This window comes from Prinia subflava, chromosome 2 (genome assembly GCF_021018805.1).
Source record: "Prinia subflava isolate CZ2003 ecotype Zambia chromosome 2, Cam_Psub_1.2, whole genome shotgun sequence".
Classification (NCBI taxonomy): domain Eukaryota; kingdom Metazoa; phylum Chordata; class Aves; order Passeriformes; family Cisticolidae; genus Prinia; species Prinia subflava.
In genome coordinates, this window is record NC_086248.1 from 23,648,846 (window position 1) to 23,720,503 (window position 71,658).

The 71,658-nt window shown below is 43.0% G+C and overlaps 1 protein-coding gene across 4 annotated transcripts; it reads right to left on the reverse strand.

Moving 5' to 3' along the window:
* Window positions 1-260: 260 nt before the first annotated feature.
* ELOVL5 (ELOVL fatty acid elongase 5) lies at window positions 261-40,573 on the reverse strand. Of its 4 annotated transcripts, none has more exons than XM_063389372.1 (9): window positions 40,467-40,544; window positions 39,266-39,339; window positions 17,719-17,787; window positions 15,679-15,866; window positions 8,064-8,141; window positions 7,254-7,425; window positions 5,604-5,728; window positions 3,631-3,765; window positions 261-2,158 (listed from the first exon to the last, which is right to left on the reverse strand). In XM_063389372.1, exons 3-9 carry the CDS (start codon window positions 17,774-17,776, stop codon window positions 2,027-2,029), a joined length of 888 nt encoding a protein of 295 aa, XP_063245442.1. In that variant the 5' UTR covers window positions 17,777-17,787; window positions 39,266-39,339; window positions 40,467-40,544; the 3' UTR covers window positions 261-2,026. The 4 variants fall into 4 exon arrangements, with proteins under 4 accessions (XP_063245442.1, XP_063245443.1, XP_063245441.1 ...); XM_063389373.1 differs by having other exon boundaries at window positions 17,719-17,784; window positions 40,467-40,486; XM_063389371.1 differs by lacking the exon at window positions 39,266-39,339 and having other exon boundaries at window positions 40,467-40,573.
* Window positions 40,574-71,658: the final 31,085 nt, after the last annotated feature.

Here is a 71,658-nt window from a genome sequence, read left to right on the forward strand (position 1 = left end):
GGCTGCTCAGCATTCAGTGAGTCAGTAATCCCAGCGGGAGTTAAATCCATCACACAGACCAATATTTCTACAGCCAGGCAAGGGAACAGTGTTTAGTAACTGCCAAAGGTTTCTGTGAAGAATTTGTTGCCAAATCTCTGGTACACTAAATGTCCCTGAATATCTGCAGCTGTTCTTCCGCCATGGTGGCTCCTCCTTGGCCTGATACAGGATGGGACAATGCATTAAATCTGTACAAACCCACAGAATTCAGGCAGAGATCATCAAAAGTGTTTTAATGATTAAACCATGTCAAACATTAACAATGAAGTATATTCAGATGAGCCAAGAGTTTATTTCTAGCACACTTAGACAGCCTATTCTGAACATTATAGCTGCTGTACTGAGCTATGTAAAGACTCTGCAAACCAGTACCTAGAAATGAAGACACACGCACAAGCTTTGATAATGTAAACATAACAGACACTGTCTCCTTCAAAACAAGGAATGAAAACCCACAAGGCTAGTAAGAGAACCTATTAATTCCTTAAGAGATGTGCAAAAATTTTAAAAAATATTTAAAAACAATTAAACGTGTTAAAACTGGCATTTATATAAATACCAAAAAACCAAATAGTCAAACTTGAGCATTGACCAGCAGAATGTCTTGCACAATTCAATTTTTCAGAGCTTAATGGACTCCACCATGGCAGATACCAGAATACCAGCAACAGATGCTGGCTTTGCAACTGACTCCTCATATGTGCAAGACAGCATTTTACAAGAAGGAGTAACTTCTTAACCAGCAATCAAACCAAATCCTCAGATAACAAGCCAAAAAATTACCAGTGATATACACAACTCACATTACAGAAACAGACATTTCCAGCACATTTCAGTAACATTTAAAAAACATTAGCTATGACTTAAACTGTTTAAACTTGCTTGTTTGGGAAAAAAAAAATCTTTGTGTTAGGCACATTTTGAAAGTGAACATATGCTACATGAAGAACAGTTCAGATACCAACTTAAATACAGACAACTCCATCAGAAAAGCATCTTTCTGGTTCCACTTAAATACACTTTTGGATATGTCACAGACTTAAACAGTGGCTCCTAAAATATGGATATGGCTATGGAAATAACACTTGAAACTGCCAGTTTCATATTAAAAACCACTCTTCATTTAGCATTTAAAAATTCTCAGAAATAAGAAAGGAAAAAAAAGAAAAAGGTAAAAAGAATAGATGGGTCCACCCTGTATATGCTCTAAACTTTAGAGACAATATTTAAATCTTACTCGACTGTGTGAGCGCCAATTACTTTTATGTTAGTGATGCACTTCAAATAAAAAAATAAGATCTATTAAAAAGGTAAAATAACTTTTCCGTCTGTTTTGTCACCGTTGAGTCAATTAAAGCCAAATATACAAAACTAAATGCGCCATTTCCAATTTCACTGTATCGAGTAAGAGATACGTAGCATTATGTATCACATACAGAACAGTAAAATGATCAATGGATTCTTCTAAATGACTTTTTAATAAAAAGTCCATCAACAGAAAAGTTGAAACATACCCTAATTTTTAAACCAGTAATAAACTTTGGGCCCTGCTTTTTAATTTAAGGCATGTGTGTTTATCTACTGAAACCAGCATCATACAAATTACCTCTACAATCACATGCATGATCTATAGTTAAAAAAATGGAGGTTTAGATTACAGTGTTTTCAAATTGTGAATCATAATTCAGCACCTATCATATTGACTAGTAAGGCAACAGCAGTGTTGGATAATATGATAATACTCCCTTCCATAGTCTATAGCAGGGTCAGTGACAGCCCAGAATTATTTTTAAACTTTAACCTACTTTTATGTTCTGTATACGGTTTCTAGGGTGTTTGCACTGGTTAAGTCCTACATAAATCACACTATTCTAGGCAGGAATAGTTACAGTAGCCATTAGAGTATTAGTGCACAACTCTCATTGTGCTTACAATCAGATGATTTTGTTGTTGGGGTTATCAAAATGGTTTTTCAGTTTGGTCTTCAATCCTTCCTTTGTTTCCTTTGTTTCACATTGTTCTCAAGGGAAGAAAAGCTGTTTGTGTACCCGTTTGCAATGGCCGTGGAGCCGTTCTGATACTCTTTCCTCCTCGAGGATGCCTTCTTGTTGTAAGTCTAGAATACATGGAAAGACACATGGTTTTGCTTTATTAGCTATAAATAACCACTTCCTCCCAGTAACTCTAGAAACACAAAAGTAAACTTGCATTCATCATTTTTAAAGACCTTGTGCCGCTGGTAAGAGTCTAGCAAGCTCTTTTTGTGTATGAGACTATACTATGCCTTTCATTCATCACAGTGAGAGGAGTAGTTCACTTGAAAAGAAGAAGGCTTGGCAGTATGATGGTAGTGTTATACCAATAGTAAACTAGAAACAAGGGAAGCAATTTTATGAGCAGACTGTGGATAAGAATGTACTCAAAACGACATGTGAGGAAGGAGGTTTGAGGGACTGCAGGTGACAGTACCTTGAACAAAGCCAGAACAAGAGGTAGGTAAACAGTAAAAGTGAGGGAAGTTCAGAGATAGATATGTGGTGAGAATTTCCATTGGCTAACACAAGAATCAAAAACTAATAGGACTGGGGAGATTGTCTAAAAGATTACAGACAGTAAAATGTACATTAATTTTTTCAAAAGGCTCAGCTGCCTGAAAAAAGTACATTTCCCCAAATTTCTGTGTGAAAGGAATTAAAACAATTAAAAGTTAAAATATGAGCAAAATTGACAAAAAATCGAGTAATATCTGGAATATACTATAATGTTTAATTAGCATGCTCATATGCAGTAAGTGATAGAAATCATGGTATTGATTTTAAGAAGTACCATAAGGACAGGGAAGTCTGCTTTGCTTCCCCCCATGGAATCATTCTCACCAGAACCAAAATGCCCAGATCTCTCAAATGACATTTGAAACTTATAATAGAGTTCGCTTGTTTGGGGGCAGCAGGTGTTGGTTTGATTTTCTACAGACAGCAGTACATGATTTTCTGTAGACAGTAGTTGTACATCTTTGTACAGAGCCCAGTTATGAACTGCTCAGAATAACACACACCAAGTCTGGATCTGTTCAAACATGGAATCAGTTTGTAGAAACACAACTAAACCCACTAACTTTCCATAAGAAAACACAAACAAATGCCTGTAGAAGTAAACAAAATCCAGATTTCTGCATGTTGTGAGACCAGGAAGTTTCCCTAAATAAAAACCAAGCATTTCTCCTTGTAAAAGCAGAAATGAACAATTCCTTGGGGTGTTTCACAGGTTCACATGCTGCTGATGTATTTCAGGCTGGAAAGCTTTGTCTTACATAAAGCTCTTCCTCTCCCTCACCTGCAGTTAAAATTGCAGTAAACCATTTTTTGTATCACTCTAGCTTACTGAAATTACTAAGCATTCTGAATTACGGGTACAGAGCATCAGAAGATTTGAAAGTGGAGGGTAGATCAACAAGAGTAGTACTTCAAGAACATATGCACGGTAGTGAAGGATAGGAAAAGGTCATTTCAAGCATGTCTTTCTGTAACAGCTTTCCAGTGAGATACAGTCAGGAGAATGCTAGAAAGAGTTGATAAATGTTACTTTTACCTGAATATAGAAATTTGTGAAGAGGACAATCAAAGAAATCATGTAAAAAATCTGAAAATACAGCCACCCCTGAGGAAATGCACATGGCCAAACAACACCACAGCTGGTCTGGAAGATTGTCAAGACAAACTGAATCTGGGGAGAGAAAACAAAAATACGAGAAATGGAGCACATTAATGGAAGGAGGAAAAAACTCATGAGTGACCAAAATCTTAACAGTTATTTCCAAAACAAGTAAAGAGTATGTAATATTGTGTGTTTGGCAAGTGTTTTCTCTGTAAACCTGAGTTAGCAGACATTCAGACTGTGGCATCCTGTTAAGCATGTTTATTTGTATTTTTCCATTTCAGAACATTAGAGTAACTTACGTAGAATTGATATATAAATGTCCCAAGGAAGAAAGACCACCTTCTTCCTAATGAGTGTTCATAGGGATTTGGTTTTATCATCCTAATGGAGTAGATCTGCATTTCACTGCTTCAGCTACAGAAGACCTGGGGTCACTTGCTCTACACACAGACCCCTGCAATCCTTTCCCACAAACAGGAACTGTCTGACATATGGCTCCAGTGGAAGAAATTTTTGGGTAAAGGCTGCAGGGAAGCGGGGGAGCCAGGGAGGAGGTTAAGGGTCCAATTATCTTTAATTACCTCTTCTGGAAAAACAGTTTGGGTTTCTGTGATGCAGAGGGCCTTAGGCAAAATTCATCCTCACATAAAGGCTACCAGATTAGGGAATGTTTATTTAAAAAGGGAAAGACTGTTTGTTCTGCTCTGCTATTTTGCTGCCCTAACAGCTATGCATGCAGGGCAGGCAAGGAAGTGAAAGCAGCTATGACAATAACCAGGGGAGCAACTGAAGCACTGAGACACTGCACTCTGTAGCACTTCAGCAACCAGGATGAAGAATAGAGCCTAAATCTGGAAAGAAAAACAGAAACAAACCTCAAACCAAAGCAACCCCCCCATGCCTCCCATAAAAATAATGAGCCCTCAGCTACAATACTTAGCCATCCTTCAGGAAGAACAGTGCTAAAAAAATCTATGTTAAGTATCAACACTGTGAACTGCTGGCAGTAAATGTTATTAATCATCACCAGCAAATGTTATTAGAACTATTCACAGCTCTGAGAAAGGGGGGGGGCAGGGAAGAATATCACAAAATAATTTATCTCTAGGTTTCAGTTTCCCCCACCTACAAAATGGGGAAGGAAGAACACTCATGCATATTTCCTTGTGGTCTTCTGCCATGTTGTACACACTGAAACCTGGTTCTTGTGCAGCTATCACTACAGCATATGCTGTATTACTTAATTTCACTGCTCTTACCACCTCCAGCACACAGTGGTCAGGCTTCATCACTGTACACACTAGAACCAATGCAAACGAAGGAGTGCAACACAGAATTACAAGAGAAAAAATCTGCCCATTTCAAGTGCAGAAAGAGAGCAGAAATATTCAATAGTTCTTAATAAACCATATGCAACTGCATGCAAAAGTAGGACAGAGAAGGCATTGTCCCACAGGACTAGAATGGCCCTTGTTAGCTGTGGATAGCATTGCACTTGGTTTCTGGTCTATCTCAGCCTGACCAACCAAGCACAGGGAAGAGCAGGCTAGCTTAAGAGGGCTTGGAAGAAAAGCCTCTTCTCTGGCTACTGAGTCCCAGAAATCCCAGCACTGCAACTCCAAAGTGCATCTAGCCACACAACAAGGGGGGGGGGGAGTAAAGATCCCACAGACCTCAGCATTGATTCATGTACATCCCCAGTCCCCCAATGTCCTGAAAACAGAGCAGACAGACATGCAGAAGCTGGATTTCTAACATCTTGTAGGCACTGCAAGATATAGAAGGTACAAGCTCTCATTCTCTCTTCTTCTATCCCCTGCCAAAATTTCCTGACTCAGTAAAGACAAGTGGACCTCACCACGAATACAAGAGCCTGCTGAAGCACTGAAGAGCAAATCACTCACCAGCTGCCCCTGAGTGATGTACTTCTTCCACCACAGATAAGGACGCATTGCTGGAATAGCGGACAATCCGTAGTAGGAGTACATGAGGACATGGATAAAGCTGTTCAGTGTGGCACCAAAGTAAGCTAAAAAAAGGGCAAGGGAAAAATGAAGTACACTGCATTACCAGGAAGGAACATGCTGTTTCATGGAACCTACAAAAATAACAAGTTCAAAATGTTACTATTTAAAATATGATTTCTCTTAGAAGAAAAGCAAGAAGGTTCTTTTTTTACATCGTTTTTTATTCTGCCTACCCAGTGGAGTAGCTGAGCTGCTTAGCAGCTTTGTGCCTTACACCAGCCTTCTGGTTTTGTTTCCTCAAGTTACTCTTTTTCACATCTACATTATGGTTTCTCAAGGGAACTGAGGAAACTGATAAAAAGGAGGAATGCTCACATACCAAACAAGCAATAGCTTCACCCATCTACTTTTAGGCTGATTTCACTTCCTTCAAGGCAGGAGCCAATTTTATAACCAAAACCTTCAGATACCTTCAGAAACTGCAAGTTAGCTATTTTATTTGTTATTTTTTACAGCACCTTTAGTCATTAAAGAAACTTCTAGCTTAACACCGAACTGCATAGAACTGTGATGACACAACAGAACATAAAGCTTGGAAGAAGAAAAACACATGACTAGGAATAGCACAGAAATGTTTTCAAGACTACATGAGCACAAGATAGATTCTAAGTATATGCAGTTTTGACTGCTGTACGAACAAGGATTGATTTCCTTGGAGGAGAATGTGTTTCCAGATGCAGACTTTTTATAAGTTCAGTATTACTCACCGTTGTGCTGACAACACAAAACAAATACGAGTTTCTATGCTGTTTGGCTCAGAGAGCAGACTCCTGAGGAATGCAGCCTCTTGGTCTGCACTGCCAGTAGCTCACATCCATTGGATTTGAAAAGGTTTCTATTGAATGGAGTGTTCAACAAAGCCAGTATCTATAAGCTGCACATCCTAAGCACAGCTAAGCCAGGCTAATGCAGTTAGGAAACTAGATGCCAGCTAAATGTAATGGAAGTAAAGAATTAAAGCCAGATTGCCAAAGGTCAGCAGGATTTAGACAAGAGACATGGAAATCTTCCACTTAAGATTCATTTGCTCATGTTCATTAGTGTTCAGGGGACATGATTTTAATTGAAATAATTTGTTATGGCCAGTGGTATAATAAGATTAAATTAAGAAAACCATATCCCACCTGAACTTTACAGACACAAGGACAAGATCACTTTTAGCTGTTTTACAGCTGAAATAAGCTTCTGGCTTGACTTGGAAAAGAGTATTGTTTCAACAGAGGGTCTGTAACTACAGCAAAAATAGAGAGAGCAAGGTTGATGGGTATCTGACCTGGGCTAATGCACCCAATAAACGTCACACTGCCATACAAATTCTTTAAACTACACAGACATTCCTTTCCTAGAGGCTGTGCTGGCAGCTTAATTCCTGCAACCATCTACAATAGTTGCAATTCACCAAAGCAGCTTAATATGGTACAGAACAAATCCTGCAGCTTAAGGTACCAGAGGTGTTTGGTTTGATCATAAGACCACCAAAACACAGCCCTTGTTGCAGATGTTCCCCCACCACAACCCAGTACTTACAGTGACCACAAGGCACCCAGTTCATAACAAACCACCAGATGTTCAGCATTGTTGCATGGTGGTAGACATGCAGAACAGTGATCTGATGATTATTTTTCCTCAAAATGAAAAAGAAGGTATCCATGAACTCAATGAGTTTGGAGAAATAGTACCACCAGAGGACACGTATGATCTGGAAAGGAGGAAACAAGTTTTAGAAGCACTGCACATTGGGGGCGGCTTTCAATTCTTATGTTATCTAAGTAATTAAAATTCAGATTCTGTCCTGCACTATTTGGGTTGAAGACATTGCTACGATCTTCTTTAATACTTCTGTCTCAGGTTTCTCCATAAGAGATTGAGGTACAAATCTATAGCTGCAGCTGAAAACAGGACAACAAAGACTGCTTCATGAGGCTACTGCTGTGCACCTGGGTTGTCCTGGGAGAAATAGGAAAATACTTAACCAGAGCTGGTGCTGCAGTGCTCTCTATAAAGGAGAGGTCAGAAGTGTGACCAGAAGAAATCATCACCACATCTCAGAAAGAGAAGGGTAATCTCAACATGGGGTGGATGCATACAGTCTGAAGACCAGGTCCTCACTTTTTGATCTGGGGACACTTGAAAATTTGCACATAATTACTCACAAAAATACCAGCTATAAATATATCATAGATTAACTATTATGTCTGACTGTGCATTGTCCATTGTATGGCAAAAGGAGGAAAAAAGCTTATAGTTTAAGCAAAATGTGCATAATCAATACTGTTCTGCTCTCCACTTAAGTGGACAATTTGAAACATTAGCAGCTCTAAGTCTCGATTACGGTACCTTCATATCAGCCTCTCCTCCACTGTGTGTGTCCTGGCAGAAGAAACTGTATCCTCCTTCCAATACTCCTGTCACCAGCTGAGCAAATAAAGAAAATAAAGTGTTATTTGGGAAGAAGGCTGAACTCCATGGCACCTGCAAACCACCACAATGGCTCTGCCCAGACATCTGGTGTCAAGAGAATCCTGGGCACCTGAGGGTGGCACTGAATTCAAGTTCCAATGAGTGAACGAATCATAGTGAAGGGTGAACTAAATTCTCCCAATTGGGGTATACCAGAATAAAAATAGGAGGTAACATTTTATCCCCACTTATTCCACACAATGTATTTTCAGAGTCATATTCCACACAGATTCTCACAAAATCTTCTTTGCTGATGATCTCATTGCTAGAGAAAGTATATAACCAAAGCTCAGTAAATAGATTTTTCTTCTGATTACTTCTGGAAAGCTACATCTTGAAGAAATTTTATACTCAAGAGATGTGACTACAATTTTTTCAAGCACATGACAGAGCATATTTTCAGCTTTACTCTCCTTAATAGCTAAAACCAGATGTTTCATTGCATTGCCATTCTTCAAGATCTTTTAAAGTAATTGTCTTGGTTTGGAAAGACAGGTATCTGTCAGGGAAAACTGGAGTTTCCCTTGGAATGGAGAATGTAAAAACCCCTCCCTTCAAATTATTACAGTTTTGCATTTAGGAACTTTCAGGTGAAAATATGGGAATAGGAATAACAGTTGTTTACTAGGAATATTAATAAAATACAAATGCAGCAGTACAAGAAAACAGACAAGCAAAGAAACAAAAGTCCTAGAAAACCCTGACAGAGTCAGAGATAGGACCTGACACCCTGTTTTCAGGGTGTTGGAAGCAGTCCAAATAAATCCTCCTGGAGTAACAGATGTTGTTCTACGAAATAAGAGATGATCCTGTAGAAAAAAGGGTCCATTGCTGGCGAGATGGGTCCGGTCTTCCTCCAAGAATTCAGTGAAAAAATAAACCAGCTAAATTGGTGTTTGGGATTGCTGGTTTTATCCCGGTGGAAAGGCTCTGGCTCCTCCCACTGGGTGGAGCATCTCACAATGGAATGAGATGATGTTATCAGTCATGTGAGAGGCCTTAAATGGCCCATTCACAGGTGATGTCCCTTGGAGAAGGATGGGTAGAGGAAGAGATAAGAAGGCACTGCCTTATCTGGTGTTATCAGGTGTCCCATTAACAGAAGGCATCTCCCCTCTTTCCACCCCTAGAGTTATAAGAGACGAAGACAATATCTCCCAACCGGTTTCAACAGATGGAAATAGAATACACATTTTTGGTTACAATTTTCAACCCAAGACAGCAAATCACTCATCCCAAGCATATTACATCCTTCCCAATATAAGTGACTTCCTCAGCAGGATATGCCACTGCATGACTTTCTGGCATAACAAGTACCACCTTAAACATAACAGAATCACTGTGAAGAGTAATGACCAACTAATAGCCATGACAGATGACAGGTTGTCTGCTGTGCAGGGGCTGGCTGAAATCTAGAGAAACAAGATCCATGCTGGATGTTCTCACCCTTCCACAGAAGGTAGGAGGTGGTAGGACAGGTTGAGGGTAAAATGGGAGGAGTGAGCATGCGCAAGGACATGAACAAGATCCCCTTTAATATTTATACAGAAGGGATCATTGGACATTGTTCATAAAGATGTTCTTCCTCTTGGGAATAGCATGAGGAGAGCAGTAACAACTTTAGGCAACTCCCAAATGCAAAAAAAAATTGTTAGGTATCTCAAAAAAAAATCTGAAAGGCAAAATCAATTTGTATGTTTTTGCCCTTATCTATCTGCAGAATAAAAAATAGCTTTGCAAAGCCACAGTAGAAACTCCTTGTACTAAAACTAATTTTACAAGATCACTTGATTAAAGGACTACAATAACTGGTATGACTAAATGCTGCTCAGAGCTGTGAACAGGAAGCTAATTTTAAATGGTTCAATAAAGATTATCACCTAAATGATCTACCTTTCCCCAATGTTATTTCTTTCATGCCTCATTTTCCCCCTAAATTAGCTTTTAAAATACTCAGTCAGCCTAGGTCATTATTTTTGACCTTCTGAGATAGAATTATTGCTGCAATTTAGGGGAAAAAAACGTACATCTAGTTATATCATAATATACAGACTTGGAAGTATCTCATGTGTTAGAGAAAAATCAACAGCACCCCGCAAGGGCTGGGCAGCCGTGCATATCAGCAGTAAACCCAGGCACTTTCCCTGCCCAAGCAACAAAGGGGAGGCAGCCATGGAAGGACTCTTCTCCTGGCTGCAGGGCTGTGCAGAGCACACCAGTTTAGAAGCAGTACCTTGCCAAAGGACCGGCTGCGTCCCAGGGCAAGCTCTGCACCCAGCCACTTTCAGGGGCTCCCTCAGCCACTGAGGGAAAGACTGCGTGGCCTTGCAAGTGCCTGCCAGTCCCTCAGAAGACCACACTGTGCTGTGATTGTGTTAAGAGCTTACAGATGTTTTCATACAATTCTCATAGTTGAAGGAAGTGTTAGGAATAAAAGGATAATAACATTGTTTATACTGTAGTTAATCCAAACAATGTCCATCATTAATGCTGCACTCCATAAACTCCTTCCCAGTAAAGGCTGGCATAGTGAATCCCATTTTTCCTGCAAGTGGTACAGGTTCACCACCTAAAGTGTAATGCAACCAAAGCTGTCTCCATGGGTCACACCTCTCTAAAGGACAATGGCATCAGTGTGGCTATGAGCAGTGGCTTCAGCTCAACCTGAGTACTCCCTTGTTTACAAAAGAACGTATTTTTGGATACTACGAACTGTAATACTCTCACAGCCACAAATGACATAAGCAAAGCAACATTTGTAGGAAATGTCAGCAGCATCTTATAGCATATAAATAGCTAGTATAGATACAAAAATAATTTCATTCCCCACTTTCCAGAAGGAACTAATTGGTAAAAAGCTGCTACAGCTGCCCACAAACTTTACTCAGTGCACCATACAACACATAAATAATCTTTTTCCCCATTTAGCCAGTTGCTCCTTTGCCTGGCACCACTATTTCTTGCACCCACAATGCTTTCATCACATGCTGGAATGCTTCAGAAAACAAAACCAAGAGATCACTCTGAAACATGACCACAAATGGCTCCATTATGCACAGGTGTACAGGCTGAAGGAGCTGCTTCCCTGCCACCTCAGAAGTGATAAGGAGGGGTCAGAAATTTCCAGCAGTGCATTTAAGTCCTTGATCACACTTGTTGTGGTCTGCTCCCTGGACAGGCAGCGTTTCCAAGATCTCCTTACACCACGATACAGTAGGTCTGAAATTTGCCCAGAAACAGATGGTGGCTCCTCTGTCAACACAGCCTTGAGACAACCTTTCCTTCCTTGCCCACTGTCTCCGGAAGTCCTTCATCTTCAGGCTGGCAGGAGTCCAGGCCTGCTGCTGGCACTGCTGATGAACAACCACAGGCAAATCTTCTCTCGAGAAATTCACATGCTCAGAAAAGGGCAATTATAACCATTTGCACTTGAGTAAACCACTTCACGTGGTTTCCGAACAGCACAAAAAGACAATTCCTTCACAAGCCAGTTAAAATGATACTCAAACTCAATCAGCTCAGGGGAAAAACCTGCAGCTCAAGGTTGCATTTGAGCTGAAACAACCCACACTTTCTCCCCCTGTAATGAAGTTTTCTTTTTTCCTATCACTTTCATTCTGTCATTCTGTTGCTGAATTCTTTAAAATGCTGTGGCACATGGTTTTTTATCAACTCTGCTACCAAAATAGGCAAGGACACTAATACCAGTCTGACTGGGTGGAGGAGAGGTGTTACTGGGGAGGATTTTGTTTTTTCTCATGATAAAACTAAAGTCTGAGACTCACTGGAGAGAGGCAGATAAGGGACCTGGTACTGCATCACGCTGTCAGGGCATGATGGGCTTACAAGGTTCAAAACAGAGCTAGATTAGAATGAAGAGAAACAGAAGTTCACATCTGATAAAAGCAAGCAAATGCCTGCACAGACAGGAACTTTATCTTTACACGAATGCAGTTACCCCAGGGCAGAGATAAGGGCTTCACGAGGGTGGAGAAAGAAAGGGGAGAGGAAAGAGCAGCCTAGCTGCTACCCATGGCTCATGTGACACAGCACCTCTGCACAGTCTCCTGCTTCCTAAGACTTTTCCTACAGCACATGCAACACCTCACTCATCAGGAAAATCTAAGACTTTTCACAGGCAGATTCAGTAGGGAAAGAATTTTTCAGATGAAGAAAAGACAGTAAAGAGATCACTTAAAGTGAGGCTTCATAATTGACCAGTTTTCTCTAATGTAAGCCCAGGTGGTCCAGATCATTTGGCCAGTTTTGCTAACAAACTCCCCCAAAACAACAGGTCTGTGTGCCGTGTAACTGGGTACCTGGCACTCTCCCTCTTTGCTGAATTACCCAGCTGAGACTGAAGCAGAGAGGCACAGACCCTTCTCACAGTGTTGCAAGATGCCTTGTGATCCTTGTGATCCCAGCACAGGGGGGAGCAGCGCCGCCTCTGCTGCTCCAGCTGCTCCTGCAGCTCCTCCAGACACGGCCGTGCCAGCCAGCAGGTGATCAGCCCATGTCCTATAACCCCCTGCCAGTCCCCACCAGGCACCTTCTCCACCGGGCAGGGAGCCACCCCTTGATGCCCCTGCCTGAGACATAGGAGCATTACTTCTCCTTGAAGTCCAAGCACTGTAGATTTCTACAGAATAAAACATTGTTTGTCCCTAAAGAACATCCTGCCCTCCTGAAGAATGTGACAAATTAACCTGGAGAAACCTCTCCAGCTCCCCTAGATCTGCTTTGCCTGTTACATTGTCTGGGACAAGAGAGGTCCAATTCTCTGTGAGTACCAAAACCCAGCCAAGTCATTAAATATCCCAGTAAAAAAGGTACAGCAAGAACATACAGAAACTATTAGGAATTCCACATAAGAGGTCTAAGATTTCTAGTGATTTTAGACCAAAGCACACAACACCTAGAGTTGCACAAATCCTATGATACCAAATTCCCCCATGGTATTGCTTTCAATCGTTCAGACATAAAAAGTCAGAAAACTAAGTAGGTCATCCTTTTCATCCCAGTTGGGAGGATACCTCGCTTTAACATCTTGTTTTGGCCACATAATATGCAAACTGAGCTGTGATGCTATGAATCATGACCTGAATCACCATAGCTATAACTCAGAAAAACTTCAAAGCAGCGTTTCAGGTGTATTGTACACAAGCTATTAAAGCAACTTCTTTTCAGACACGCTACTAAACAAGTTCATTAATGGTAACATTTTATGACTTTTCTCGCAGTAGGTCTGAAAAATTTTAATCCAACTGAAACTGAAAAGGTCAACAAGGAAGAGAATAGGGAGTTACACAAGTTTTCTGAATGCTGTTCCTCATCATTCTGTCTTAAAAGCAAGCAAGTGTACTATAAACTGCTACTGATATATGGCTAATTCTTTAAAGGAAAATTTCCAAGACTCATGAGATACAACCAAGGGTATCACAAGCTGTGCACCAACAGGAGCAATTGTGCAGGTACCTCAGATAGAGAACATACCTGGAGGTGCAAGAACCCATTTTTCCCCTATGCCCTTTGGCTCTCTCCCTGCAAACATCAAGCAGTGTGGTGTTGTATCAGCATGGCTTTCTGCTTTGCAGCATTTTTATGGGATCAGTGCCTTGCTGCAGAGCATCACTTGTCCTCACATCTAGCTTGTAAGTGCTGCCAACACATTTCATTGCCACTATCATGTGTTTAATGATCTCCATAATGCTCTAGCTTCATGTATGTCCATTTACAAGAAGGTTTATTTACAATACTGATGAACAGTTCCATATGGATAATATTAGATTAACAGCAACACTCACTTTCATGTAAAGGATTTCATTATATAGGAAGGAGGGGTCTTAATAGTCACTGTATTTTAGTTATGTCATTGCTCCACAGTATAAAAGCTATCATCTGGTTACAAGTATGAGGACTTCTTCAGCATATAACAAACAGACTTCCCTTGGAAACCAGTTTATTGCTAGCATAAAAAGGCATTCATAGATCAACAGTCCAGGTATTTTCTATTTAAATTTACCAGTAGGTTTTGTAACACAGCAGAACGTTACACAAATTTAGAAACTATGACTATTATTCCAAGTATTCAAAGAAGAAAGATTGACTGTCCTGAGAGTTTTATCCACACTTGGTACAACTGAAGAAAAGTCTACACTTGTAAACTCTCAGTAACATAACTGGAGGTTAAAACAATAGATCTCTATATAACTGTAAATAGTATCTGCATAAAATAATGCAGATGGACATTGAAGTCAACATCAACACCACATTTAGAGAAATTAAACTGATCAACACACATTGCTTCTGGATTATAACACCCTGACAAGGAGGTTAGAAATGTAACCACATGAAGAACACAAGTAGTTCCAAGTATCTACTGAATACAAAACTGCTCCCATCAGAACAATTAAGTATCAAATTTCTTAATAACCCAACCCAGTAATTTTGAGTAAACAATTCACTACACAAGAGAAATTACATTCGATTTAAATCACTTCATCTCTAAACACTCACCTTGTAAAACACTACAGAATTAAGTACAAACTTAAAGGAGAATTGCAGCTTATATACACTTCTAAGCTAATATTAAAAGAAAAAAGAAGAAAAAGATTAGTAGTTTTAGCCCTAGGTTGTATTTGAAAAAACTGTAGTGAAAAAATTGAAAAGAGGATTTTGAAAATTAAATATCTCCTTACAGAAAGAAGAAATACTTTGGTTAAAAGTGTTCCAGAATATTCTGTATGTTAAAGCAAAAGAGTAATTTTCTGACCACATCATTATTTACACTACCATAGTTCCTAATTTTCACTTCAACAAAAACATACAGTTCTGAGTAAAAGCAGCTAAAGAGCTCTCTGGTAAGTGGAAAACTTCACACTGCCTAAATATTTTGGTTTTTATGAAAGGAAGTAAGTCCACAGAAAGTTCAATTCAGTCTGAAATATATCTGTATGTTTAGATTTTAAGCTTAAAGAAACAGATGAATCACAATGGCATTGTTTCAGCAACATTTCTTTTTTCCAGCAAAACTGAGAGGACGCAAAAGAATCTATTGCAAGTTTACAGAAATAGATGCAAGGAGTGTGTGCGTGATTAAACACAAGTAAATTAAATGTTTTGCCCTCCAGATAAAGCCAGTTTTGCTACAAAGTACTTTGTACAACCCACCAGCACAATCACATTGAGCACGAAGTCAGGCTGAAAGATCAGGCCTTCACTTGCACTGACTGAGAAAAGTGCATTTGAAACACTGCTAACCAAGATCAGCAAGGATGTTTAAGGCAAGGTTTGTTTCACACCGTCCTTAGAGGCTGGTGTGAATTCCTACAGTTAGGATTTTCTCCCAGTGAAGTGACATTGAAGATGGCTGCACCATTTCTGCAGATGCTTTCCTAATTCAGAGGCATTGCTCAGAGATGATTTTCAACATGAGCCAATGTAATTAAGACAGACACTGCAAAAGAAGCCTGACCAACCCCTTTTCTCTTACCTCATAAAACATATACAGAGAAAGCAGAGTAAGTCCAAGGTTGTAGATGACTAGAATACCCCTGCAGGAGAAAGGCTGCTTATTCCGCATGTACTTTGGTCCTAGCCATACGATTAGTAAGTACAAGACTGAGAAGATAAAGGTAGGTGTATAGTTCTCCAGAAGAGGCCATCCTTTTACTCTGGGGTCTGAAACAAACAAATAAAAACACACAAACACTTAGATTTTGTACGGAGAAGAATTTAACACATCTAAAAATAGCTGTACCCAAAATGCTTCCAGTGCTGGAATACCAAAAAAAGACAAAATGCAGAAGCCCTTTTACTAAGGACCACATTGCTAATTACAAACAACAATATTTTATTTACATATTTAAGAAAGGAGAAATAATTCTTTTCCTAAGGCAAAAATATTAAGTTATTACCACTATTATTTTTAAATACTCATTACCATTCAGAACTATCATCCACTAGATACCACAGATAAGACTATAAAGAAAAGCCTCAACAAATCTCTCCCCTTTATTTTCTCAAACCAACCCTTCCTGATAGTACACATCTTATTTCCTAGAGTCAGCAAACCTAGGAGTGAAGCAGATACCTCTGTAGCTACAGGTGGATGATCCTGATAATTATTTTCCAGTCAATACTAACACAATTAGACTTATGTATGTGCTATTAGAAAGAATTAAATTTTGGAGTCCTTGTATGAGCAATGGAACACAGAACAGTCAGTCCCACCTGAGTAACCAGTCTGGTTGGCAGTGCCCTGACATCTCAGGAAAAGCACATAAACCACTCTGAATCAAAGAATTTTAGAGGACTACTTGGTCCTTAGGACTAATGTTTAGTGTGATCCTTTTGAACAACAGCTGTGTTGTCCACACCTGGCAACAGCACAGTATCTCACTCCTCTCACTAAAGTCAGCCCAAAGCACTGAAACCAAGTTAACCAAACTCTAAATGAACAATTCAAGCATTGCTGTCATTCACAGTCTTGACTTAATTTTAAAGGAGTCACACATGGATCCTGAATGTAAGAAATGAAGCCTTAAAACGGTAGGTTGGACAGTAGGTAGGCATGCCAGGAAATTGTTTGAACTTGCCACCTTTATGGCTCATGATTTTTCTCATACAGCAAACAGAGACCATATGCCAGCACATGCAATAAGTTAGATTAGAACATTAGATCCCTGCTAATTTAAACAGGCTTAGTATGAATAGAGAGGCAACAAGGGCATCGAGAATTAATAAAAGCAAACAAAAAACAGAAGAATCAGAGGCTTGTTCCACCTCCTGTGGACTTTCTCCTGTGAAGAAGGGGCACCATCACTGAATCTTGAGTGGGGCAGAGAAAAGGCATTACTGCAGCAGTCAGAAGAAGAAAGCACAGGCCCCTGAGCAGCACTGCTCTGCACACTCTGTGCAGGATGCAGCTGTTTAATTTCCCTGGTCAGAACCAGGTGGAACTGGACCATCCTACCCAAGCCACTGCATGAGGCCACCACTGGTCCTGGTTCCACAGCCTCTGCTTCCTCACACTGACCAGGACTGCAGTTCTCCACCTAGAGTTTTTCCCTGGGCAAAACCTACCAAAACTATTGCTTCTTCAAAAAAGAATGGTTTCAAAGAAGCAGTGTTTTCCAAAAACTACAGATATTTTTAGTGAAAAATTCCAGAGAAGCTCTAGTTATGAAGGCAAGAGTATTTTTTATTTAATTAAATTCAAATTAAAGTGGCTTTTCTAGAATAAAAGCTATTACTAAATTAAAAAAAAAAAAAAGGCAGCAAAGATCTGAGTGAGATAAGTCATCCAATAAGACAAACAACATAAGCTTAACTGAGAGTAAGAGGAATGACCTCTTCAGGTCTAAGATCAGGAGCATTGAATAGACTCTTATTTACTACACTGTGAGATGTTTTGATATTTTGCAGATCCTAAAGAAAGTAGTCACCTGTCAATATCAAGTTAGAGGAAAAATGTTTATTATGTTTCAGTAAGATCAGTTTTATTTATGTGTTAACTTTTGAGAAATCTTACCTCTGGGTCCAAGCCAAACATCAAAGTAACTATTGATTGTTTTATCCATAAGTTCCATTCTACAACCTACTGAAATAGAAAGAAAAGGAGAAAGTTAGTTCTTCCACTCAGGAAAATAGTTTAACCATCTGAACACATTCTGTTAGGGTTAACAAAGAACATACTAGTATGCAAAAATTCCAGCAAACATAACGGATTTTCTCAGCATATATTAAGTACATAAAGCTTATTCTAGTCTCAGAGAGTCATTGGTATATGAGCTACATTTCCCACTGAAGTACTTAATCGTAAATGCACAGAAGCTTAAAATAATGAGTTCAGATTAATATGAAATTCTTTCTAATTCTGTATTTTTACACGCAAATAAAAGCTGGCATCTTGAAAGATCCATCAATGAGGAGGAGTATTGGACTTTGAGAAAGCCAGCAACATTGAATTTTTTTCAGATAAAGACTATGAAGCTATATTAACAAAGATTCTCAAATAACTAGTAAGGCTAGCTAGAGAGGAGGAGGGAATGAGGAAAAAAGTAAAAACTGGCTCTGCTATCACCTGCAGATAGGTGACTGATTACAGCTCTGATTAACAGCCCATAAAACCAAGAGATCAACAGTCACCGAGTGACAGAGAGGGCTGCAGAGTCCAGGGAAAAAACACAGCATCTCATGGCATGAACATCTCCAGTTCCAGAAACTGCTTACTGGTAAGACATGTGCAGATAACATTCACCCGACATCAGCAGAGTGATTCAAATGTCATCTGTCAGCTCCTCAGGTGGCCACTATTTATCCGTAGCACCTGGTCTGTACATGAAGGCACCCACGCTGTGGTACCTTGCTATGGTTAAAGTGGGAAAGAAGCAGCAACACTGTCCATGTGCACAACTGTGCACAAAGCTGTTCTCAAGAAAAGAGGAACTAATTTTCTTCTTGATTAAGAAAAAACAAAAGAATCCCAACCTTTCCAATTTCCTCTTTTCTATCCAAAACTGTACTGTACTTTCACTAATAAAATTTTATCTACTTCTATTAGAATAGTTTTCACTTTGTGGTGTTTCTCCTTTCCTAAAATACTAATATTAACAATTTTTAGCTACGAGAAAATAACGTAAGCAACACAAGCTGTCATTATACCCACAGCAGCGATTACACAAGCTTTTATGTAGTTGCTAAAAAAAAAGTTAGTATCTTATAAAGAAATATCTCTCTTCCACCTGTGAAAATCCCATCTCTAGGGGATTTCTGATGTATGCAAGTTAAATTAATCATATATCTTCTGGTTTTAGACCGCTGGGACTGAATCCTCAATTTCATCCAGGTCCAATAGGAAACGCCAAGCAGGATCCAAATTACACTTTCTCTTCAGTCCCAAGTGGGACTGGAGCCAGTGCTGGAAGGCTTCAGGGGCTTTGACTTCCCATGGGACCAAGCAAGTTCAAGGGGCTTAGGTCATGCATTTCCATTCTGTGGTCTTCTAAATCAGCCCACATCCCTTCTACTGTAGGGCCCCAGGCAGGAGGCCAAAAGGTTCTCTGAGGACTTCTGCCTGCACCACACACTGTTCCCTGCAGGGCTCTCAGGGACACACACAAGAGACTTTCCCTTCTGTGTCATACTGCTTGGGACTATAGAAAGCCACAGAAACATCACTGGAATCTACTCACCAGGCACAAACAAAAGGGCTTCATCAAAAGAACCAGAAGTGTTAAAAGTATTTTGCAGCCCTAATTCATACTGGTTTTATTTTCTGACTTAAGAAGCCCAGCCCAGCCCAAGTAAGCAAACACTTCAAAAGAAAGTGCACTTTTGGGATTACGTCACCTCACCAGCTATGGTACTGTGAGCACTTGTGTGAATGGCCACAGCACTGGCACTCTGGTGTCCCAGGAATAAGGAAATATAACTTGTGTCACCAGAAGCATGAACATCAGGAAGGCTGTGAGAAATAAGTATATAATTACAAGGAGAAAAAAATATACTCAGAGAAAGAACCCTTTTTTGTTATCCCATCTTTTTTTAAAATTTGTCAGCTATTAAGTATGGCCACGAAACCCACTATCTGGCGGGTGATTCATTTTGTTGTTCGAGATCCCCATTTAATGAATTTGTTGCTATTTTGATCCAGAACTAATTGGTCTAGTTATGCAGCACTGCATCAGCCAATAATCTGCATCTGACTTCAGCCTCTCTTCTCACAAGGCAAAGGCTTCAGATGGCAGAGGCTGGTACAAAACCAAAGGTTTGTTATACTAAAATATACAAAAAAGCTCAATCCAGAACTGACTTGCTACATACAATGCTACATTTACTAACACTAAAAATGCACATATGTCAATGACACAACTAAGAAACCAGAAACATACTCTGCCTAGCTATAGTAAAGACAAGAAATGTAAGTCCACACAAAGCCCTCCATAAAACTGGAAGAAAAACTCACTCCCCAAGAGGACTCTGCAGAGGTCTCAGCTTTTTTGGGCTGGTACCCCCAAGGCGGCTTTTTGTGCCAGTATTATCAGACAGCAGATTGTAAAAGACATAGCAAAGGAAAAACTACTCCTGGTGTCGATTTCCAAAATTTGCAGAAAAAGAAATTGTTTCAAAAGGAACTCATTTGTGTAACAGAAAAACAGAAGGAAACAATCTGCTTTTGTTCCAGAGGGGGTCATGTGAAAATGCATCAAGTCTCCTGCCAACAGCCACACAACATTAAACACTGCTTCAACAGCAGCAACTACAAGGGTTCTTTTTAAATTAGAATAGTTTCCCAATTCAGAGAAACATCGACTCCCAGAAAAATTAAACCAGTGGCCATTTGAAACACTGTGATCGGCATATTTCCTAATACTGATAGCAAGCAAATTCTGCAGCTCACCGTATACACGAGCAGATCAGCAGTAATACTCCTTTACCTACAAGTCATCCCAGAGCATGGCTCACTATTCACAGAATCATGGTTTGGTTCGGAAGAGACCTTTAAAGCTTATCTAGTCCAACTACCCCAGCATCTTCCACTCAAAATGCTCAGCACCTCATCCAACCTTGAAAGCTTTCGTGCATGGGGCATCTACCACCTCTATGACCAACCTGTTCCAGTGTTTCAATGCCCTCACTGAAAAAACTTCTTCCTTACATCTAGTCTAAATCTGCCTTCTTTTAGTTCAAGACCAATGCCCCTTGACCTAACACTACATTCTCTATTAAAAAGTTTGTACCTATTTTCCTTGTAGGCCCCTTTAGGTACTGGAATGCCACAGTAAGATCTCCCTGGAGCCTTCTCTTTTCCAGGCTGAGCAGCCCTGACTCTCTCAGCCTGTCTCCATAGGTAAGAAGTGCTCCAGCCCTCTAATCTCCTCTAGATCCACTCTAATATGTCCATGTCTTTCCTGTGTCTTTCCTTTCCCCCCAGAGTGGGGTCTCACCAGAGTGGAGGGGCAGAATCCCTTCACTCATCCTACTGGCCAGACTGCTTTTGATGCAGCCCAGGACTCAATTGGCTTTCTGGGTTGCAAGTGCATATTGCCAGCTCTCCTCTACCAGCACCCCCAAGTCCTTCTTAGCAGGACTCCTCAATCCCTTCACCCCACAAACCTACTGATAATTGTAGACTTCCCCAGCTACAGGACCTTACACCTGGCCTTGTTGAACCTCATGTGGCTCCCAAGGCTCACTTTTTGAGCCTGTCCAGGTCTCTTTGGATGGCACCCCAGGCAAGTCAACCACACCACTCAGCTAGGTGTTGGTGGCAAACTTGCTGAGGGTGCACTCGATCCCACTGTCCATGTCCCTGATGGAGACATTAAACAGTACAGGCCCCACTACAGACCCCTGACGGACACCACTCTGTCCATCAGGACTCTGAGTCGCTGACCACTACCCCCTGGATGTGGTCACCCAACCAATTCCTTTTCCAGTGAACAATCCACCCATCAAATTCATATGTCTCCAATTTAGAGAGAAAGATGTTGTGGGGGACTGTGTCAAAGGCCTTGTAGAAAATGACTGACAACATCCATAGCTTATTCAGTACTTACAGTCAGAAAAAAAAAAGACCCAACTAGGCCAGACAATGTTTTTTAAAACACGTACCTCTATACACATCAGTTATTTTTTCCTAACCTGCCTTTCTACAACGGAAGAAGAAATCATCCTCTCTACCACCAAATTTTACCAGTGCAGTAAGGCACCTGACCAGGGCAAACTGGATCAGAGTCTGAAAGCACTCAGGCTTACAATCTAGAAGACATTTCAATCCTTCAAGTCCAAATATCTAATCCAGAAAAACCCCCCCAAAAACCTTTAAACAAACAAAATTACTGAACTTTAATTCTGCAACACAAATGTAACAAAGGGTAAATTTGCACCTTGTCCCAACAAGATCGAGCAACATCATTAAAGTACTACTTTTTCAATAATCCTCTGGATTTTGACAGGTTTTTTTGGACATCCACAGATCATCTTGCATCCTGGGTTCATTTCTGGCACTATGAGCTGAGACAAACACCATGCACCAGGAGCCACCCAAATATTTGGGCAGAAGATGTGAAGCTCTGCCCTACTGCTCAGTCTAGGTATGGATAGTCCCAGTGCTTCTTGGTGTGACAATCAGAAACACAGTTGAAAGCCTACAAAGAAACATGCTTTTCTTGTAGAATGCATTTTAAAAAATTATTTATAGCAAGTGTTTCATACAGGCTACCAGCATTGACAGCCTGCTCTTCTAATGCACACAACTGCCCTCTAAGGAAATGGCTACTCCATACTGGAGGATTTCAACCAGCTTCTGCCCTTCAAAGGAAATTCTCTCCTATGCTTTCCACAGAAAATGCATTCTAGAGGATTTATGCTGAAGTAATTTAAAAATTCTTCATCATATGTTGATGGAGTTTCTTGATTTTCTTCTTGGAATAACTTTCCAGGTGTAAAGATGATACAAAAAATATAAAGGTTTGCTTTCTGTCCCATGGCACGCTTTTTAAGCAAATCAAGCAGTAGCAAAAAACCCGTTTTAAGCTAAAAGCTCAAAGCACTGGGAGCCTGCTCCCTTTCAAAAGGATCCTCCAGCTCTCACCCTGCTGTTAAAGAACCCCCTGAAACAGATCCCAGTTTTCACAGCTAAGTTCCTGAACCTGAGTTCCAATAAAAATCCCAAAATAGGCATCTAAATAATTGTTCTGGCTTCTGAGAGAAATGTGCTGTCAGGCCTGGCTGCTCAGCCTTCTTGGAAAACAGCCACTTTCTCTGTTCTTAAATTAGGACTTCGAAGCCTAAATTTAGGCTCTTGCTTTTGGAAATCTTGATTTGTGTCTTCTCTTTTAAGCAATGTTTCCCAGTCCCTGCCACTGCAAAGGTGACTCCTTTTTTTCCTCCTCCAAAAGTACAAACTATCCCTCCTCCAAATAGCAGTGATCACACTGCTGTTTGCTTTTGTAGATGTACTGGAATGGAAAACACTCGGCTGCTTGAGGACTGGAAGACAGCACTGATAATCAAAGCTGTCAACCATTTTCTGTCCACTTGTCAAAGCTGCCCAGTTTCTCCTTTATATTCCCCAAGCCTTAACTGCCCCTTGAATGCGTTCCCTTGGCCTTTCAACTTCCTGACAACTCCAGATCACCCTTTCCTTCCCTTTCTGAATACCCTCTTAGGTCCCAACCATGCTTAAGGTTAGCAACAAACTATAGTCCATACTGATCTGAAAGTGTGGGTATATTTATTTCATGGGAAACCAGGTAAAGCTGTGCATTTTGCACTTTAGTCTTGTTAAAACACAAGAAGCTATTTTAAAACTTTATTTTGCATCTCTGCCTTTAGCAATACGATTCAGATTTTTGGCCCCCTTGCAGCAGCAGCAAACCTCCAGCCTGCTGCTGACACATCAGGACCTACAGTGCTGAGCTTTCACACTCCCCAGCAGCACCAGCATAAGGAAGTTTAGAAATAAATCATTTGTATAAAATTCAGGGAAGTGTAACAAATGTGGGACAAAGGAGAGAAGCTAGTTTCAAACAGTTTAACTTCAGTGGGATTTCAAACCATTTGAAAATGCATGGGGTAACGGAAGACTTTGGGCAGGGGTATATATAGGGGGTAATATAAAGGAGAAGTAATGTTATGAAGTTATATATAAATATATATATGTAATTTCATAACATTACTTCTCCTGTCATTCCATTCCCTCAAATCCTAAGTTACCTTATTACATAAACAGGAGATGTGGTAATACAGCATTTTATAGAACAGAAATAAATACAAGAAAGGATACTGCAAAACAGAATAACTAACGGCAGAATGACTAACTCAGTACACAATACCTCATGAAATCAGAATCCAATGATCTTCAGATAGGTTAAGAGAAATAATAGGTCCTTACAATTTTATTTACACTTTCAGCAGATCTAAAATAGCTCAAATTGGGATCCGACTGTCCTAGGATTAGAACACTCACACAAAATTCATCCCCTTGCACTCAACAGCTCTTGATATGGCATGGGATGACCTCAGACAGGGGGAAAACACCAAGGGTGATAGCCAAGCAGGAAGAGCAGGTTGGAAGCAAGCACACAAACACCCCCAATGGAAGTACTAAGAATCAGAGGAAAATGGTTCATGACTGCATCTACATGCCAGAAAGATGCATCCAGCATCCACCTACAAACAAGGACATTTCATGCTGCAAAGCCCCCCACCAGGCAGCAGCAGATCTGGCATCACTCAGAACTATGGTCTTCACAAGAGCAGGCATTTTCCTGGACTAAAATGTTCAAGGGGGCATATCCTGTACCTGAACACTGTGCCCACATACCAGCACTGTGGTACCAGAAACCTCCTCACCACTGCCAGCTTACAGCCCGGTGCTGTGAGAGCAGTACCGTCAAGACTGAAGGAGCATTTACAGAAATAAAATGTGGAGGAAGAAAAGGCAAAGCACACAGGTTTATTTCAACTGCTGTAATCATAACATACAGCAATGACACTGCAGAGAACTTTTGCCTAGGGTTTAAGAACTGCTGCCTTTTTTTATAAATTGAAACAGAAGAGAGTACCTGTAGCAAACTAGGTTAGATGGAAACAGGGAGAATACGTACATGCCACAAGAGCAACAAGTTGACTTTTTGTAAGGAAAGCGAAGCCAAAGCACAGCGTTTGCTAGACAGCTTTGCTCCAAAGCCCCCCTGCCCAAGCACTATGGGCAGTGTTTATTACCAGCTATCCTTCAAATATGAACCTCCAGCTTTTTTACAAAAGCAGTGCTGATACTGCAATTGGGAAAACAAGGGAACTTGGGGGTCCTGGTCGATGACAAGTTGAATATGGATGAGCAGGGCCCTGGCAGCCAGAAGCACCAACCCTGTCCTCCACAGTGGGGACTGTTCCGCTCTGCTCTGCACTGGGGCAGCCTCACCTCGAGTGCTGGAGGCAGTTTTGGGTGCCACACTATAAAAAAGATATTTTAGCTATTAGACAGCATCCAAAGGAGGACAACAAAGATAATGAAGGGCCTTGAGAGGAAGCTGTATGAGGAGTGGCTGAGGTCACTTGGTCTATTCAGCTGAGAGGAGACCTCACTGCAGTTACAGCTTCTCTCGAGGGGAAGAGGAGGGGCAGGCACTGATCTCTCCCCTGTGGTGACCAGTGAGAACCTGAGGGAATGGCCTGAAATTGTGCCAGGGAAGGTTTAGGTTGGATATTAGAAAAAGGTTCTTCCCCCAGAGGGTTGCTGGGCACTGGAACAGGCTCCCCAGGGAAGTGGTCACAGCACCAGCCTGACAGAGTTCGAGAAGTGTTTGGAATGCTCTCAGGCACACGGTGTGACTTTTGGGGATGGTCCTGTGCAGGGTCCAGGAGTTGAACTTTGTGATCCTTATGGGTCCGTCTCACCTCAGCTTATTCTGTGATAACACAGCTAGCTGCAGCTGACAATGGAAAATTAGCCTCAGGAGGCCTAGGAAGCTAGAGAGAGTTGAGAAGGTGAAGGGTAAAAACCTAAGTCCAGAGCTCCATAAGGATTTTACCTTTCATTTCTGGACTAATTTCTTTTATTCAAAAGCCACCTGCAAGAAAGTCTGAAAAATTTTTCTCTCCTTTAATAATGGGATTCCTGTAATCTGTCTGTGTACTTCACTCAAATCAACTTTATACTTCCACAGGAGAAAAATAAAGTTACAGTCCCCAAAGCCTATTTTAATGAGCCTTCTTGGTCAAAACGTTGCATTTTCTAACAACATAACCAATGAGACTACAGCCAGTAGGACCAAGGATTGAGAAGTGCAGCTTTGCATGACCACTACATTCAAGAGCACTGTGTACTCAAGACAGGCTCCATAAGTAAGCTTCAATTTAGCCTTTCTTTAAATGCCCATGCCTTATAATTGCATAATAAAATTTAAAAAGCATGAAGTAGGAGAAAAAAGATTGACAATGGGACTGTCCCTCCACATGTCCCTCATTTCCTCCAACACCCTGCAGCTGCAGCTGAACACCAAGAACTTTTGTCATCCACCTGCCCACTCCTCCTGCCAAAATCTGCACCGAGCTCTGAACCCAGGGGATATCTCAAGAATAAACCTCGAAATATGGAGGTATATAAGTTGGGTTACTTCCTTTCCTTTTAGTAACCTGACAGATGAAAGTTTGCATCTAATCTATAAAAGTACTTAAAATTCTCCTGCACATGTGAAACACTGTACAATGCAAAAAATGGCTGTGTGCAGTTATCCTGTAAACAAGGTTTAGCTATAAAAAGGTTATCTCAGGTTCACATGCTGACTAGATACATCAATAAAAAGTGGAGGAATTAGAAGACCATGAAACCTGAGCGTGACAGTCACAAAGGTAATGCTACACCATGCAAATCTGACTTGTACAGGATAGGAGTGCACATAAAACCTGAATTAAGATGCCCTGCTAAGATGTGAAACTACAACCCTTGTGTTCAGGTGGGTAACTGACACCTTTCGGAGGACCACTTGTGTTTTGGAAACCAGATCACACTGAAAAAGCACACAAGCAAGTCACCCTTAGGCAAGTGTATGTTAAGTATTTATTTGTGTGCTTACACTATTTCCAATTCTTGTGGGGTTGTACCTGGAGTGCTGTGGGAGAAGTGAAATTCTCTGGTAAGCCCTAGCACACAAAATTACATGCAATACACTGAAGTAGTTACATTCCTCAATACAAGTTAATTTCTATACTTGTACCTCAAAGAAGAAAGGATGCATACTGGCATTATAAATGCATCCCAGTGCTTGCCTTGCTGCCGTTTCTTTATACAGTCAGCCATGCTTTGAGAAGTCAATCTTAAAACTTTTCTGTGCTCTGGCTGTATGCCTGTGAGACCCTGTGTGGCTGCAGCTGTACCAGTACTTGGTGCCCTCATTTTAAGATGCTGAACGTCATGCCAGCCTGTACCATCATACATAAGTAAACAGTACTAACAGAGATCAGGCCAGTATGAATGACAGCTGGCTTTAAATAGAAAGGACAAAAAAAAAAATCCTCCTTTCCCCACCATTCTGAGAATTAAACGAAGAAAAAAGATTACTCTCAGTACAAATGTTATGCCATGGCACTGTGCTGCTGAGGACAGATCCCTAGCCACTATGTGCCCTGTTAAACTCCTTGCCTTCAAAACAGCACAAAAAAACCCAAACCCAATACCAAAACAAACACAAAAAACCAAACCAAACCAAAAACAACAACAACAACAACAGCAACAAAAACACAAAAAACACACAAACAAAAAACCAAAAAAAACCCCAAAACAAAAAAACCCACAAAAACAAACAAACAAACAAAAAAACACCACCAAAAAAAAACCCCAAAACCACCAAACCAACCAACCAACCAACCAAACAAGTTCATTATTTAGAAAATCAACTACCTTTAAGGCTAACTGCCTTTCTCAAGGATCAAGGTGCTAATGCTATAGAAAGCAAGTTTTTGACCTTGTTCCTGCCCAAGATGCACAAGGAGTACTAAAAGTGAAGACTACATGTCCCACCACAGGGACAGAAATCAAAGAGCCAGGAGATTTCTTACAGATGCATTTGTCAGATCATTCCCCACACCTTTCCCTTCTTGTGCAACACTTTGCACATTGGTAAATTGTTATTATCACGCAGCCAGCTGATGGCATTTCTGTTAGAGAAGCTCAGGGCTGAACAGGTTGGTGAGTCCTGAGGAGCTGAACATCCTTGCCTGCATGTCAAACCAACTTCTGCTGACAATGAGCAAGTTTTGGGGTACCAAATCATTGCTGTAACAAAGGCCTGTGAAAAGAGGACTGACTCCTGCAGTAGTTAGAAAAGAGAGCATTGCTACCTGCACATTTCCTTTGTTTGATTTGGGCAGCACTTTCTGAAAAGTTACTTCATCAAAAACCCTTCTCCAGGAGGCAAGTGCTGCGGTTTCTTATATTTTATTATTTGTTTTAAGGGTAGAAAGACCAGCCAATCAATTAAAAGGAAATTCTGTAATTTTACAGCTGTGTGTGATCTTATCACCTATTCTTTCTATGAACTTTAAATAGACTACTGGAGGAAAAAGCTCCACATATCTGGCAACTTCCAAGAAGTTTTCTGCAAGCTCATAATATAAAGGCTTCAGCTACCTGCAGAAGTCATGCAGGGAATTCCAGGAAAGTAAGTGCATTTCCTCCAAAGTTTAGCCACTCTTTTCTTTCAATAAGAGGTATCAAATTCTTGGTGCAGTGAAAACCCTGCTGCCATTAAAATCTGTTCCAAGGAAGAACACAGCTAAATGGAACCCTCAGCTCCAGCATGCAGAAGGTTTTGCTACATTTGCTTCCTACTTTCACAACACTGGAGGAACATCAGCATCGTAACTTGATGTAATATATCTGCTTTAAATACAGGGACAAAGCAATATCCACTGATACAGCAGGCAACAGGTTTCCTTCCCAATCCTGCAGCTATCCCATTCTCTGCAGGGCCTCAGTCCCCTGGAAAAGGGGGCACCAGACATGCCTCCTCTGCCTCGCTGTGTATGCAATGCCTCAAACATCTTCAGCAGCTTCCTCGTTCCTAAAGATAAGCATCTGCATCCATCCAGTTGTGATGCCAGCTCATGCCCATCAGCAACCCTCTGGCTCAGTCTCATATCACCTGATCCTTGCTTTAGCTTCTCCATTCAGCCTGGTCCACTCTATTACCACAACCACATAACCTGCTATATAGCCATACCCAGGGACTGTGCAGTAACAAGGAACTGAAGAACAGCTTTGACACTGCTGCAAGGCTGCTTTCATTCCTTCCCCACTCTCCACCCTGCCTGGGTGGAAGGAACCTGGAAAAACTTAGGTAGCCCCAAAGAAACCAACCAAGCAAGAAGATCAGCTTTCAGCTGGGTCCATCCCACTGCTGATTTACTGCAGGAGAAGCAACAGCATGACACAGACATGTGGGTGATGAAGAAGTCCTGCATGGCTGAAGATGAGCAAAGCCATCACATTACACCCAGCAAGGAATCATAGCAAAAAGAAAGGCAAATGAAACAGACAAAATGGAAGATGTAAAATATCTAATGCGGAACTCTAAAATGCTATTAAGAGGAGGGCAAAATAAAATGCATTGCACAATCATCATTTTACATATAAGAATGATTCTAGTGAAAAGTACAAATTTGCAGGAAAAAGAAAGCACAAAATAACAAAAGGTCATACAGGGTATGTCATGCAGAGCTAACTTAGAAGATTTCTTAAATAAAATTGTCTCAGCATGAACTGACAGATTATTGCACTGTAAAAAGCAAACAACTAGGAAAAAACCCAACCTTGATATGTTCAAACTATGAAAGAGGCAGGCTTTAGGATGTGTTAGCCTGTTTCTATCTTGAAAACTGCAGGACTAAGGATGGTCTCAAGGCAGGTCAGGTAAGGGAAGGGGGAAAAAGTTAACCATCAAGAGACCAAATGCATGAAGAACCAACAAAATGTTTCTTTCAAGAAAAGGCAACTCTAATGTTTTATTCAATCTAAATACAGCTAAAGTATTCCAACAGAACCAGTGCTAATTAAAATAAATACACAGAATAAGATTAAAATAAAAAGCTAAGCAGACAGTGAATATGAGCAAAACCTCTTGCTATACCCTGGCCAGCCTACAAATGAGGGCCTTGAGGGGAATAATCTCCTTTAATTCTCAGCCTTATATGTTATACTGTAGGAAACACGTTATGCTGTAAGAAACAACATTACTAGAGATTTGAGACACATCTTGAACACAGTAGTCCAAGACTAAATTTCAGTGGGAAGTTTAACTTTCTGGTAATACCAAATATTTTTTGCTTGATGCCCAAAGCTTATAATAAATTTGTTAGATGAGAAAATCACATTACTATGCAATTAGTGATTTACACATAGGAAACAATGCTGACTGCAGCAAAGTGAAAACCTAACTTACTGAGTGTATTTTATAAGTGCTCATATTCTACCAGAAGTGAAATGACAGAATCAAGTGGTGTTTCATCAGCAACACTTGTAAAGCAACTCTTTAAACTCTGGGCAAATGACATGCTCTTCAGCCTCCATATTAAGACTCTGCACATTAATTATAAAAATGTCAATATATTAAAAGTTCTGCAAGTAAACCCTGTACATTCTGAGTGTACCTCTTTCATACATGTTTTGTACAGATTGTGGGGATACAGAAAAATGCTTCAGGCAATTAAATTGCTTATTCATGTCACCAACTCTCTGAAAGTCTTCCACTCTGGAATCTCACCACCACATCTCTATTTTTACTGTATGCTAAAAGCAAAACATGTTTTTGTGCAAAAAACTCTTTCATTAAGCAATTTTTCAAGCATCAAAACACCATTCCCATAGTTGCAGGTTATTTTTCCACAATATTTTTATCTCTGTGTAATACAAGCCCTCCACATAGATGTGTCATCTCTAAACTGAACAGCAGCAATAGGACCCTTCAATTAAACAGACCAGTTATTCTCAACCAGGGAGTTAAATGCTCAAGTTCATATCCCCACACTGGAACTGGCATGTGGTGGAGGAATAAGGATAGGGGGAAAAAATTAAAAGCTATCAAAAAAACTTTGTTAATATTCTACTCTCGTGTTAATGACTGACGGCTAAGGTGGGAATTTGGTAAGGATCTTAGAAGAGCAATGATGCTGTGAGGATGTGCCAGAACCACCAATGGCTGATTAGAGCTTCACTGGTTCTGTGCAAAACCCAGCCTTGCTCCTCTGTTCTGCAAAACAACCTTTTAGGGTGTTGACTGAGTAAGATTTTAAAAAGCAAAGACTGAAAAACAGATACAGACAGACATAGCAAAGTATGAAAAGGTGCAGCAACAAAAAAGTAAGGAGAGCGGTGGAAAACGACATAACTTCTATGCTAGGGCTCCTCACACATGCAGTTGGCCACGCAGTCACTGCAGGTTCAAAGATGGTTATCTCCTTCCAAGGCCATGCATCTCTCCTTTGAAGGCAACACAACACTAAAGGATGTAAATAAAACACTCCAAGAGGATTGTTTTTCATACACTGTAAAGCGTAGTTAAAACCTGGCAACATTACTGTGTTCTCCCAGAGAAACATCTGTTTCTCATCCCTCAGGACGCAAAACTGTAGTTTAACAGCTTCCTAAATGTGTATTTTAGGACACAAAGTCAACCCCACAGATGCTCAGAAAACTGCACTGTGCTATCTGCAACCTCTACCTGAGCTGATGCATTGTTTGAGCCTGAAGCGTGTTGTAAAACCAAGAAGCATTCAGTCTGCACAACTGGAAATTCATCATAGCTCTGCAATTGTTCAACTAGAGTTTAAATTTGAGTCTCTGATCTAAACAAGCCCAGCACTGAATTTAGAAAGTATGAGACAATTAAGACAGACTTTAAAAAAGGAGAAACATTTGAAAACAACATTAGCAGTCCCTTCCTGCACCATAATGCAACCACTTAGCAGTGGTGATAGAACAAGAAATCAATACAAAGAAGTTCCAAAGGATATTATTTTTATTCTGCAAGGCATGACCAGATTTGCAGCCTGCTTTTGTGTGCTTCAAAGAGAGATGATGATGGTTTAGAAAGGGCTAAAAAAAGAATAAAGAACTTAAAGGTTCTGGGAACCTGTCAAGTAAAAGTGGAGAAATGGGTATGGACTCTGGAAAATTACTTTGGAACCTAATGAAAGCTGCAAAACCAGAGGACAGAGTGTCATGGTTTGACTCTAGCTGGTAAATAACACCCCACAGCTGCTTGCTCACCCCTCTGCAGACCTGGTAGAATAGGGGAGAGAATCAGAAAAAGGTAAAGCCTTTTCTGGTAAAGCCTAAAGAACAGTTTAGTGAATGAACTAAAATTAACAATTACAATAACAACAATAATGAAAAAGGAGATAACAAGAAGAGAAAGGGAGAAATAAAACCCAAGAAAGTGATGCACAATACAATTGCTCACCACTCACAGACCAATGCCCAGCCCATCCCTGAATAGCAATCAGAGCCTCCCAGCCAACTTCCCTCAGTTTACACACTGACCATGACATTCTGCAGTGTGGAATGTCCCTTTGGCCAGTTTGGGTCAGCTGTCCTCATTGTGCTGACTCCCAGCTTCTTATGCACCTGCTCCCTGGCAGAGCATGGAACACTGAGAAGTCCTTGATTTAAAGTACATTCTGCTCACCAACAATTCAAACATCAGTGTGTTATCAACATTATTCTCATACTAAGCCCAAAACACAGCACTGTACCAACTACTGAGAAGAAAATTATTCCAGATGAAACCAGGACACAGAGCTCTTACTATGTGAACTCACGTGACAAATGGTCTGACACCATCAACTCTAAAAATGACTCACAGCCATGCACAATTTTTACCTGTAAGAATGTGGAGGCAGCAGCAACAACTGATGCATTAACAGGGCAATGACCTACACTGGAAACACAGAGGCCTTTCCTTGATTACCTGTACTACTATTATTTTACTCCTTATTTTTAACTGAACAAACGCAGTACTCCTTATTGACTTGCTCAGTGACATCTCTCTCAATTGCTGTGTAAGGATGTGCCACCTTGTATTGCTGGTGTTCCCTCATACTTGTGCTCTCCTCTACTTACACATTACACTGTGTTTTAAGCTCTTGCAGGTGGTGATGGAGACTTTCATATTAAAACTTCCCAGCCCATGTTGAGTCTAGTGGCTGGGGCCTGGCAAACCCCTCTGACAGCCAGAGCAAACAAGAGGCTGCAGAGGCAACCGTGGTCTAAGCTGCACCTTCTGGGTGGCAAACAAGTCAGAATTAAAAAAAATAGGAAAATACCTACTCAAATCTTTTGAAAGAGGCTTTTCTGCTTTGGCATGTTACAGAGGCAGAGAAAAAAATGCATAAGTAACCAGGCCTGCTGGACTGATAGCTTACTTTCTGTCACTATATCACATACATTAATAAAAAAAGAACATTCTGCACCCTGTTGTACAAACGCAGGCCTTTCCCCTATTAAAGAGGCTTTATGCATGCACAAAGTCATGCTCACAAGATTAATGCAAACCTTAACAACATGCCAAAAGGCCACAGTACACCAAGTGAATCAAAGGATAAATGTATGATGCAAGGGATAAACGCATGACCCTAATTTAGGACAACCAGCTGAGCTTGCACCAGTTCACAGGGTCTGTGATCAGCTAAGAGCAAACTCTCCACATTTGTACTGCAGAACAGAAAGGAACCACCAAACCACAATCAGACATTCACCGTAAGCATCTGCCCTGCAATCCACAGAAGAAGCACGTACATAAAATGCAACTTTCACTGTGCTCCTCAAAGCCAAATGCAGATTTGTGTGCCTGTCCCAACAGTGGCCTGCAGCTACCACACAGCCCTTCCTCAAGAGCATGCACGCAGCCATGTGGATGCACTGACCCCACCGATGGTTTCCGACACAGGCCACCCCAAGTAACACAACATTTGAACTTCAACATGCAAAAAGGTTTCTCAAGTTTCTTTTCCTAAAGGGCAGGGTGATGTTAAACATTAAAGAATGTCATCCTTCTAACCAGTTAAAGGATTAATTATTGTTATTTAAGTCAAAGGTTCTCCCTACTGTTTGGCAAGGAGATGATTCTCAAATGATGATTTGAAACACTACTGTTTTTAAAAGTAACCCAAGAGCAGGAAATATTGCTTCAGGAAAAGGTTAACTGAAGCTTTCTGATTCAATTATGTGCATAGAAATAGCATATCTAAAGGGAAGCCTACATAGATTAAGGTATAAAGGCCTCTAGTTTCCCAAATCTTCACTGTCTCAAGTGAACCCAAACCTGAGGACATGGGATCAGCTCAGGGACTAGGCCTCTACATTCAGACCATGTTGACAATGATTCTGCAATGGCAAATGTAAGAGTAGATTTTTTTTATTCAAGCTTCAAGATCTCTATTTAAATATAGGTGTCATGGTTTTAACTCAGCAGAGGAGCTGCTCCTCCACAAATGTGTGGTCTGCTCCAAACCTTATCTGTATGGCATCTAAAGGAAGAAGGCATTTTCCCACAACTAGCATTTGCTACTCCTTAGTCAACACGGGCACAGCAGAAATACAGCTTTGACCCAAAATGCTTCCCAGCAAAAATTGAGGGAGAAAAAAGAAGAAAAAAGGCAAACTTGCCTTCTAATGAATTAACTTGCTAAACATATGAGGTGTATTCGGTTTAATAAACTAAACGACATTATTCTACAAATTAATACTTGTTAGTTTTTGTCTAACCCTGCTAACATCCTTAAGATGACACCAACAGAAACTCCCACTGGCATACAGGAAAGCTGGAGTGTTACCTGAAATCAAGACTACATCCTTTTTGAAATCAAGTACATGTGTTACAGCAGAGAGCCTGAACATAGGAAGAAAGCAATTACCCTCCAGTCACCGCAAAGACAGCTGGCAAGAAGAGAAACAGTTTTCTCAAGGTCAAGAGGGAGAGGAGTGCTTCCAAGTGATAACAGAAGAACAGCCACTTTGTTCGAATCACTGACCCAGAGACTCAAAGAGGAGGGTTATGTAGGGATCAAAGTGCAGGGCACAATTTGAAAATGCAGGAAAAAAGGCTCATTCCACATTTGCTGTGTTGCACAAGCAAGTTTTATCTCCTTTAAATGTTAGGGCAACTCAGCATATTTAGGCACTGCCCAAAGCATATCATTTGGCAGGCAAATGTTTGATATGAAGTTTTGACATAGCGGTCAATTAAATACAGACAACTCTGGCTTAAATACAAGTTCATGAAATGTCTGTATATTTCTACCTGCCCAGTACACCATCGGTCATTAACAAAGCTATCATTAATGAAGCACAACCTCTACAGTTAATAAAGGTTTAATAAGGGCATGAAAAATACCCAGTTGCAATGAGATGCCATGGCCACGTCAACTCACAGCACTGAGCTCAGCATAAGTAGCATGATTCATTTGTTCATGGAGAAGTGACAATTGCGCTTAACAGTGTGCATTTTTTGTAAAATCTGTACACCTGTAAGGAGGCTTATTCCTGTTTCACAAGAGTCAACTATTTCACCAAGAAAATTAAATAATTCTCCAAAGCATCCGATACAGCAGGAAAGCATTTACTAACCACATACTTCAGACAAGTTTGCTCTTGTGCTCTTATTTACCCTGTAAGATGATGTGTTCTAAATGCCAAAACACAAACAGAGAAACCAAGGCAATAAATTTCAGGAGATTAATTTCAATAAATAGATATAAGGAGACCCAATACATACACAGTCGACAGCTACCTACAAGTTACTCCCATAATAAGATTGAAGGCAGCATTTATTTGATTTGTCAATCAAAAAAATCAATTCATGTCACTGTTTGCATTACCTTCATCAAACAAAGATCTAACTGCCGTTCGGTCAGATGATGGGGACAGGTTTTGGTGCCCTCAGAAACTCAGATATAAATCACTTCTGCCAATCAGCACTAAGGAACTGCAGGGATGTCAGCCTAAGCAATGCCCTCTTCACTGTATTGCTGCAATACCAAATTTAAACAGCCTTAGGAAAGGTCACAGCGAAGCAATCTGACCTGGAAAAAAGTTTTTAAAAAGACCAACTTCTACGTAATTCATTGATTATGCTTTTCATTTGTCCTTGTGTGTTCTTCTATTTAAGAGAAAAAACATTTTCAAAGTTAGTATGCACAAAGTGCAGGAATCTCTGCATTTTTAACACATTTAAGAATCACAAAACAAATTAGCAACTACATTACAAAGATTATTGTCAGTTTTGTGAAGTGTCTGGATGCACATGGGGAAGTGTGCTCTGACTGTCATGCAGAAAGCATCAATTTCTTCAGTTTATGATATAGCAAAACAGCTTTGAAAAGCTTATGCTGCAGCCTGGAAGAATGTAATTTTGTACATTGTAAAAAACAAGAAAACAAAAGCATTACTGCAAGAGCTGAGACCAACAGCCTGCATGGTATTCCTATGTCTAAACAGTTTTAGAGATCTCACCCCCATACAACTAATTCAGAACACGGTAATGACAGAAGGTGACAGAAGGGGATTGACATTAAGAGGACAAAATGAATGAGTTGTTATGCAGGCAGGGTTAAAGTAAACAGCATAATTACCTATACTGCCTTCACGCCCTAAAGGAAGAGCTGCCAAATCTAAGTGGAGCTTTTGGAGCTGTGAAGAGCCAACACTTTGCTTGCATCCATCCTAAGACAGCAGGAATAGAACAACATGCCAAGAAAGAACAGGTACAGGTATTTCTGGCTGTGCTCTCCAGCAATGAAAGAGCACCTCTGCCTCTCTAAGTTCAAAGTCAGAGAACAAAACCTCCAAGTCCTGAACAAAAAAAAAAAAACCCAACACACCACCAAGAGCCCATTCACTCCAAAGGGCTTTCTCAGTCCAGATGAGCCTTCCTGGCATGAGCTGTCACAGGGAACGACTCCGCACAGCACAGGCACTCTGGCTTCCTGCCGCCGTGCTGGGAACCCAGACACAGAGAGCTGTCACCCACCATGGGGGCAGCAGGGTGACACCCGACATGGCACTGAGCCCACCTCCCACCCAGGCACTGCTCCGGACCACCACACTGCTCCTGCCCTGCCTGCCGGGCAGGCAGCAGCGAGAATGAACGCTCACTGGGGACACCCTTTTAGCACTAGGTCCAAGAGGGTCAGAGGGACAACAGCACACAGAGGCATGACACTATTTTAACATGGCACTGTAGGCAACCGCTGCTTCTCTCCCTAATTTTTTTCTCAGGTGGGACACAGACAGCATTAACTGGGAGATTTGCTTTGTCTGCCACCGAGCGAGGGTTGCTGAGACCACCAGAAGAAGGCAGGAGACAAGTATTTTAACCTTGTGCTTCGTCTGGGTGTCTTTTTTTTCCTAGCTCAGCAGAAACAGAAGCTTTTGATGTTGCAGTGTTTACTGCTCCAAAAACGAAGAAGGTAAAGGAATGAGGTCAGCTCAGTACTTGAGAGCATTTAACGAATTAGCAACTGAATGTCATTTATGAGGAACATGCCTGCAAAGGGGCAGCTCTGGATCAAGCTCAGCACTGGCCTCTCCATCTGTGGCTGCTGGACTTGAGCACCAGGTCAGCCTGAAATCCTAAAATATTGTCAGTTCCACCATCATTCCCAAAAATCTGAATCTTCAAACATGTTTTCAAAAATCTGCTCCTAGCAAGTTGCAAAAGAAAGTACAATTAAAGGAACTGTCCAAAGGCCTGATGGATCTACAATAATATTTCAAATTTACTTTTTTTTTTTTGTTCTGTTAACTTATCGTCTCTAAGTTAATTCCTCTTATAAACAACACAAAAGGGAAAGAAGAGATTAGACTAGAGAATTCAAAATATTTTATTTCAATTCTGGCTGTACTAAAGACAAAGAATGGAACAAGAAGAATTCATGCTGAGAAATTTAAGAACAACATCAACTTACTAAAAATACTGCAATAAGTAAACCCAGAGACTGGTCAGACGGCATATAAACTCAATATCATTAAGGACACTATATTTAAGTACCAAATATCATGAGTTTTAATCAAAGATAGTCCATCTGATCAGCTGCTGCTAGGTAAAAGGCACTAACTCACAAAGTGCAGCTGTCTTTTAAAAAGCAGCATGAAGCACACAGACCATCAGGCAGAACTTTGCCAGCTTGCAAGACAAAGCCACACTGCATATTCATTTCACTGCTGCTCTCCCTGGTTGCATTTGAATGCTAAAATACAGGAGACTTAAGTCAGAACACATGACAAATTCACGTAGCTACTTATGAATAAAAAACACAAAGATCTTCCAGCATGCATTATAAATGTAATGTGTGCCTTGCACGAAATTTAGTAAAGTCAAGCAAAATCCTGGCATGTCTTTTAGTGCTCTTGACCAGTATCAGCTGGCAAAAGCATCCCAGAGGGCAAATCCATGCTGAACTTCGGCAACTCAGCACAGCGGTCCTTTTCATTTGCTCATAAATTCACATAAAGCTGGGATCTCCACCCAGCTGACCCCAGTCATCTACAGGTACCTCAAGTTTCAAGTAAAATCCTCCCTCTGTGTGCAAGTACAGCTAACCCTAGCAAGAATACATGCGTTGGCTACTTGCTGCTTTGAAAGCAGACCATGTCTAGTGCACCAGAAACACATGAATACTTATATTAAACTCCAGCTTTTATTGCTAAACAGCTTCAGACGATCACGTGTGCCACAGGCTGACTCTCCCCGACACGGCTTCAGCTGCTGTTAGCAGCGGTGAGCCTGCACCAGGACTTATCTCCAGCTACGGAGTATTTTAACAGCACAGGAAAATCTCTGGCTGCGACTGCACCGAAGGAGCGAGGAGGGCTTAGAGTGAAACACACCGCAAAACTCCTCAGCGTTATTCACAAACTCTTATTTCATCCAAATAAATCCCTCCCTCTACGCTAGCAGCTTAATACTGGTGCAGCAGCACCATTAGCCCGCATCTACAAACACTTCGCAGCCGCCAAGCCTCCACCCAGCCGCGGCCAGCGCCGATAATTCCACCGGCGGTTTACGGCGGGCCCGAGGCTGCCCGCTCCCGGCAGCGAGCTGCCGTGCCAGAGATAACCTCACCCTGGAAGCAACCTGGCCCAAAACTCCCGCGAAAGGCTGTGCCGCCACGGGAGACGCCTCAGCCTCCTCTAGTTTCAGCTGCAGGGCGTGTTTCCATTTGCACAGAGCGGCTTTGGAGACTTCCTGATGGGAAGCATCCCAACTGCAGCCATGCCCCTGCCTTGTTTTCCCTTGCCATCGCTAGGAGCCGGCTGAGCCCTTTGCTGGAGTTTTCTGTCACAGCCACGAGAACTCTGCCATGGCACCGAATCCCACAGCATGAGAGATCACCCGAAGCACTGAGAATACAAATGAGCCTCACGGAGCACTGCCGCTCAGCCGCGGCTGGGACACGGCGCGGGCAGGGCAGCGGCTGCCCGAGGGAGGAACGCCTCTGACAAGGCTGCCAAGAGCCCTCCTTGCTGAGCAAGCCAAGGTGCTACTATTCCTGCCCAGGTCTGCAAAACTGACCTTTTGTCTGCAGACTCACAGCACAGATCGATACCGGAAAGCTCTCTGGAGTGGGATCCTCAGATGCTGCATCCCTGGGAATCAGGGGAAAGGAATGAGGGCAGAAAAGCAACAAACGCAGGCAGAGAAGGAGAAAAACACAACTACCCAAGGCAATACCTCACACAACCCCGGGCACTGCTTCTAATGCTGCTGGTGCCCGAGGGCTTCCAGGAGATGAAGAGATAAAAGGAAAGTCATAAAGTTTTTACGAAAGTCCCTGCACAGGCATCTGACACACTGACACATTTCTATCGTTTGCCCTTCCTTTTCCTCTCATTTCCTAAGGCATGTACTCCTTAAACATCTAGGCTTTAAAACGGCCTGGCCCCTTTCAGAAGCACTGCACATCTCCAGGGCGCTGGTTTAACGGGGGTCAGCCCTGTCCCACACACAGACCCGGGAACTGCCGTACCAGCGGCTCCAGTTCTAAAACAGAAAGGCGGTCAGGGGGGCTGGGCAAGAGCTCAGGGAAGAAGGAGAAGTAACAGCCTTCCCTTCTGAGGCCGACAGCCCTTCCGCTGACACCCTGCCTCTCCGCCGGGCAGCTCCCCCGGTCGGCAGCAGCCGCCTAAGCGGGGCCGGGCTGGCGGGATGCACACCCCACACACCCGCCACGGCGGAAAAACACGCATCGGGGTTTCTGTGTGGAGCCCTTCGCGAGCTCCCCGGGAAGGCAGCTACGGCCGAGGATGGGGGCTGAGGTGCGGGGTCGCCTCCCTTCCTGCCCCTGTGATTTCACCCCACCCCGTGCCCCGCACGGCGGAAGGCGCTGCCGCCGCCCGGGATGCAGTATCCATGGCAATGCGGGATTGCATCATGCTCTTGACTAAACTGCACCGGGAAAAAGACGCTCCCGGCGAGAGCCCCGTCCCTTCCGCCGCCCCGTCCCCTCCCTTCCCCGGCCGGCCTGCCCGCCACTGCCGTCCCCGGCCGCAGCCCCGCCGCTCCCCGCCGGGCGCCAAGCCTCCGCTCCGCGCACCGCCAGCGCTGCCGCCGCACTTGTTGCGCGCCCCGCGGAACGGCGCCGCCCGCCCGCCCTAGTCCCCGTCCCCCTTGTCCTCCGCATCCCTCTCTGGGCCCGGGCGGCCGCGCCGCATCCCGTCTCCGGGTGGGGAGCCCCGGGCGCTGCGCTCCCTCCGGGCCGGGAACGCGGCCCTACCTGGCGGCGGCGGCGGCGGCGCTGGGGGCGGCGGGCGGCACCGGCCGGTCTGTCCCGCTGCGAGCCGCGGGGCGGGGCCGAGGGGCGGGCGCGGGGCGGCGGGCCCCGCCCCCCGCCGGCCGTGGGCTGACGGTGACGTCACAGTGGTGCGGGGGGCTCACGGGCGGCGGCGGAGGGGCGCTATGACGTCACGGAGGCAGAGAGCCAATGGGGCGGCTCGGGAGCGGCTCGTGAGGGGCTCCCGCCGGCCGGGCTCGCGGCCGCCGCGTCCAACAGGTCCCGGGCGGGCCGAGGAGCGGAGAGCAGAGAGCGGCTCCTCGGCCCTCAGCACGGGCCACGGCAGCGGGGGCCCTGTGAAAAACAATATGGGACCGTGTAATTAAAGACTGTCGTAATGAGATGAGCCGCGGGCCTACATTAAAGGTCCCGGGCAAATGTAGTTGATGTTTCCTGTGTTTCGAAGTAACGGGCTTTGCAACGTGAAAGCATTTTTGACTGTAAGTTCTGGCTGCAATTATGTAGGTAGTATTATAAGTCGGTTGTATAACAAAACCGCTGGTTTTGTGTAATTTCCATGCATACGCTGAGCCGGTCCCCACAGTGTCAGATGTCTGAGGAAGGAATCTCAAAGCACCCTCTTTGGCTCCTTTCCAATGGCAGGGATGCTCAGCAGAGGAGGAAAAGTTCTGTCCATGCTCTCCAGACACTTCATTATCTCCCCGAGGTCCTCACGGGGTAACAGTGAGGGTGCCGTGTTGTTCGTATGGCAAACAAGAAGAAACCAGTTAGTTTCTTTCTCTCTCATGTATCCCCTCCTAATGGAAGATGACCTTTTAATTTTTCCCCCTCCCTAAGAGTTTGTTCCATCTCTTCATTAATTAAATGAAAATGCTACATAAATAAAGAGCAGCTTTGCTTTGCAAAGGAGGGGAGTCAAGCAGCAATTTGCATGGGTTTTATTCCAGATCACGTATCTCTATGGGAAGCAGTTAGCAATTTTAGAAAGCTGGAGTAAGAAGGGTTTCCTAGAGCTTTCCCTCAGCTATAGAAGACAGATGGTTGGGTAAAGCCATCAAAAGTGGCTATGCCAACCCAACATCAGTCCCTTCTCCTGGACCATTTCCACAGCCATTCACCATGGCCCATGTCCATGGCCACTTATCTGAAGCAATGTATTGCAACCTCACCTGATTGAAGCTGGGTGTGCAAACAGCCCCCAGAGGTGATAGTCAAGAAGAGGTCCCAGGAGGGCCAACCCTGTCTTGGGGTGCATCAGGCACAGCATCATCAGCTGGTCAAAGGAGGTGATTGCCCCACTGTGCTCTGCACTGGGGTGGCCTCACCTCAAGTCCTGTGAGCTATTTTGGTCACCACAATATAGGAAGGACATTAAGCTATTTGAGGATGTCAGAAGGAGGGCCACGAGGATGTGAAGGGCCTTGAGGGGAACCCGTATGAGGAGCAGCTGAGGTCACTTGGTCTGTTCAGCCTGGAGGAGACTGAGGGGAGACTTCATTGTGCTTTTCAACATCGTTGAAAAGGAACAGGCACTGATCACTCTTGTGACCAGAGGCAGGATTGGAGAAAATGTCATGGAGCTGATTCAGGGGAGGTTTAGGGTGAATATCAGGAAAGAGGTTCTTCACCCAGAGGGTGCTCGGGCACTGGAACAGGCTCCCCAGGGAAGTGGTCACAGCACCAGCCTGACAGAGCTCAAGAAGCGTTTGGACAATGCTCTTGGGAACACGGTGTGACTCTTGGGGTGGCCTATGCAGGATCAGGAGTTGGACTCAATGGCCCTGAGGGGTCCCTCCAACTCAGCATATACTATAATTCTATGATTCTGTGATTCTATGATTCTATGATTCTATGACTCTATGAGTACAATAATGCAGATTGTTTCCCAATGGGATCAGAAATTATGTTCCTTAAGGTCTTTCTGGCATAAGACAAAATCTCTCACTAAAGTAAACACTGAGGCTATGCCACTGTTCTTTAGTCTTATTTCATTTATTAGAGTAAGATGTTAGGAATGCTATTCAGTTAATGTTGAAGGGTTTTTTTCCTCTTTTTGTTTTAAAGCTCAGATCTTCATTTCCCTCATGGACCAAACCCTTGCCTATGTGTTTTACCATTTTGGAAAAAAACCCCAAACCCTACAAAAACCAGCACAACTGTCAGGTGAGTGTGCCTTTCTGAGGAGCCTTCGCCCAAATTTGTGTTTTGGATGTTTCTGAGGCATTCCTTCCTTTTTGTGAGAAGTCAAGCCATCTTAATTGAATAAGGCACAAGTCCCATTTTTTCTCACTGGAGCCAAAATGTGCTGAGCTCACTGAAACATGACCAGCATTAGGTCTTTTCACATCTTTCACACTTTATTTAAAGCACTTTTCAGCATGCTTTAAATAAAATTCCTTCCCACTAGGCGTACACATTTGTTTCCATGGTTTATTGATGAGAGATGATTGCACTGAGTGTTACTTTCACAGCCAAAACAGCTTTCTAAATCTGGAAGGTGCTTAAATAATTAAGACTCAATCTGGCTGTTTAAAAATAAAAAATAGAACTCGAGATGCAGGAAGGGATGGAGCAGGGCACAGGGAGTGTAGCTGGGGAGTGAGTAGCACCCTGTGCAGGAAGGGGATGTGCTGCTTCCTGGTCCCCATGCTGCATACCAAAGGCAGGGAATGTGTGCCCCAAGCCCACCAGAGGCTGGCAAATACCTGCTGTGCCTCTCTTCTCTGTGGAGCTTGCCTTTCTTGATTGGTGGTGGGGTCTTAATGAGTATGCCCAGGGTGCCAAGTAAGTGGCTTTGGAGAAGAAAGACAACAGCTGATAGAGGAAACTGTGAGGCTGGGGGGGTGAGATTTTGGGTTTGCCAGCCTGGCTGCAGTGTGAGACTCCCAGATTGCCAGCTGGTTTGCTGGTTTATCCCTCTCCTGGTCTTTCCAAACACTCATGCTGTTATCAGTCGGAGAACAAGAGCAAGGTCACAGCATGGGAAAGGTCATTTCAGAATTATCCATTTGGGAGAACTAAGCAAACAATGCCAAATGTTTTGGCACTAAATGTTTGGCATTTAATAGGGGTAGGAGCTGGGCATTGTCAATCTGGGCTGCAGATGTACTGAGTCCCAGTATCATCCTCATCTTCTTGGAGCATCTGCAGGTTTGTCAGGAGTGAAGACTTTACCATTGACCTCTCCACCAGCACTGATGAAATTCCTGCTGGTATGTTTGCTCAGGAGGGGCTTCAAAGACCTTGTTATCAGCATGGAATCAACAAGGCTGGAGTTCAGAGAAGGGCAAATTAAACATTATTCAGGATTTAGACAGAAGGATTGCTAGGGCTGATGTAAAATAAGGTATACCTTGCATATAATTTTAATCTGTATCTCATGACTATTGTAATCCTACCTTTTGAGAGAGAAGAGGCAGAATCTGAGCACTATGGAAAGCCAAGTCATAGGTGACCCAGCCCAGGCAGCAGCAGCAGAGGTGACAAAGAGGCCTCAGGAGATAGGGCTATCCTCACTTAATCAATGTGATACAAAGGGAAGAGGTTAAATAGATCCTAGTGCTTGAGAGTATGGATAAGAAGAGAACAGCTGGAACATTTGGGAGTGAAAAGTCAGTGAGGGCTGCAGCATTAATAGGACAAAAGAGCTTGGAATGGAAGGCCCACCAGCATGGATAAAGGGTTAGAAGTGTGTGTTCCAGGGAAACAAGCTCAAATGGTTTTCTTTTGGGGGGCGAGTTACCAAATCTGTTTTCTTTTTTTTTAAAAAAATGTTAGAAATCCTAGCTATGCCTATGCAGTAGAGATTCATCATGCACACTGTAATGAATAGGTACTTGCTTTGATTAGAAACAAATTAATCCAGTTTTTCCAGAAGTAAATTAACAAATTGATTGGAATAAATAACTGTCATTTGCCGCTCAGTCATCCTAACGGGATTTTTCAGTTCTGCCTGAGTTTACCTTGGCATCCATCCAGACTGACTGAGGCAGCTCCGTGCTCTTTATCAGCGCAGTAAATGGGATGTGGTTACTGTTCCTAGATCAAGCACTGGGCTAAACAATCAGGCATGAAACTGCAACATCTATTTCTTCTGAATATGATGTTCTCTTCTGTTGTGCAGACGACAAATGGTTCATGCTGTGTGTACAACTTTGTCTAACTTCTAAGTACATGACCTTTGTAGAAAAAGCTTCCAAGCAAATCTTCCTTCACAGTTTAATATTTTCAGGTGTCATAAGCAAGTGACTGGATGAAACTGCTATTTTGAGATTCCAACACAACTGGTGAGAACGTGCTCACTCTCTGTTCTGAGGTATGATCACATTACAAAGTGGTGTTAGCTTTTGAGAGTGCTTTTTGCAAAATTCTTATGGGCTAGAGTGGAAAAAAAGTTCTTGGTCCTGTGTTTATAATCCATTTTCTTGCATTTTACATTAACCGTAGTTACTATCCTGCATTTCCTCTTCCTCTTACATCTCCCTGCAGCGTCTGGTGCTGTAGGCAAATAATTGAATAGGATTGAAGACCTGCACCAACTCACCAAACTTTCAGTGTATTTTAAGAGCCAGATTTACCCCAAATAGTGTCCCACAAGACCAAAATATTTTGACTTTTGTCAAATAGGTCAAATAATTATGGAATTTTCTCTGTCACTGGTGTTAATATGTTCTTCTTTCTCACCATGCTGCTTATAATTTCAGAGAAAGAAAATGTGAATAAAGTCCACCCTTGTCAATGCTGCTAAAGCTTTAATAACCCCGAGTTCAGAGAATAATGAATCCAAAGAATCTTGCCACTATATAACTGCTAGTTTGCTCCTATGGCACTGCTGGAGCTGCTAATGGGAGACAGAAAGAATAACAAGGTGTTTCTGATGATCAAAATGGGCATGAAGGAAGTGGTCACTTAACCCAGAGTCACGCAGTGATTAACTCGGCTGACGGGTGTGGCTCGTGCCGTCTGTCCGCAGTGTGCCCCCTCTTTCATAGCGTCTGTAGGAGAAGTGGAGATCAGTACTGGCTTGTTTATAACCCTGTACTCAAACCACAGCTCTCCCTCTGGGGCAGACCCAGGCTGTGGCAGGGCATGACCCAGCTTAACCCATCCAAGGGTTTGCTGGTGGCTGCAGTGTGCCGGGGAGGGAGCAGCATGGAGAGTCACCCTGGTGTGCCTCTGTCTCATTGCTCTGCTCTGACCCCAGAGAGCACTGTGAGCTCAGCCCTGCTCTCTCCTTCCCTGCCTGCTTTTGGGTACTCCTCTTAAAATTTGGGTACATCTACAGTGAAGAGTAGAAGCTCTTTAAGGGGAAGGTATATTTTCACTTCATATAGCAAGCAGCTTCTGCTGAAGGAGAGTGATTTTATAAGAGCTAATGCTAATCACAGTAAGGTGAACAAAGTATAAGCTGCATTATTTTGCATTAGTAACTGGATGCCTTGCTCTTTGCCTGTTCCTGCTATGGTGAGTTTTTGTTGATTTGCTGTACGGATTACAACATCTAATCCTTCAAAACAATGTGTGGTTTTCCAAAGAACCATAAATCCATCCTTGTCCATTGCAGCCTGACAACAATTTTCTTCTTCATCTCAGAACTAGTGGGACTGGGATTTGGAGCTGTCATGTTACTCAGTATAAGGGAGCTGGTAAGAGTGCAGCACTGTATTTACATGAAGAATATTAGGTGTTCTGATTTAGAGAATCAGTTAAGGGCAGCACTTGCAATCCCTCTTCATGTGCCATGCTGCCTATCCCTTTCTCTTTAATCACAACCAGTGTAAACTGTTTGAGATAATCCTGTTGTTGAGAGGAAACACTGTCTTACTGCTTGGAGCAAATAGTAAATCATGCTTTTAAAAAAGAGATGAGGGAAAGTATTTTTGTAAATGCTCTGGCTCGTCTGAAAACATGTACATGAATCTGAATGGTTGTCATTCCATGCTGGAATTTTCAAAGTATGAAATCCATTCAAACTGCTTTGTTGATGGACCTCATGGTGCCAACTTCTGATAGGATAGTTATTAAGTCATCACTGTAGTCATGTTTCTTAGGAGGATGTTTCCCTACAAAACACTCTGATCCTGATATAAGTCTTTCCCTCTTTCAGCCTTAAGTGTCCATAGAAAATCTATTGTGCATTTTGAGAAAACCATTATACCTGGACTTTTGTCCTGAGTTAAAACTACTGTGTGCTATTTTAATAGTCTGGTTTATTGAAGTATCACTATCTGTGCAGACCAGCCTGCAGCCTGCCTTCCTGGCTGCAGGATACTAAAGCCTCAGTACACAACTCTGAGCCCTCCCCTGCCCATCTTCCCAGCAGAACCTGCAAATCCAATGTGCTGTCTCTGTTGCTTGCTCAGTTGAAGTGTTCAGATATCCTTTCCCATTTTTAAAGATTATTCTAGCTCTCACCTGAGAAGGCAGAACCTGCCTTTGCCCCGTGGTCTTTGCAGTCTTTTTGGGACCTCCACTCACGTGGCCTGGGAAAAAGGAAGGCTGAGAATGTATTTTACAGGGAATTGGGGGAAAAAAAAGGCCAAGATAAAAATGAAACATACAAAATAACTGGTGTTTTGGGGTTTTTCCCATTCTCACTGACCATCTTCAGAGGGCCCTCTGGAGATGTGCAGCTGAAGAGCGAGCCACTCAAAGCAGTGGCTGCTGTTCATGTTTCCAGCCCTGCTGCTGACCTCAGGAGAACTGGGATGGGGCCCTGGGTGGGCTCCTCAGCTGTAAGCAACCAGCAGCAACCTGGCAGCTATTGGGAATAATCTTTGGTGAGTGATACAGCAACCAGTCCAGGTCAGGTTTTGTGTAGGAGGTTTTTTAACATAACGCTACTTCTTGTCAGATGAAAAGTATTTTGGCTTTCCCTGGGAAGGATGGGTGGTTTGGTTTTTATTAAACTAGTAATCCAGTTTTTTCCCAGCTGTGAACAGTACAAGATATAGGTAGATAATGAGATAAAAAATGGTGGATATTCCTTTCTTCCTCCCTAATTTTTTCCTTGTTTTGACCACTCACACTGTAAACTCTGGGCAGGGACTTTTTCCCACTGTGTGCGTGCATAGTACACTTCAAATGCTTAGATAGGAGAAGGGTATAGAAAAGTCACATCCCCTGGAGTAATTTTCATAATGACCCATGGAGCTCTAGGGGAAGACTGGGTAGACTCCTGGTCGCTATCCAGAGCAGCTTCATGGGCTCATCATGAAGTTGTAAGTAAGAAAAATTCAGCAATCTTAGAGATGGCTGAATCCATTCCCTCTCCCTTAGGCAGAGTGAGGTTTTCCTCAGCATATCCAAAGATACTGAACTCTTCCTGCTGTGCAAGGTCAGCAGCCAAAATGAACATCCCCAGCCCCACAGATGATCATGTCCCAAGTGTGTAGGTTGAGACTGTGATTGCCAACCAAAGCCATCTTAAAGTCCACAGGAGGTCGTGACAGGGTCCTGGGAAAGAAGAGTTCTTGCTTTGAGCAGAGGCTGAAGTCTCTGGGGGCCAGTGTTCAAAGACACAAGCCTGATTTACACTTTTGAAAAAATGTTATATTAAAAACAGCACTCTGGTTGGTCTCATAATTTCTTCTTGAGGGCCTTGCCTTCCTCACAACTCTTTTTAAACAAAAGAAGTCTACTTACTTCAGTATGAAAATAGTACTTAAAATACTTGGGTTTGCTTCTGAAACTATTTTTTTTTCATGCTGCTGAGGTGACATATCTCCAGACCTGTCTTTTACATATAAATACACTTGAGCTTACAGTCCTGTCGTTTAGTTTTACATTTTTTTCATTAAGCCTTACACCTATTCTGATGACACCTAACATTTCTCCTGTGCCTCTGGTACATAATTTGGTCTATAGTCTTCTTTCCAACTTCCTGCCTTCATAATTTATTGCATTTTTAGTATTTTCAAGCTGCAGTCTGCTAAAACCTGTTTATTTTTCTTCTGTAATTTTTGCTTTCAATCCTTTGACACGAATTTTTATTTCAGTACTTGCAGCAATATGTGACTAACAATTATTAGGGTTTCTTGGTCTGTTTCTTGGTCTGTTTGAAAAGGAGGATGGCATGATTACACAATTGTCAGAATCTACGTAGTGACCTTTCACATCCATATCCGTTCTACTTAGCTTCATGGTGCTGATGATGTGATGGATGTGGGTCGTGTTGACTTCTCCTCTGAGTAGCAGGTTAATGCATCAGCCTTTTTAATGAAAATATTACAATTATGAGATCCAGTCTTTGTTTTTTGTCTGTCCTTATCTCTCCCACATAACTCCATTTTAAATGAGGCAAGTTCTGCTTTTTGAGTCCTGCTACACTTTTGTCTCTTGCATTTAAGATTTCTCTTTTCGGTGATTTCTGTGGCAAAATATTTTGGTTTTGAACTTGAACTCATTTTTTGCTTTGGCTATATCACTGTCTAATAGCTGTAATGTTATGATTTGATAACTTTAAATATCAAATTTCTATTTAATTGAATTTAGAGGCATTCTGTATTCTTGTAATTGTGTTTTTCTAATTAAAAAGGAATCTCTTTAGTATGGTCGGACTAAAAGCTGTTTTTATTTTATTGTTGGAGTAATTTTATTCACTGAATTTTTCTAAAATTGAAAGTTCCTGTGGCTTGTTCACTGCTGCCACCAGCCTCTGTTTGGGAATGGCTGCTGTGGGATGTCCCTGGACCCTTTCATCTCCAGGATGGCTTCTCTGTGTGAGGACAAAACAAATGGAACTCAGAAATGCCAAGTTACTGCTTTTTAATGAATTACCACATCAAGCCGCAGAAATTAAGTGCATGAGTCTAAACCTTTGCAGATCAAAGGTACCATGCTATGCTTTTGCTGGGGACAGGGCACTTTTAGCTTCTGCTCCTGCACAGGCACTTGGTCGGCTGCAGGTGCCTAAGCCCTTACCTGTATTTGAACAAGAACTAAAGGAGTTCAGTGTATGCTGAGGACACTTACTGCTGCTACAGCTCTCCTTGGCACCGGCAGCTCTTCTAGGCAAATATATGAGAGTGCCTCTGTTCTCATAATTATAGTATCACTACCAACATGCTATAATTAGACAAGTTAAAAATTGTCTGAGCTGAAATGCACTAAACTGCAGATGCAGTTGTCACTGAGAAAAACTGTTTTGAAGCTTTAGCTCCAGATAGGCGATATCCTGACATCCTCCTCTCCTCTCACTTGAACAGAGCTTTTTGCATGGACTTTACACTCAGGGATAGTCTTTGTAAACAGCTCTTCTTGTCTTGTTATTGTGTACCAGTAGAAGCATTAGAGGCTCAATAGAGTGTATTTTTTACATAATTCCTTTATGTCACCTGCCAGCCAGGGGTTTGTTATTTTATTACAATAGTTTCTCATTAACTATGTGCATTTCCTGTGTAGGGAGCTGCATAGAGCATCCTCTGAAACTCAGAAGAATAATCAGTTCACTCCTTTATTCTGTGTGAGGTGTCCGTGCTCCTTTATTCTGTGTGAGGCGTCCGTCCTTGTTTCTTACCTCTTGCAGATAGTGGGTGTGAGCTCTGCACAGCACGGACAAGACATTGTGCCTTTGAACTGCTGCCAAATTCAATGAATTGTCAGCTTTGATGTATCCTGGTTTCTTCAACCTACTTTTACGAGGATAAAAAGCATCACTGAGGCGATTTGCTTTTTTTGCTATATCCACTCCTCATATCATTTTGACAAGGTAGTTGCCTTGTTTTATCCCTTGTATAGACCATTGATTGTGTCACGTTTTATAATCATTGCATTTTTTTCCAACCCTGCAGTTAGAGCACTGTCAGCAGAGAAAAGGTAGCACAGAGCTCAGACTTCTGCCCTGTTCTCTCGGATGCAGTAGCAGGAGATTCATCATCAGAGGCTCTCATCAAAAACCCCCATTCTTCACATAGTTTTGGAGCTCTTGGCAGATTTTCTGCTTCCACCCACACAGTAAAGGCTTGTCTAATAATGCCAACAGCGTGAAGCCCATTAAGACCAGAATGGCAGAATAACTGAGTCCAACTCCGCCTTTTGATGGTGGAGAGTTGTCTTGTTTAAAGGAGGACAGAAAAGTGTGTTTCAACTCATAAAGCTGGCTGATTTCTGACCCTGAAGCAGCGATGTATGTTTGCCCCACGAGTGGCTGGATGCCAGGATGGGCTGAGGCTGTGGGTCTCTTCCTCTGCTGTGTTTGTACTGTGCCTGCTGCAGAGGTCCTGCCCCATCCACAAGGAGCTCCGTGGGGTATGACCTGTGGGCAAGACTACTAACCACCCCTCCTGCTTCCAACACATAGCTTTGTTATACTTGGACCCTGTGTTTATTTCAAGGTGCTTGCTGTTCCCCTGCCCTTTCCTCAACCCTAGCCTCTGCCAGACTGACTTGAAAGCTGTAGTCATCTGATTTCTTCTGGAACATTGCTCTGACAAGGAGGCTTAGCGTTCCCAGCGCTGTGCTTTAAAGGATGACTATCCCCAAGGGTGGCAGGATGGGCCACACAGGCACTGATGGGCTTTGAACTCCGTTCTGTGTGTTAGCACCACAGACTAGTGCCTCTGCTTAACACATTTATCAGTGTTTCTTACTGCACCATTGTATCCTACAGTATATAGAATTGATTTGACATGAATCAGCAGGGGAAGCGTGCACATCCCAAATGAATGATGTGCAATGTTGTCTTTATAAAATACTCATCCCTAGCTGATGCTTGCAGCACAACATTACATACCTAATTGTCCACATGTAGAACTGTGTTAGCAACCTGCCTGGGTAGGGTAAACACGTTCATCTGTTGTCTAGATCCTGGTTTAGCTTAAACAGGGGGTAAAGCCTTCTAAGAAAATGAAGCTTGGCTATTTAAATTCAGGTTTTGCTTGGTGGACTGTATATGTGTAATTTTCATTCCTGGTAAAACCCAGAATGCATCAAGCAGGTCAGTAAGATGGGTTGCTTCCCTTAAAAGCTAACAACTTTCATAGGCATGCTGGTCACTGAAACACTAAGAAGGGGCTGGAATAATTGACTGTAGGGTTATAGCTGTGGACTAAGTAAAACCCTGGAACAGCTAGCCCAGAGAGCTGGTAGATGTTCCATCGCTGGAAATGCTCACAGTCAGGTTGGACAGGGCTCTCTGAGCAACCTAATCCAGTTGAACACTGCTGTTACTGCAGGAGGGTTGGACTAGATAACTTTTAGAGGCCAAATGCAAGTGCAAAGGAGAGAATGGGACTGAGGCCTGGGAGCTGGGGGAAGAATGGATCACCACTTCCAGCCTGAGTAAACACTTGTGCTAGATTAAGGGATCATGGAACTACAGTGTCATTTGTCTCTGCAGACACACGTATGGGTGCTACATGTTTTCCACAATTTGTTCCTGCTGATGGTCTCCTTTGCTAGAAAGGTACCTTTGATTAGACCTCTCATTTCTACATCTCATTACAAACAGACTCCTGAAAATACTGTCTTCTTTTACTGCTTTAATTGCCTGCAATATCTCAAAACCAGACACTTTTTACATTTTCTGGTTTTACTATTTTGTATTCTTTTCTTCCCACACCAAAGGTTTATTTCCCTACATTAGCTCCTCTTTTTTTGACTGAATGTTCAAGGAGGAAAAAACCCCATGCTGTCAGATCTCATACAACTAAAACTGAAAGAGAGTAGCTCTGCAACAGCAGCTATTGATTAGACCTCTCTCGGTTCAATCATTTTTTTCTATTTGTCAGTGAAGCCTTACAGCAAATTAGTGCCATGCCTGGCCCCTGCAAACTGCAGCATGCCCACAGGTGGTGGGACACACGGCTCTGCTCTCCAGAGTCTCGGGAATGCTCCTGAGGCTTATTAGGATGCTCAGTGTAAGAGATCCCAGAGTCACAGAGCTATGAAAAACCACCACCTAAATGAAGGCAGTCCAGTCCTATGTACCTGGGAAATTCACATGTAGCTGCTGAAAGGTCGCAGATGTGGGTACTGGGTACTGTGATAGAAAGGAAATATTTCGGTCAAAAGAGTAAAATCTTCCTTAAACTTCTTTAGAAATATATATTTGTAAGAGAGGGAAAGTAACATAGTTAAGGTGTGATGGGTTTCTTTTTTTTAAGAGCGGGGCAAAGAGGGAAAGATCTGGTTTACATTTTTACAGAAAATGATCCAGCTTCTTAAACTCAAATTGCCATTGATTTTAACAGCAGAAGGAATACACCTCACATTGATTTTAGACAACAACTAAAAATTGGATTTTGTGTAGCAAACTGTTCTTGGATCATGACTAATTACATCACTTTGGGTAAAAGCTACTTAAAAGCCCCATGGTTATCATATTCCCTTTTGAATGCTATTTTATCTGAAAATAGACTCATCTCTTGTGAAGGGGAAAACCCCCAAGTTCTGTACTCACGTCAGTTTTATCTACCAGACTACATCTGCGTTGTGTAAAAGCCGTAGGCAGAGGGGTGAGCTGGCAGGTCGCAGGGCTGCGGGCGGGGAGCGGGGTGAGCCGGCTCCGTGGGTCAGCGCGCCCTGCGGGGCGGCGCTGCGGGAGCAGCGCTCCAGCGCGCCCCCGAGGGCAGCGCGTCACTCAGGTACCGCCTCCGCGCCAGCCCTGCCGGCAAGCTTGGGTTTGTTTTCCACAGTCAGTCCTGCCTCTCGTCCTCTTGCCTCGGGATGTGCTGCTGCGGGCCACTCCCTGAGGTACTTCAAGACATGGTTTATTTTGCTGGCGAGGCCAAAAAGGTTTGGCTAAAGGCATGAACAGGTTGTGCTTGGCTTGATTCATGCTCCCTCCTCTTCTGGGAGTGCCTAGGGAGGTGCCCGAGGGGCAGCTTGAGGTGCTGATAACATCCCAGCAGATGTGTAGGGACTTATCATTTGCGTCATGCCCTCTTCACATTGCTTTAGGCTTAGCTGAGGTGCAAATGTGCCCTGCCCTGGCCAGGGGCAAGTGGCCCAGGCCACAGCAAGCACCTCTCTGGGTGCATGAAGGCAGCACAGAACCAACAGGAGGGGTGAAGTCCTGAGCATGGTTTTGAAAAGGAAAATAAGAATTGTAGAGGAAGTGTCTTATGCGACTTCTTCGGCAAATCTTCTGGACCTTAAGGGAGAAAATCAGTTGGCATTATTTGGAAGCCTCTCCCTGAGCATAGTATTTGTACAGTAGGTATCATTAGCAGAAGCTTTGCTTGGTGAGAGACCTACAAGTATCTTTTTATGTTTAAGTGGTTCAGATTTTTGTTAAAATTTGAATTTAATGATTTAAATTCTAGCAAATAGTGATGTATATAGCTGTTATGATGCCATACCTGGCACAGCATCTCAGCCTGCACCACTATGGAGAGTTGTTCTTACCTGTCAGGAAGGGTAGTGGGCTGGGGCTGAACGGACATGAGCTGAACAGAAGTTTGGGACCCAAATGGCTTCCAACCTCCTTCCGTTCCTTATCTGTTGGTCTTGCCCATTTGCAGGTCAGTTTTGTGTTAGTAACATCAACCTCTGCTTGGCATTTTCTCCCCCCACTGACTGTCCACTGGCTGATGTCTCTTCCAGTCTGTCAGTCTGTTCTCTTCTAACCATGACTATTGAGTGCACCCTTACAGCCCAGCATGGGGATGTTTGGCCCTTGTTCACCTGAGGAACACAGAAGTCTCTTTCTTCACACTATATTTGCACGGTCACATTGTTGTCTTAAATCCTATGGTTAGGACCAAAGTTCCTCCATCAGACCATGTTTCATCCCTCAGATAAATTCAGATCAGAAAAGCATTCACTCATTGCATATACTATTTTTTTTCAATACCAGCATTGCTGACATTTGTCTTCAGGTACTTTCAGAACATCCTCTTTTTCTTCTAAAAATATGTACTTCCTTCCTGTACCTCCCTCCTTTTTACATTATAAAGTATCACCAAAGTCACAAATATTTATGGTGTTGGTTGTTTTCAGTTTAGTTAGCTGAGAAAAAGAATCAAAAGAGAAGGTCATAAAGTAAAACTGAAAGCTGGTAGAGCACTGGTGAGAAAAAAAAAAGAAGTTATCCTAAGGGCAGAGCTGAGGAGCAGAAAGAAATCAGGTGAAGTCTGAAGAGACGGTAATGAGGAAAAAAGATGCCTGGAAAAAGGATGGCATTTTGAACAGCCTAAATAAACTATAGTAGAACTATAAAGAAGACATCCATTCATATAAAACCTATTGTAACATTCTCTTTTTTGAAATACCAGTGGCAAACCCCAGAACCATGTCTTATTTTAAAGCAGCAACAGAAGCTGTAAACTTCACCTTCTTGGAAATATTTACTAGCACCAGCAGTCCAGCCAGCTGAAGGTAAACCAACTCCCTGGCTTTGCCAAGTACCCAAACCGTCCTCCTGCTAAAGAAAGGCAGAAAACCAGAAGGGAAAGATGCCAGGGGCTGTCACCACTTCTGCTCAGCTCTCCAGCTGGTCATTGTGCAAAGGGCGAATGGTAGGAGAACTGCTCAGCGTGGCGGGAAACAGAGCACCCTGTGCTCCAAGCCCAGCAGCAGCTCATCAGATAGCCCTCATCATTACTGATCCCTGGAGCCTTTTTCTGTACAGTGCTAATCATCATCTTTGCTGTTTTCCAGCTCACATGACTGCCTTCTGCCTATTGAAATTATCTTGAACAGTTTGAACTAGTTTTGGTATCTTTCTGCATGTCCTAAGAGTGCTAGGGAGATGTGTCTGCACCATGTCCTTACTGCAGCTCCTGACTGAAGGCATGGAGATGATGCCCTCCTCTGTCTATCTCTGCCACTTTTTCATGTCTTAGAGCAAGGTGCTTAATAATTTTGCTGGGTTTCAGATCACCCAACTGGAAAATGCTTTTAAGGTCTAAAATATGGCCCTAGCCTTATTAAGAGCTATGTGCTTCCAGACAGGAGATACCGTGCATATAAGTACCAGCTACTGCTTCAGGAAGTGTATCTCCAGGCAATTGAACAGAAGTGCCTTGAGAGCTTCCCAGGTGACAGCTGGCCTCCACTGCCTGTTTGCTGTCAGCCTACAGGATGATCATGTAAAACCTGTTGGCTGCATGGGTAGGAATAACACGTCTTCTTTCACAATTGCCCCAGGCTGAGAAAGGCAGAGCAGGACTCATCAGTGTTACAAGCAAAGCTGCTTGTGGCAGCAAGACGGGGAAGCTGTGGACTGCCTACCTCAGCTGCACTTATTCCCAAAATCCTGGCACCTGGTGGCTCTGATCCTACTTTGCTTTTTCACCTCTCCCCAGAACCATAAGCAGAGTCTCTTCATGCTTGAATTTTGCTTATTCTGCTAAGAAATTTGGAGCTGCTATTGTATACCAAATTACTGGACTTCAACTGACAAACATAAATCTTTAATCACAGTAATTTACCCTCAGCATACCACTGCAAGAAAACGGATCAAATTATTCTCCCAGCTCTGTTTGGGCAGTTGCACAATTTCCAGGAGCTTAAGTGAGGGGAAGATCTGGCCCCTAATCTACCAGGAGTCACAGTTGCTGCTCAGAGTACCTCCTCCCAAATCCTCTGAGCTCTTGGGCAGCTTTCCTGTTTCAAGTTGCCTTGAAAGTATAAAAAAAAATAGAGTAATCTGTTGAGGCAAGCTTGGCTGAATGTTTCATTGTTCTTTTGTTTCTATACACATGGAAGCTGATTTAATTCTGCTGCTATCCAGTTAGAGAGGAAAAACTGCTTTATAAAAATAACACTTGGGAAACACAAGGGAAGACAATTAGAGTTTGAAAATGAATGGCCATAAGCGCAAAGAGAGTCATGTCTGACAATGAAGAAAAACTAAACAGATTTATTCTTTCTATTATAAAGCACACTATGTTTTTAAATCCATAAGAACAGATGCCCTTTGTTTTCAATGCATGGTCAAAAACAGTGGCATTGGGTGCAGGGGGAAACAGCTTTAATGCTTTTCTGGGGGAAAATGGCATCGGCAATTCCCATCTTTGTCAGTGAACTATTCCCCAGCTGTGGCAAACAGCCAGGCATGGCTGGGGCATGCTTGCACTCCTCCTAAAAGCCATGTTTTCCCCTTTTCCCTCCCAGCTGTAGAGTTCAGCGCTTGCTGCGAGGTCACTGAGAAAGCCTGTTAGACAAGCTCAAGGTATTATTAACACTGAAATATTCCTGAGCTGCTCTTGTGATTTTTTTACAATACTACCAAAGATATGCTAGTGCAATATTTATTTCCACACAGCAACTGAAGAAGCCAAACCTATGATAATAAGCACAAATATATTTTTGTCATCCACAGAGGGCTCTACTGAAAACACAAGAATGAGCTCTAATGTCTGCACAATCCTATGCTTGATTTCTTACTCTTTCAGGATTCACAAGAAATGTAGCTTGCAACAAGAGGTGATTTTGGTTTTGCTGTGAAAACAGGACAAAAGAATAGTTTTCACATAAAATCTTAAATTGTGTGCTAATTTTAACTACCAGAAGGTGAGAATAATTTAAGAGAAACCACTTAAAGCACTTTGCAACACTTTTGTGTCCTCTGGTAGTGGGAAAAGGCTTTAAAATGTGGATACACTGCAGGCTATTTTATCATGCCAGAAAGATGTGTGTATGTACATGTGTCAGCAGAGCAATAATCACTTTCTTCTCTTGCAGTAATTTGAAATTTTATGCCATTCCTCACACCTCTTGCAAAACGAACTGTTAAGGACAAGGCCTAAATGCAGCAATGTCACCTACTGTCTCTTCTAGATTTTGTAAAGGATGCAGCTTTTATCAAAATCACCTTTTTTTTTATTTTTGTATTGCTTTCCTTGTTCTTGTAACTCCATTCAGATGCAACATTCAAAAGGGGTAAATGCTTCTTAGAAACAGCTTTCTCTCTCTACCCATTGGATACTAATAACTTCTGTAGTGGACAGGACTGGACAGCAGGCATGCTGTACTCTTGATCTGTCTTCCTCTTTCAAAAATGTTAAACAAAATATTTTCCAAAATATGTTCAATGAATTTGCAAAGGACTCTAAGGACATTGCCTTCATACATTTAAACAAACCCTGAGTGCAGATGTAGGTTATGGAACATCACCAGTGAGTGGATAAGCAGACAAGAAAAATGAAAGATAATCTGTTTAACCATTCCAATTGCAAACCCCTCCAGCTGGATGACTCTCTGCTGTCACTTACTGTCTGTGTAATGCTAAGGTAACCTCAGTGCTGTAATTCTGCATCTACAGCAACACAGGTGAGGGAACCCACATCTAGCAGCCTACCTTGTGTTGATTTAAAATGCTCTGGACATCTTCTGTCAGGCACTGGTTTGCATGGCTCTGCATAGTCCTCATAAGTAACACATCTCTGCTCTGAGGTGTGATATCTCTTAAACAAATGCCATATGAGGTTGAAATTAAGGAGTGAAATATGAGGTCAGTAGCATTGGAAATATGTCTTGTACTGGAAATCTGTGAAGGATGAGGATATGTGAATTTGTGCTTAAAAGATCAGGAAAGTTTCTCCAATAGTCTATGAAAAGAGCACCAATCTAGAATATTAAGGCAAGCATCAGCAGAGGTAAAGATATGAGGATATCTTTCATCACAAATTGGAGATACGAGGAGATATGTATGCTCTGTCAGTGGAAACCAAAATGTTGATGTGACTTCCTATCTGTCATCTGTTACCTGACACAAGTAATGACCTCATAAAACATTCATGGATACAATCAGGCTTTATGGTACAAATTTGAGGAAGCATAACACCTATTAAAACTCCTTTGGTGCTGTGTTTTTCCATGGATCCTGGGTATGCCCCAAAACATAAGGTATGGCCTCAATGGATTTGGTTCCATGAAGTATCTGAGAGTTGATTAAGGGACAGGAACAACTGTCACATGAGGAAAGGCAGAGAGAGCTGGGACTGTTTGGACTAGAGAAATCTCAGGGGGAGTCTTTTTATTGTATTTGATGGATGATATGAAGAAGGCAGAGCCTCTTGTCAGATACCAACAGGATAAGAGGCAATGGGCACATGCTCAAGCACAGGAATTCTATCTGAAATAAGAAAACTCTTTTTTACTGTGAGGATGGCCAAACACTAGCACAGGTTGTCCAGAGAGGCTGTGGAGTCTCCATCTGTGGAGATATTCAAAAGCCATGAGGACATGGTCTTGGGTGGAGTGTTCTAGTTGACCCTGCCTTAAGAAGGGTGGCGGGGGTGGACTAAATGTTCTCCAGAGGTCCCTTCCAACCTCAACTGTTATGTGTTTCTGTTCCCTGGTTTCCACATTGCTATGCACTTGAACTGCAGTTTCCTTTATCAGGAAAGCAAATCAGTTCCTGCATGCATTACAGATAACAGGCTGCAATATTAGACGTCCTCCATGCATAAAAACCTCTCTTTCCTATTTCAGACACAAAGTGAAGATGTAGCTTATAGATGTTTTAGAAAACGTTGGACATGAAGACAGTGTGTAAAAAGAACATTTGCTATACAAGACTCAAGAGCTGCTTGATTTACACAAGGTTGAATCATGAATTTCTGAGGCCTTGCCATTGCCTGAAGCTGCAGTGCTTGACCAGCTTCCTCATCTGTGAAGGGCTCCTTTGGTCCTGTATAAAACATGATATGTCATCAAGTACTGCTGGATGTAACCCCAAAGGCATAACATTCTGCTAGTTCTGTTGAGAGTCAGGTGACGAAACCAAGAAAATATTTAGATATATGAAAGTTAAGATGTCATTATGTCTAATTTATAGATATAACCTGTTTTTGCCCGTGGAAGTTGGTGGGAGGCACATAAGCTACATCTGTATCAGTAAATGAAATAGTCAGGGGGCCTGACTCACCTGCTGACTTTACTTATACCCATGTGCTGGCTTTGGCTAGGGTAATTTTCTTTACAGTGGCAGGTATGGGGCTGTGTTTTGGATTTGTGCTGAACACAGGCTTGATAATATAGAGATGTTCTTGTTATTGTTGAGCAGGGATTACCAGAGCCAAGGCCTTTTCTGCTTTGCACACTGCCATGCTGGCAAAGAGGCTGAAGGTGCATGGGAAGCTGGAAAGAGACACAGGTGACCCAGACTGACCAAAGGGATATTCCAGACCATATGGCATCATGCTCAGTATATAAAGTAGGCGGAAGAAAAAGGATGAGGGGATTTAGAGTGATGGTATTTGTTTTCTCAAGTCACTGTCACATGTGATGGGGCCCTGCTGTCCTGGAGATGGCTGAGCATCTGCCATGGGTAGCAGAGAATTAATTCCTTGTTTTGTTTTGCTTGCATGTGTGGCTTTTGCATTTTCCATTAAACTGACTTTATCTCAAGCCACAGATTCTCTAGCTTGTACTCTTTGATTTTCTCCCTGATTCCACTGATGGGGGAGTGAGCAAGCAGCCATATGGGGCTTGGCTGCTGATTGGGTTAGACCACAACATCAGACAGCTAAATTCTATCTGCCTCTGAATAGTGTGGCTGTATCCTGCCTGTGTGATTCATGGGCCATGCCTGCAGAGTGCAGGGGAACTTGAGCTAGGACCATGGAGGGAATAAGCTAACCATATATTTTCATTCAAATATGTGACCAGACAGGCCGTTTATGCTTTTCTTAGACTATATATGAGCCCCAAATATTTTCTGCCTAATGGGTAGGGCTAGGTATCCATTCCATGATTCCAAGTAACAAATAATTCCACCAAAGTGTCTAGTTAATATTAACAGGCAGTTAGAACAGTGTTGCCCAAGATGCGGCCTGTACCCATTAATCACATTATAAGACATCATTGGGAAAGTAGTTGGGGCATGAGAAAGAGCAGCTAGATGTAGATTAATACGTTACTTAAGTCGTTAGGCAGATGATGTGAATCACTCCTGTTCACCTAGAACTGGAGCATGGAGCAGAGCAGTTGAAAAAGCTGCTGCATAACAAAGTCAGTAGGAAACACTGGGGCTTTCTTTACATTCTGCATAGTCAAGGCTGTTAGACAGGCAGCCCTGTGAGAGGCCTGGGTCATCTCAGGAGAGGCATCTACCTGTTCTGTGTGACTGCTGGCAGGGCTGGGCAGGCTTCACCCTGCTGTCAAGGAACACAGTAATGTGGCTGCAACTGCTCTGGTGGTCTCCTGTGCAATGCTACTGTGTTTGGAGGCTCACCCAGACAGCTGAAGACTTTAATTCAGTTGCATGCTCAGCCACTAACAGCCATCCCCAAGGAGGAGCCCACAGGCATGGACAAGGCTCCCATTGGAGTAGGGCATGAGCATGCTGGTGACTGGGAGTTACCTGCTAGGGGATCTCTTCTAAGTTGCTGGTTCTCTTCTCTACCAGTGACTGCTTGAATTCCAATCCAGCTTCCAATGCCTGCCTGATAGGCTGAGGTCTGTCCTTTCTACTAGGCTTGCTTCCCAATTAACACTGAGTTTTTTAAGAATATAACTTAGTCAGACCAGAAAGCCAGTATTCTCTCCCTGGCAGATGTGGATGCTTAGGGAAAAAACATGAGGAAAACTGGTACAAAATGATCCTTCTCTGACTTATTTACCTCATTCCAGCATCCCGTGGTTTGTGGATTTCCCTGGACAGGAATGACACCCAGGCAATGGTAACCAGAGTACTGAATATTAAGCCAGATAATAACAATAATAGTAATGACAATGGTGATGATGCCATTATCTAAGTACTAACCACATCTTTTCCATTAATTTGGCTGATCACTTGGAAAACCCTGTTATGTTTTCACCTCTTGCAATGATCAGTTCCACAATTTACTTAGATGATTCAATCATGTTTATCCCCCAGACACCTATTTTCAGGAGAACAATTTCTAAATTATTTTGTCTGCTCCATTATGAAGGACCTTCTATTTTTCTGAAATTCCCCTTTGGCCTTGGCCACCTCTTGCTCTGTTTTATGTGTTTTGAGATCAGGCAGAAAGAACACACTGCGCAACGTGTATTACACAGAGGTTTACAAATATGCACTGTTTTGTTCTCTGTGGTAACAAAGTCCAACAAAAAGGCTGGAGAATTTCCATTCTTTCCTCTCTCTCTCCACCAGAGACTCTTTAAAAACTATGTTAAGGGACTGGTTTAGGTACTCTGTGAGGAGATTGTGATTATGGAAACCCTCAGAGGCAGTAGCATGTCTCTGTTGGGTCTGACTGAGATGGAGTTCATTTGTCCCTCACTGTGCTGTGCTTTGCATCAGTAGCACACCAGTGTTTTGGCTACTGCTGAGCAGCACTGTCCCTGTAACATTCTTTCCCCTCCACCAAGGGTTGGGAGTGGGCAAGATCCTGGGAGGGGATGCAATGAGGCTAGCTGATCCAAATTAACCAAAGGGATATTCCACACCATATGATGCCAGCTCAGATATAAAAGCTAAGGGAGGGAGGAGAAACAGGGTGGGGATTTGTTATTCTACAATGTTTGCCTTCTGGAGCTCCATGTGCTGAAATCCTGCTTCCTGGGAAGTGTCTGAATATTGCTTGCTGATAGGAAGTAGAGATTGACTTTTCCCTTTGCTTATACACAACCAAACTTTTGCCTTTTTTTTTTTTTTTTTTTAGTAAACTCTCTTATCTCCACATAGGAGCTGTTTTCCATCTTATTATCTCTCCCACGGGGGAGTCATAGAGTGGCTTGGTGGGCACCAAGTGCCCAGCCAAGGTCAACCCACTACAGTACTTTTTTTTGGCAACCAAACTTCAGGCAAGATAAAGGCAGTTATTTATTGTGGGCTACAGTAAATAGTAAATAGTAGTTAGTGAGTAGCGAGATCCTGTGCAGGACATAGAGTTTGTCTGCTGCACTATATCTTCTGTGGATGATGAGGGAATACACCTCCTTCTCCTTGCCTGAAATTGATGTGAATGCTTTTATAATGCTGTCTCCCATGACCTTGGCTTATCCTTATGCAAGCTGCAATAATACTAGCTGATACTGTTCATCATACTAACTAATACTGTTGGTACGCTATGGAGTTCATGGGATCAGGCATCATCCTGGTGTAAGAGAAAACAATCTTTAGGTGAGGAGCTATTGAAATCTGCCCTGAGACATCCAGTTCCTGGGTAGCAGGGTTTATAGAAGGATTTGGGTAAGTTTTTAGGGTGGTTATCACCTCCCATTACCTAGGGCTTTACACCTGAACAGGTAATAAACTCTGAAAAACTGACCCATCAACTGATAGAAGGGTGCCTTGCTCACCCCAGTGAAAACCAGCAGCTTCTTGCCCTCTACTGGGGCCTGTCATGTGCCTGTTGAGCAATTGCACAGGACTGTCAGAGGACTGTAGCTGGGGCAAGAACCCAAACTGCATTTGAGGACACTATGGCTGAGACAGGAACTCTACAGCAATGGCAGTAATTGCTCCAGCAGTGAAAACCAAAGATGGACAAAGTGAGTTACAGTCCCATGCCACTAATTAGTAAGAGAAGAGGAGGAGTAAGAAGAAGCATAAGAAGAGAAAGCAGCAGAAGAAGAAACAGAAGAAAGAAGAAACACAAGAAGGAGAAGAAGCAGAAGAAGAAGGAGAAGAAGAAGAAGGGGAAGTAACAAAAGGAAAGGAGGGGTTAAATCAAGAGCCAGGTCCTTCAACAAAGAAATCAAATGGAGTGAGGCAAATTAAGCAGGAAGTCACAGTTACTCAGTCCCTGACCTCATCAGAACTTCAAGACTTGCAAAAAGATTACAGCTCCCAGCCAGGTGAGCAAATTTCTGCCTAGCTGCTTTAATGCTGGGATAGTGGTGGTGACAGTCAGCAGTTAGAAGGTTATGAAGCCCAAGAGCTGGGATGCCTTGCTTCAGGAAATTGAAAGAAGAATTGGAAAAGAAGGAGCAATTTGCAGCCTCTGAAGATGGCTTCTCTCAAGCAAGAGGGCAAGATATCCATTTAAGGAAGGTCTTGTGAACTCCCCAGGGAAATGGACCACTGCAGATGGAGGTATCCAGTTCCTGAGAGAATTAGCAGTGCTGGAAATTGTCTATAACGATCTAAATGGTGTCAGGGTCCCTAAAGGTTCAGAGGATGCTCCTTGCACAATGGCCATGTGGATGAAGGTGGTTCAAAGTGCCCCTGCATCATATTCCAGCAGCTTGGTAGCAATAGTATTACCCACAAATAAATACACTAGCCATAGAGATGGCATCCTCTGGGCTCTGAAATGCTGAAGAAACTTTGGGTACTTCCTCATCCTAACAAGCCCACCCCCCAGCTTTTAGGGACAGCCCAAGAAATCAGCCCTCTCCTGGCCAGAAGGAAGGGAAGCCCCAGGCGCAGGCCACGTGGTGAACAGTAGACTCTCATGGCCTGAATGAAGTCAGGGCACCTCTGGGTGCTGCCCTACCAGACATGTTGGAACTTCAATGTGAGCTGGAGTCAAAGGCAACCAACTGAGATGCTGTAACTCCCATCCATGAACTAATTCATTGACTGGAGAGCCAAGGAGTGATCAGCAGGACCTGCTCACCCTTTAACAGTTCTGTGTGGCTGGTGCAAAAGTCTAATGGGAAATGGAGGCTGACAGAAGACTATCAGGGCCTGAATGAAGTCATGCTGTGTCTGAGCATTGCCATAACAGACATGCTGGAACTTCAGTGTGAGGTGGACTCAAAGGCAGCCAAACTGTGCTACAATTGATATCACTGATGCGTTATTCTCAGTCCCTCTGGCAGCAGAATGCAGGCTACAATCTGCTTTCACTTGGAAGTGTGTCCAGTACACCTGGAACCAACTGTCTCAACCAGCTAACAAGAAGGAAACACAAGCTTTTCTAGGCCTTGTGGGGTTCTGGAGAATGCATATTCCAGGCTGTGGTCAGCTTGTGAATCCCCTCTGTTGAGTGACCCGAAAGAAGAACCACTTTGAGTGGGGCCTTGAGCAACAACAGGCCTTTGAGCAGATCAAACAGGAAATAGCTTGTGCCATAGCTCTTGGGCCTGTTTGGACAGAACCAGCCATGCAAAATATACTCCACACTGCAGCTGGGGAGCAAGGCCTCACCTGGAGCCTCTGGCAACAAAGGGCCTCAGGAGAAACCTGAGGTCAACCATTAGTGTTTTGGAGCAGGAGTTACTGAGGATCAGAAGCCCGCTATACTCCAGCTGAAAGAGCAATATTAGCTGCCTATGAGGGGGTTTGAGCTGCCTCAGAAGTTGTTGGGAAGGAAGCATGTCACCTCCTGGCACTGTGATTGCCCGTTTTACGCTGGATGTTTAAAGGAAACATCCCCGCAACACCTCACACAACCAGCGCTACATGGAGTAAGTGGGTAGCATTTAATACACAGCAAGGTCAAATGGGAAAACCCTGTTTCCCAGAAATCCTAGAAGAGCTTAGGACTGGCTAGAAGCCAGAGATTTTGGAGCATTGCCTAATAAAGTGACTCATGCCCAAGAAGCACCATCATATAACTTCCACTTTCTGAGAAATGCCCTAACCACAAGGGTCTCATAATATCTTTGAAGCTAAGCCCTTCTTGAAAAACAGAAAGTGACCACTATTGCACTTGGTGGATAGCCTGTTGCTTTTATTTCAGACTGAGTCCCTTTGGGACTTGAGCATTGTTGGTTTGGTCAGTGACTGGACCTACACAGGTCTCTTGGAGCTCCCCTCAGTCTGAAGAGATGTGTGCTGAGATGCCTGGGAAACTTGGCAGGTCAAATGTGGGAGGAGTCTGGAGGTCAGACCCTTGTAGAGGACAATAAATGAGCAAGGGTCTGATGCCTCAACCCTTCTTGGAAAAAAATGTCACCATAAATGGACTTTTATTGCTCCTGACTAACTTTTGCTATAAGTCTGCAAAAGCCTAAGTTCATGTTAGGATCAGTGGCACAAGCAATGTAAAAGTTCACCTGCTGTGCCATGGCTTACAGCCATCAGCACAGTGAGCATTTGTCATGTTGGACCCAGCTGCTTCCCAGCCTCACCCTCTCTGCAGCACCAAGTCCTCATGTTTTGACTGAAACCATTCCTGTTTGACCTCAGTGATGCTTCATTCTTTTTTGGTTTCTACCTGCCACACAGAAAGAAGCAGAAGGAGGATGTAACCCCCATCTTTTCTTGGCAAGAAGGAATTGCTCAGCTTTCTTAGCCTAGAAAAGGGTTGTCAGCTGCATGTCCAAAACTGGTTCCACGGCAGCCAGGCACAGAGCAGTCCCTGCCTGCCTCTCTGTGTGCCTAATGAGGTAAGAATATGAAAGCATTCCTTGGCAATCACTTGACAGAAGGAGAGGGTCAAAATTAGAGAAGGGTTTTTTAAAGTTTTTTTTAAAGGTAAAATTCTGCAGAAACAATAAGGCCTTCCATCCCAAATTACATGCCAGACTTACCTTGCTTGAACCATCAGGTTTCACAGACACTGCCAAACTATCAGTGCTATCTACGTCTTCTCTGACTTTTTCCTGTACTGCCCTCTCTCTTAGGTTGCCTCCTGACTGTCACTTCACTTTATTAGGTGGGTTAACCCTTTGGTTGGTTATTCCAGCTTCTCACCACTCCTTTGTGTCCTGCTGGTCTCCATTTCAGCTGTCTATTCTCCTGTCTCTGAATAAAAGCAGAATTTCCTTTGCCTGTCTCCTTGCAGACAGTTTACAATTCACTCTCTATGCCAGACATGTCTTCTGCCCACACTGAAATCTGAGCTGCCAGATAAACTGAACTTGGACAAACTGGAGCTCCTTAGCACCTCCCTCTTTTCCTTCTTCCTTTTTTTTTTCATTAACCATGGACAAAAAACCCCCACACACGAGCTTGTAACTTGTGTACTCTGTCCTCAAGTCTAGGTTGCATAAGCCTTGCAGTCTTCCTTCTTGATGTTCAGTAATGAGGCATTTTAAGAGGACTATTGTGGGGCTCATGCCCGTGTCCGGCTTCCCAGGTGTTTTGTGTCTCTTCAACCACTTTGCTTCTTGGAGCAGGCAGAATTCCTGGGAACACTTTGACAGAGAAGATTGGATATGCTGGGTACATGTGATTCAGATTTTTTCCCTTTCCTATCACCACAGAAATCATCAGGCAAGTTTCAAAACTGGGAACTTGGTGTTACGTCAGGATTTCCTGCCCCACTGAAAGAGTTTTTGAAAGCAGCTGCTAAATCACCAGTTCCTGTTGTAGGGCAGTCGTAGCTGCTGATCTCCAACTGGAGGTATGCTATGAAGACACAGCACTAGTGTTCAGTGATTTCTGCAGTGTCTGTAACGTCCTCTTGGAGGCACGTGCCACCTGTGGTGTCCCAGGACACAGCCCAGAGGTGTTTTTTCATAACAGGTACTGGAGAATCTCCAATCTGACTGATTTTGAGCCAGTGGGCTCCACCAGTAAAGGTTGTTTACAAGGAAGTAGTTAAGACAAACCAAGTTTATACACGCTCTGTATTTGTTGATAGGATAGGAAGATAGGAAAAAAGATAGGAAATGGGTGGGCAAGGCTGTCACTGTGTCATCTCTCTCAAACTCTAGGCACAGCTGAAGAAAAGTTGTAAAGACTGTGCAGTTTGATGGTAAAATATATCATAATGCTTTACGCTTTAATTGCAACTATAGCATCAGACTCACCACCTCACACCATCCTGTGGGCACTTTTAGACCCGTGTTGTGCCTTTGGTTGCCATGTCAGCTGTGAGGTGTTGTAGCATGCCATTGCAACAGTAAATGTGCTTTGCACCCAAGTTTTGTCACACTACAAGACTCTGTTGGCTGCATCAGGACAAAAGGAGATAAACCTCCCCTTTCAGGATGAAAGCAGAGCTGGAAACAGTTAACCATTTTGCTGATGTCCTGACAACTGGTGTGCCTGGCAGATGATCCCCTTTAGACTGCATGGTCCTGGAGGAAGTGTTCCTCTTGCCTGGAGAGCAGCTTGCTGTGGTATATCTTGAAAACTGATTCAGAGCTTTGTACAAACATATGAGTACAGAGGAGACTCCGTGAGAAACACAGCAGCCTGCAGGGATTTTCCCTGGATACTCTTATTGCACCGTTGTAATCCTCTAAGTTTCCTTTCTGTTCTGTGGGTTTTGATTTTCCGAGGCAGAATGAGAAATGTTTTGTCCTAGCACTGTGTTGGGGTTCAGGGCAAGCATCAAACTTTATCAGTTAAAAGCAAGGCAAATCATGCCACATTTCTGGAAGCCCGAGTGACAGCTGAAGGGACTGCCTACCTTCTCCTTTCCTAACCATTCCACCTCTTTGAGACCCTGTGGCCTGAGTGGGAATGGTCAGATACTGATGACACCACATGTGCTGTGATGAGTGGGAAGGGGAAAGTTAGAATGAATTTCCAGGGACATGTGGGCACTCCCTTCTGGAGCTCTGCTTTCACATGCATCTCTGGAAATGGCTGCATCCCTCCCCCACAAGAAGCTGTGGGATGTGTGCCAATTGGGCTGCACTAGAAGTAAAGTGAAAAAGACAAAAATCTGAAATATGTTGTTTTGTGCCATTCTCTGAGGAGGCCTGGACAGATTTTTTTTAAAACAATGAATGAAGTTTGTTGTCCAGAAATGATTATTTTAAGAGCAAGAGCAAACTGCATTTAAAAGGGGAATCCACCTCTTCACCTCACACAGTTGTTCAGGATGTGTCACGTCCGGAAGCGCTGGAATGTTACATGTTTTAATCTGGACCATGGCAGTTTTGCTCACAGCAATTGTGCGGCTAAGCCAAACATTGGAAAGGACACGCTGGTCTGGACTGCTCTTTAAACACACACAGAAGTCTGCCCTGCTTACAGGGCACCTACAGAGCACATCTGCCTGGAGGGCTCCCAGCTGAGGTGTCCTCAGGCAGCACCGCCACTGGCTTCAGCTGCCTTTTGCCCTTTCCCAGTGGGAATGCAGCAGGGATAGAGAGGAATCACAGCTGCTCTGCTGTGTGACCCCACCAGGAGGAGTTCATGGGCTAAACCCATGAGTAGCAACTTGGGCATAAATCCACAGAGGATTTGGACATGGAATACCACTGTGGCTCTGGCCCCTTTTCCCCTTTATTCTGCTGAGAGCAGTTATTTTCTCTCCCAGCTCACTGCAATGCCTCTTGCCTTAGGAGATGTAGGGCTGACCCTGGGCTTAGAAATTATCTTTGTCCAACCTCATCCCCATGCCTTGAGCACACCCCAGTGAGGACCCTGCCTAGCTTTCTGGTCTCTGTGCCAAGGTTATTTCATTTTGCTGGTGATGATCACACTGCTGAAGCCCAGGATCACACTGGAGTTTATATTGCATTGCTCTGGTTCACCCTGCCGGGGTGAGAAACTACAGGCAGAAGTGGTTTGTGCTCAGTGGTCCAGTTTGTGTCTGAGACAGAGTACAACAGCCACATCTCCTGCTCTCCACAGTCAGGGGGGTCTGGAGAGCTGGCTGCCAGCTTGGCCTGCCTCCACTCACATCCCATGCCATCCTCTGTCCTACTGCTCTTTAGAATCAGATGCCTGTAGCTGATGCCAGTGGGATGAATAATGCACAGAAATGCTGCAGAGTGGGATGAAAGGTAGGAAATGGGGGTGATGCCAAGTCTTGCTTCCCCTCAGCAGAAAGGTATTTTTTTTGCTGGAAGGCTTTCCTGTTTTTCATTAGGCAGCTGTGTGACGGTCTCTAGGCAAGGAGTCCCAGTCCCTCGCAGTGCCAAGAAAAACACTCTAAGTTCTTGGCCCCCGAATGCCCATGTGGTGAGTAAGCTGGCAAGGATTAGATGTCCAGCTCTGCCTGTGCATGCACGGATGGGAACAGACGGGAAGCAATACAGTCCAAGCTAGAAAATGGTTGAAGGGAAAGAAGAAACCTAACTGAAAAATGCTGGAGAACTTGAGGTCGTCTTGGCACAGATGCTTCCCCAGCACAAATCAAAGAGTAGGGAGAAAATGGAACCTCTCAGGATGGTAATAGGCTTCTCTCTTTCATTCTTTCCTCCTCCCTGTCCCCAGTCACTTCTTTTGAACATGACCTGCCAGAGCAACACACAACAACTCCTCACTGGCACACAGACTGGCTGTAGTCAAGGCACTGATAGTAACGCACTCCTTAAGATCTTTCATCAAAATCTGTACTGTCAGCCCATACCGTCAGATAAAAATCTGCTTACTTTTGATCTAATTGCATTTAATAGGAGCTTGGACTTTTTACAGAGAAAGAATAACTGTTGTTAAGTATTTTATAAACTACCATTTTTCTGGCCAGAAGATAAACTCTTAGAAGTCAATGATGAGGAGCCATCATGCACCAACCCTTTTTTTTTTTTTGAGCACAGTGTGGTTCTGGGTATTACCTTAACTTTCCTTCACTGGGAAGTGAAGGAAAATTTACTTTTTACTTTCTCAGTGTGAGCATGATTTCAGTTTTCCCTTTGTGTCATGTCACAGCTGTGTAACTTTGGAGTAACTTTGAGATACATAACTAAATTCAATGGCTAGATTAACATTGTTTTCAAAGACTGAGAAAAGAGTTTACAGCCATTTCTTGCTTAACATAAGCCATAGTATCTTGCCCAGTTGTTCAATTCATAGCCAACATTTACAGTTACACTTTTCTTCGGAAAAGACATTGCTTTGTTCAAAGGGAGACACAATGCTGCTACACAAGCTGCAGGGATTTGCATTTACTACTCCCATGGCTGTACAAAGTCATGAATTCTCATATTGAGAGGGAATGGCCTGCAAAGCCTTCCAGACTTCACCTGTCTAGAAGAATCTTACAAGAAGGAGTTTCCCATTTCTAAGAGAATCTTGTTCCATGGAACACTGTATTGGGTTTGCATGGCCCCATTTTGGTATTGGGTGGGTTATAGGGGTGGCTTCTGTGAGAAGCTGCTGGAAGCTTCCCGCATGTGCAACAGAGTCAATGACAGATGGCTCCAAGCTGGACCACTGCTGGCCCAGGCTGAGCCCACCATCAACAGTGGTAGTGCTTCTGGAAGAGTATATTTAAGAAAAAGAGAAACGCCTGCACAACAGCACTCAGCTGGGAAAGGGGAGTGAGAGTATGTGTGAGAAACAACTCTGCAGACACCGAGGTCAGAAGAAAGGAGGGGGAGGCAGTGTTCCAGGTGCCAGAGCTGAGATTGCCTGCAGGCCATGGTGCAGCCCATGGTGAGGCATCTGTGCCCCTGCAGCCCATGAATGTCCATGGGGATGCAGAGATCCACCCGCAGCTCCTAGAAGAACCCCCAGCAAAGCACATGGGTGGCCAAAGGAGGCTGTGATCCTGTGGGAAATCCACAATGGCACAGACTCCTGGCAGGACCTGTGGCCCTGTGGAGAGAGGAACCCAGGCTGGAGCAGAAAGGCAAGCTGCTCACAGAGTTCTCTTCAAGCACAAAAGGAGACACATTTTAAGGATGTAGGCCATGATAAAAGCATGGCTATAATAATCCAGAAACAAAGACACTTGAAGATAAACAGTCTGATGCAAGAGAAAACTGGCATCAGAGTTCATAGCATCAAGACCTCTAAGAAATCACAATGGGATCTCCTAGCTGAAAACTGAGGGGAAAGCATGAACCATGTCACTGGGGCTGAACTGGGGCCAACACAATGATCACTGAAAGTGCCATGACTGATGCACAGTTAAAGTCTTTGGGCAAGGAAGCAATCACATTTCACCTCAGGTACCTGATACTTCTTCCCCTCCCTTTGCTCATATGATTGCTAGAAAGGTCATTATTTCCAAGAAAGGACTTCATGACTGCAGAACCGAAAGTCCTGTATGCATAGCCCAAAGGAGTTTCTCATGCTCTCTGCAAAAGGTCAGCCAGGGCTTGAGGCTTGGACTAGGGTTTGCTTCTCTACCTCAGAGTGGGCACAGACAGAACAGAGCCACCTCTGAGTTGTATTCAAAGATAGTGGCAAAGCTTGTCCCCTGCCCCTGCAGCAACTCTGGTTTGTGCTGACAGCCTTCACCACACTGTAAAGAACAGGCTGGATCACATACCTGAACTCATCTAGTGAATGTACCATGCTTAGACACTGCAACCCTGCATGTCTCAAAAAACAGCAGCAGCTCTGTGTTTGATGTCATTCATCCCTTCTGGAAACACATACACAAGAAGCCAGGAGGGAAACTTCCAGCCACAACTTTTAAGGCATCATGACAAAATCTTCTCTAACTTACAGGATACATTGTTGGCCAAAAGGGATACTCAATGTCAGCTGAAAGGGGATTAGGACATGTATTGATGCAGTACCAGCAGGAAAAGCATTCCAACTATTTTT

Bases quoted from the DNA above. Each gene is read 5' to 3' on its own strand.
- ELOVL5 (XM_063389371.1), bottom strand. From the start codon at position 17,776: ATGGAACTTATGGATAAAACAATCAATAGTTACTTTGATGTTTGGCTT. The intron at 5,729-7,253 runs GTAAGTACTGGG...CCCTTTTTTTAG, and splicing joins CTGGGTGCCTTGTGGTCACT to CTTACTTTGGTGCCACACTG. The intron at 3,766-5,603 runs GTGAGTGATTTG...TTCTCTCCCCAG, and splicing joins ACATCACTCAGGGGCAGCTG to ATTCAGTTTGTCTTGACAAT.